At 42.5% G+C, this 60,948-nt stretch overlaps 3 protein-coding genes across 4 annotated transcripts; 1 reads left to right on the top strand and 2 right to left on the bottom strand.

Moving 5' to 3' along the window:
• Positions 1–469: 469 nt before the first annotated feature.
• Positions 470–38,999, bottom strand: gatad2ab (GATA zinc finger domain containing 2Ab). 2 transcript variants are annotated; one of them, XM_083970978.1, is made up of 11 exons: positions 38,830–38,999; positions 11,954–12,265; positions 8,757–8,880; positions 8,280–8,411; positions 8,065–8,136; positions 7,805–7,921; positions 7,481–7,675; positions 7,101–7,350; positions 6,584–6,981; positions 6,244–6,478; positions 470–3,226 (listed from the first exon to the last, which is right to left on the bottom strand). In XM_083970978.1, exons 2-11 carry the CDS (start codon positions 12,250–12,252, stop codon positions 3,093–3,095), a joined length of 1,956 nt encoding a protein of 651 aa, XP_083827104.1. In that variant the 5' UTR covers positions 12,253–12,265; positions 38,830–38,999; the 3' UTR covers positions 470–3,092. The 2 variants fall into 2 exon arrangements, with proteins under 2 accessions (XP_083827104.1, XP_083827103.1); XM_083970977.1 differs by lacking the exon at positions 38,830–38,999 and adding an exon at positions 38,526–38,675.
• Positions 39,000–41,156: 2,157 nt separating this feature from the next.
• LOC310984666 (MAU2 chromatid cohesion factor homolog) lies at positions 41,157–49,455 on the bottom strand. Its single transcript, XM_083969949.1, has 18 exons — positions 49,206–49,455; positions 48,797–48,880; positions 48,502–48,597; positions 48,240–48,334; positions 47,528–47,555; positions 47,162–47,317; positions 46,863–47,009; positions 45,810–45,900; positions 45,565–45,668; positions 45,291–45,368; positions 44,710–44,775; positions 44,518–44,601; positions 44,131–44,180; positions 43,947–44,024; positions 43,747–43,858; positions 42,930–43,020; positions 42,609–42,736; positions 41,157–42,463 (listed from the first exon to the last, which is right to left on the bottom strand). Exons 1-18 carry the CDS (start codon positions 49,437–49,439, stop codon positions 42,389–42,391), a joined length of 1,797 nt encoding a protein of 598 aa, XP_083826075.1. The 5' UTR covers positions 49,440–49,455; the 3' UTR covers positions 41,157–42,388.
• Positions 49,456–50,337: 882 nt separating this feature from the next.
• LOC310985181 (mitochondrial coenzyme A transporter SLC25A42-like) lies at positions 50,338–57,642 on the top strand. Its single transcript, XM_083970687.1, has 8 exons — positions 50,338–50,670; positions 51,086–51,249; positions 52,358–52,469; positions 52,697–52,722; positions 54,248–54,414; positions 54,908–55,024; positions 56,091–56,242; positions 56,364–57,642. The coding sequence occupies exons 2-8, from the start codon at positions 51,163–51,165 to the stop codon at positions 56,687–56,689; spliced, it is 987 nt and encodes a 328-aa protein (XP_083826813.1). The 5' UTR covers positions 50,338–50,670; positions 51,086–51,162; the 3' UTR covers positions 56,690–57,642.
• The last annotated feature ends 3,306 nt before the right edge of the window (positions 57,643–60,948 follow it).

Here is a 60,948-nt window from a genome sequence, read left to right as displayed (position 1 = left end):
TGCCCACTGGAAGAAAATGAAATTGTGTAATAATTGGAAAATGTTAATAACTTTTGTCTTGGTATCTTACCATTTCAGTCAGAATAGTGGTGAATCAGTGCGAGAACTTCAAACTGTGCTCTGTAGATTTCTTTTGTAATTGCTTTTTTTCACAGACAGATGATGTAACCCGTTGAAAGGATAGTGTTTCTATGCAAATGGACTCATGTTTGTGGAGATGCTTAAGTGCAGGGGACAGACACTAAAACAAAGGTAGCTCTTGCATGTGATGAAATCCAGCACAAAGGCCTTGCATTAATACCATCACCCCTAATACAAGATTATCAGACATAAATGCTCTGCTATTGCATCTGATTGGTAGTTCTGTTGCGTCCACATCACCCTGATCAAATACAGGACAGGGATTTGTGTGCATGTGTGCACTTGTATGAGAACAAACTCGTAAAGGAGTCATGAAAGAGGGGTTAAAATTAGTTTTATTATTATTTGATAGAGCAGAAAAAAAAATCAAAAGAACAAAAATATTTCTCATACATTGTTTTCTTTTCCATTTGGGCTGCACTGCCTTTTAGCAGCGTTTCAACCCCAATCAAACGGAATGGTGATATTGTTGTCAAACAGCAGCAGCAGCAGCAGGCAGTAGTCAGGACAGTACAGGGTTACACTTAGCAGGGCACAAATGATAGGCTCATTCCAGATTGCTTTTTTTTTTTTTTTTTTGCATCCACAAGACGCGGGCTGCTACCATCTGCCTGTCAGGAATGTACAGACAACCTGGAAGATTTCCGATGCTACTTTGAGACAGAAACACAAAAATCTCGAGCGATTTTAAATTAAACTTTGTATGCTTGTACTTCTATCAGCAATGCACATACTGTATTGTTGCACCGTCCTAAATGAAACCCATGTGTACAGTGATGATACCCCAGCACAGAGGGGTACGTTTCAGCTGATACCCATTTACCTAATGCAGAGCACCATCTCTCAGAATGGAGCTTGACAATGATCAGTGAGCTAAACAAGTGCACTCTGGATACAGGACACAAATCCTTACAATGTCACATTAGATTTATCACATCATGGATGTTATTAGGAAATCAAGACAAGACAACAGGACAGCAAGACTCCAGGTTTGCAAATACACATTGATGAGATATTCAACACTATTGTTTTAATGTGAAACGGATAAAAATGGACAGATACAGGATATTGAGACGATAACTCATAGGGCCGTGATAGGGTGGTCAGCCTCTTTGATTAGCCAGGTTTGTGGCAAAACATCCAGATTTAACTTTTTCTTATTAAATTCAACATGTTAACATATTTTTCAATTTAGCTACACTTTCCAATAGACCAATTAATGTAAAACCATTGCTACTGCCTGTGTGGTAGGGTTAAAGAAACTGGACCACCCCACTGACTGAAATTAAAGACAGCACATGGTTGTCAGTTAACTGAACTCTATGAGCAATGGGGATGCCCCCGGTTCAATGTAGGACATATTGTACATCACTAGCTTATCCTGTGCTGCTGCAACCTGATAAAAAAATGCACTATAGCTCATGTGAAAGGCATAGTTAGCTCAATTCAAGGACCTGACATAAAATCATACACACCTTAATGTTAAAGACTAAGAAGTTCATGTAATTTGTTGCTATAGGGGTTTTTGCATAACTACATTCTGAAAGCTGTCCAGCTTCTCTCAGACCAATCGGAGGGTGAGTGGGAGCCACTGGACACACAAGAGAAAACAAATCATTGTATGTGGAGATCCATTCAAACTTAGGGCATAAGCATATATCTTTACTAACATGACCCTATAAATAAACCCAGAGACAGTTTGTCTATAGAAGAAAAATAATGCACCACAACCTATGACTAAAAGCAAAACAATGTCAAAAATATGACATTCCTTACACCCCCTCAGTTTAGCATGAATTCATGTTTATATCCAGAGAGGGTTCAAATAAACTAGAAACCTTCTAGCAGAAGGGATTCCATTTGGGCTCCACTAGATCTTTGGGAGTTTGTTTTTTTTCTTTTTTCTTTTCAATATTCATACGAATAGTCCTCCAACATATGCTCCACCTTTGCTTTTGTTTTTTTTTACATGAGTTGGTGAACCTTGAATCTTTATTCTTCCTCTTCATCTTAGAAAAAACAAAGTATTTAAAAGTAGGCCACAACATGGAACCCAGCAGATGTAAAACCACCTCAACAGTAACATTAGACTGTAAATTCAGACCTCGACAAGAGGCCACTTCCAAAGTATCAGGGAGCACAATATTCCAAACACAGTATATGACTTACAGAAGAAAAGACAAAATCCTAACATTCAGCCATACAAAATAATCCAACACACATCAACTTCTCTACTATACACAGCGTTGGTTAGAGAGAAGAGGCAGTCTGTGTGCTGATAGAGATCATTTTTTACAGTCCTTTTTTATTCTATTCATTTTTGCAAAGCTGAAGCAGTTCTTATTATTTCGTGGATGGTCCTTAGAGCTCCACCACAGTCCCTGTGATGAGGTCTTCACTTGAGTTCGGTTCAGCCACCACATGGGCCTGAGTCTGACTGGCTCAGACTGAAGAGGGGCAGGACGTAAGGCGAATTTTATTGTGTGTAAGAGTGATTATTATTCTTTCCCTGCCAAATCCAGAGGCGGGGGAGCTCGAGGATTGTGGCAGCTTCCTCTTGGTACAACAGTGAGGGTCAACCAATATACAGGGAGGGAGAGGCAACATCACTGGAGAAGTTTGTAAAATTGTATACGCCTAAGTTTACCCCAAACCTCACGAAGGTACCTAAATTCTATTTGACAAGCTCCTCACATCCCAAAAGCCCAAGCTGTTGCAGCCTGACTCCATACTGGGGATGAAGGACTCAGGTAAGGAAGATGGTAGCAGAAAGATCTGAGGAGGAGATGGAGAAATGTCTCCATCCCCCCAAAAAAGAGGCTGATTCTCCCCTGCACCATTTTGGCCAGAGGCATAGAAGTCCATAGAAAGGATTAGAATGAATATGTGAATGGCTGTTATTGATATTAAGAGGGGTAATAGTTGTGGTATCAGGAGAGAGTTAGATTGCATTATTTCCATGTGTTGGCTGCTTGGGAGATAGAACGGGAGGGAATCATGTCCAGCAGGTACTCTCGCTGACGCTCCACAGCAGAGGTGGTCTTATGGGCAGACAAGCTGGGGTTCACATAGGCCATAGTCACACCTGTGAGGAAACAAAGAAATCACCGGTCAATATACTGGATATTACCTGGGCTGGACTGAAAAAAACAACTGTTTTCTGATTATAATCTTCACTTGAGTAATCCAATATTGATTAAAATGTGTCTTTTACAATCTCCTGTGGATGTGAAAAGCTGAAAAAGCAGCATCTGGTCAGGTGAGTGTACGTGTAGAGCTGTCAGTGACAGCGAAACAATGCTATGACAATTGTGTTTCTCAAAATGAAGAAATAAAGAGAAAAAAATCCAGTTGAAATGTTAACATTTTTAAGCATTTTAAGTGAGAAGTGATGACTAACTGTGTTATGCAAGAGATCTAATAACAAATGAAATGGTCAGTAACCTTTGAGAGGAGCCACAAATTGTGAGCATGCACCATAGGTGCAAAGCTCTATGGTACACAAACTGTACCATCCTGTCTAAAGGCTGGTGTGTGGTTGTACTAAAAATTCAAAAACCATGAACTAAAGTGAAAAACTCTAAAACTGGATCAAAGTAAATCTATATATGTATGTAGCTGTACATCTACTGATTTCACCAGATATACTGTTGGTCATGCAGGTCCATTCATAATGTAACAAGTTCAAAGAGAAAGTGAGCACACTCCTTACAGTATCAAGTCCAAATTGTCCAGGTGCACGGCAAGAAAAAGGCAGAGAAAAACCAGCCAGCACTCATAGGTGTGACGGGCCGATTGTGTTATTAAGGGAGGGGTATAACCTCTTAATTTCTCTTTAATCCAGGCAGTAGGGGCCCACAACGTACGCGTCTCAGCAACACAGCTTTCAACGCTGAGTGCTGGCTATCTGTGCTTTTTCCATTCATAATATAAACATGAATGTTTTGCACCAGGTTAGAGAAATGGTTTACAGTATTAGTGCTATTAGTGAGAATAGTTACTGTAAGATACTGTCAGTGAAGCAACTTGGACCGTATCAAAATCTGATCAAATCTGGATCTTGTGAATCAAAATTGGATTAATTTAGGAAATCTGTGGCAATATCCAGCCCTTGATATTACCAACACCAGGCTGGTATATCAATTCTAATATTGCACAGTATTTTGACTCGGGTAGGGAGTAGGGGTGTCAACGTTTACAATTTTTTCTACACGTGTAACCTGGGCTTCTAACCAACGTGTACCCGGTTACACGGGAGATTATGATCTCTTTCTATCGCGCGGGGGGGGGGGGGGGCTGAAAATTGTCTGCCGCCGCGCTGGAATCATGATTGAAAATCAATGTAGTTCTGGGGGTTCTGGGGCTCCGCTCCATTCAGACGTTGTGCTGAGCGTGAACGCACCCCACCGGCGCAGAGCGTGAAGAGAGAGAGAAGACGACGGAGGGGTGAGGCGAGTTTAGTGGGTTAGTGACTCGGTATGTAGTCGGTGATCTAGTCGGGTTAAAAGTGGGTCTCTTTTAACCCGACTAGATCACCATGGTAACTTACGCCAGGAGTACACTGGGAAGTGTGGGAACGGCCGCGACGCGATACGTAAGTGGGGCGGAGCGGAGTTTTTTAACTGCTACACCAGGCACGGTCGCGACGCGACAAGGCTTCACTGTGTTTGTTGTTGCAGCTGTCAGCTTCACCTTGTCAAGCCTACAGTAAATGAGTGCACTTTATGTATCTCAACACATTTTTACATCCCTCCTGTTAAAATGGATTGACAGTACCTTTTTCACAGGTAATTTGCTGACTATGTAGGGTTTGCAAGTGCAGACTATATTAAATGGTATCAATTAACTGTTCACAATGTAACAAAACAAACCCCATAATGTTGCACTGCTACTGGCTTTGCCTCTGGTACATGAGACATTTATTTTAATCACTTTTAAATGTAATATATTCGTTTTATACACAGTTCTCTGTAGTTTTCTACCTGTTGGAGGGCCGCGTAGCCATGCGACGAGGAAATAAAATAGACCCGGCGCGAAAAAGAAGAGAGACGCCGCGTGACGGCCACTGGAGTGCGCGTCGCTCACATGGTCGGTGAAGGAGCTTCCATTGACTAAATGGGCGCGAGCTGCTGCGGGTGACGCGCAACACACGTTTCGCGTCGCGGTTGTTCCCAGTGTATTTCAGCCGTTAGGCTTAGCTCATAACCTGCTATAAAAGCTCCGCTGTTTCACTATTTAACTCATTTACAGCTGGCGTCACCTTTACTTTGACAGTGGATCTGGATCAGAACGGAGCGTTTGTACGGAGAGAGAGATCGCACTGAGCATCTCTGCCTGCAGATGTTCAGCTGAGGGAATCCGCTGCTCACCTGTTGAGCTGAGTGTCAGAAGTTGATAAGCTTCGTAGTACCGTGTTAACTCCGGGGGGACCGCGGGGCTAGAGATTTTGTTGAGCAGGAACATGAACACAAAGCCTGGCTATGTTGAGCCTCCTTCGCAGGACAGGAGTCTGTGTTGTTTTTTTTTTCCCTCAGCCTTTATTTTGAAAGGAAAGCTGGAGAGAGACGGGCAGGCTACGCGGAGATAAAGTGAGGGGGGATTGACACGCAGTTCCATTATTATCTGAAGCTTTCAGGCAACGTTACCACCTCTAAAAATACTATATTGGTGAGAAATGAAGGAGGAGGAGGGAAAAAAGGCATGTAAACGATTATTGATTTTTCTAAACGGTTATGATTTGTTATCCGTGTATCCGTTTACACGTGTAGATGTTGACACCCCTAGTAGGGAGAACATAAAGGGAAAAAAATTGGGTGTGAGGTGAGTGAGGATGAAAAACTTCTTACTATTTTCCTTTTTACTATAATTCGATCTTTTGGGATTTAAAAAAAAGAAAAGAAAAAAAAGCCAAAAGACACAAGAACTATAAATACTACATACTAAAATGAAAGAACCCAACCTGAGGGAATGGGTAGAAAGGATAAGAAGTGACAGTGCAAGAGAGGGCTCCACCTGAGAAGAGAGTGATTACCCCAAAAAGGAGCAGAAAGCGAGAGCGGGTGGAGTACGATCTCGGTCTAAACTCGTCTCACGTTTATTTACCTGTGTTGCCGCTGCTCTGCTTCCTCCAGGCAGCCACGTTGCCCTGGTTACCGCTGCTGCTGCCGCCGGCGCTGACCTTTGCCCCCTGCTGCAGCAGGCGTGCTGCAGCATGCTTACCTGGCCTGCTGCCCAGCGCTGCTGCTGTCACGGCGCTCTGCAGCTGAGAGGAAGAGGTGAACGAGTGGACCACACCACGAGACCTCTCTACGGACTGGATGTTGTGTGACAGCTGACTCTGTATGGACAAAACAACAGGAGCATTGGCAGGCTACTTCTACAAAAACACAAGGTTTTAAACTCAAACCACTGTTTGTCCATCACAATGAAAAGCCGTACTCACATGCTTAATGGTGGAGTGGTGGGCAGAGGACACAGATCTGTGCTGCATGGCAGCCCTGACCTGCTTGTACTGCTGAGACACCAGCACCTCACTCTTGGACAGTGAGGAGGACGAGGTGGATTTAGAGACAGGGGAGGAGGAAGAGGAGGCTGCCTGCTGGAGGATACGCTGTTCAATCTCCTGCTCCTGTTGGAGTGCCTTAACAAAGGCTGCCTTCAGTCGACTGGTGTGCTCAGCCTTCAGGGCCTTCTTCTGATTGGACGACATGCATTGGTCACAGAGGATGGTCCCGGCCTTCTCCTTTCTCCAGCGGGAGGTAAAGTCTGTCTTACACTGGGCACAGGTGTATGGCTCTTTAGGAATGGAACTGGCCATTGCAGCAGCTGGGCCCAGATTACCTGTGTGATGAATGAATTTAAGAGACCTTTAGGCTTGATGTGCCTTTACATTCAACAGATATATACCGCTGCATTTCAGCGTCCTCAAACTAGCTACCAGAGCGTGAAGATGTACCCACCCCTGCCGTGCATTTCCAGAAGTTTTTGCACCACCTCTTCCAACCCCAACAAGTAGATGAACTCATTGTTGGCTGCAGAGGGAAGGAAGTTGAATTCGGGAGCAGGGGGTTTGGGTGGAGGTATCTCCAATAGCGTCTTCTCCAACTGCTTACGCAGAGCAAGCTTGGCGGCCGCCTGCCGACTGGCCGGGGAGTCATTGATGTTCGAGTTGGGCGAAACCGAAGAGCCCTTTAGGCTGGTTGGAGAGGCCTGGATACAAACAATTACATCAGCTTCAGGGGACGGTACAAAGGGATGACAGCAATAAAGTGTAATCTAGATGCATGTCTCTTGTCTCTGATTGTAATAACACATAATAATCGTTACATAATGTCCTCACCTGAGGGATGTTGACCATGACATTACTGTTGGCCACATTAGCCACCCGAATGAGTCCCTGCTGAATGATTCTCTGGCCCTGGACATTGGGCACAGAAGCCCTGGGAGCGAGCAAGAGTGGAGGGGGGCCTGAGCCGCTGTGCTGCTGCTGTTGCTGACGTAGACTGGCTATCTGCTGAGGAGTAACTGCAATAGGCTGAGAACAGAACGTGTGCAGAAGCAGCCATCACACACAAAAGAGGACACGAGAAGAGAAGTTAATAAACTGACAGAGCCTTTCGATTGGGTGGACTTCAAATGTGAGACAATGTCGTGACATACTAACCTGGGCTCCTCTGACCAGAGGCGGCATAACAATCTGAGAGTTGTGTTTGGACGGGATGTGTTGCCCACCCCTCACTAATGGAGGAGGGATCACCGTGCCTGAGCTACGACCTGTCACCTGATGAAGAAAGAATACATTCATGTATGAAATGACTACGGAAGAACAACTCAGCTTTGCTCCACCTTACCACAGTAAGACATGTGGTGGAGGCACAACATTCATTAATCAAAACACGAGCAGGTTGATTTTGTATTAAGTACCTGGAGGGGTCCTTTGTTTGATGTGATGCTTCCTCTTACCAAAGGAGGAGGAGTGGCTACAGAACCAGATGCCTAGAAATAAGTGAAAAGTTTTAGCGCATTTAACTTATTGCTTTTAAGTACATACAGCTTTAAAGTTTTCATTGAAAGCGTGGACTGGAAAACAAGATCATTTAAGAACTATAAGCCTCTCTCTTTGCTCTTGGGCTTTTTACCTTCTGCACAGTGCTCTCCTTCTGGATCTGGCTCTGTCGTAGTTTCTTAAGCAGCACCAGTTTGGCTTCTTGAAGTCGCAGTTCTTCCTTAAGCTGTTTGATGATGCGCTCCCTCTCCTCAGGAGAGCTCTTCTGTATTCACCATGAGAGCAGAAAATAGCATCTTAGAGGACAATTAGGAGAAGTTCATACTAATTGCTTCCTGGTCTTGAGTGCTTGTTTATTAGACAGGGGGTAACGAGGCTGACTTGCGGGGTTTATAGTCAATAAATCAGAGTAACTGATTAAAACAATGTCAGTCGTAACTAATCCAGAAATATGCCTTTAAAATTACCTTTGAAACTATAATCAACAGTTATTTGTGTGTTTCCTCTTTAATCTTCCAACTCAGTAACTATCCTCCGGTGAGCACGAGGAGTGTCGGACACAATTCCAAACTGATCTGTATCCAACATTTTAAAAATTCTGTTTTCCTACCATGAGTTTATCTGTGTCAGTCTTTGTGAAGCAGTGGCCGTTCATGAGCGGACTGGATGGCTCGTTGTCCGATAACACAATCACATCATCTGGCGATGGTGGCTGTCGCTCCTTCTTGATGTCACTGAGGGAAGACGTATTGACAGAAAGAAAAGAATCATAGCGATTAATCATGTTGCATCAAACAAGTAAGATTCAGCACTATAATTTTTCACTCTGGAACACTGCAATTACCATCAACTGCAACCAACTTGTAGTACTGTCTGAAGCCCAGTAGATGGCGATACATAATTGCGAGTTTATCTTGGCTGTTGCAGTGCAAGTGTGCACTAGGACACACAAGCAGACAAGAACCAAGAGATCAATAATGGAGTAATGGCGACAGGGGAAGATCGCAACAACCCATTATCTCTAGCGAAAGGTAAAACGGACGGACCTCCGCCCCTCCCCTCCCAACAAACACAGCAGAGTCAGTCACAAACAACATGCAAACAAAGGGCAAATTAATTGCATTGTTGTTTTTTAAAAGAAGGAAAAGGCCTAGAGGCTTTGATAAGATGATAAATGTGTTTTTTTCAGGGGACCAAGAACAAAGGCGACTAGTGGCAAGCTACATGTGCATCAATCCGGGGTGGGGATAAGAAGTAGGGGTTAGTTGTAGTTGTAATTTTGCGGCGCATGGACGATGGCGGTAGAATAAATCTGCCTCTATCACAGTGGGGATCCACTGTGATAGAGGTGAACCAGTGGGGTTTTGAAAACAGAAGTCGGTAGCGGTAGTGGTGGACGATGATGACAATGTGTCAGAGGTAGAGGTTTGGGGTCATTATGTAGAGCCATGCGTGCACACATGCAGCAAAGTTATATAATTGTTCAGGCACTGTCGAACAAGAGGCTTCAGAGCTTCAAGCTTAGGCCCAGTTTACCACCCAGACAGGGCCTCACCCCTCCCCTACCTCTGTAGGGAGGTCTGAGGCCTGTGGCCTAGCCGGATCGGCACAGCCTGGGCCTCGGCTCTCCCCACCCTCCCAGCTGCCGACATCAGAGTCACAAGCTGAGAGGAGCGGAGGTCCGCTGGAGACACTGGAGAGGGTGACAGTGAGGGGGGAGGGGAATACATGGCCAGGAGCCAACCTATTGTGTACACTCTCCCTCTCACTCAGTCACCACTTCACACAACCCTCCCCCATCCTTACTTACTTACTTCATCTTTTATACTCCAACTCACTGACTCAGTTCTTCACACTCTTTCTTCCTCTGGCACGCTCCTGTCTTCAGACACACTTCTCTGCTGTCTTCCCTAACAGCTGTCCGACTGCTCCCTCTCAGCAGACACTGCGTTCAACAGGGTTGGCTACATCATAATAACCATGTTGACTCGTTTATGCTTGCATTTCGAGAGGAGATTATCAGCAGACTAAACTCTCGCAACACAAACCACAACAAACATAACCTCATCCAGCTGCTGAGAACACACAGTCGAACCGTGTTCATACATTACGCCGCTACTTCCTGGAATGTACATGCCTGATACGTTTCTATTCAAATTTAGAAAGAAAGATGTCCGACATCCTGGTACTTTGAAAACACTGCTATTCTGAGAAAGATTACGCTCCTAAAGCACAGCTAAAGCCTGAGGGGGCAGTGGTTCTCCTCGGCAGCTCTGTTTACATTCCGCACGTATGAAATGACAAACTATGGCGGATACGAGTAGCATTAGGAGGGGAATCGAGCGCTTCATTATCTCTCACAAAAGCTTAATGGTGATGGTGACCCAGTGTTTTGACTGCCTTGGCATCTCTTGACGGCATGACATGGCCTAGCTTGTGGTGGTTGCTACTACTCTATTGAGAACAGCTTACACAAGCATCGCAACACACACACACACACACAAGCTTGGTTATGTAAGGTCCAGTGTTTCTGCATGCTTCCCCGATATAGTGGCTTCTCACTGACCCCACTATGGGACCGCTGAATCAGGCATTATTTAGGTGCAGGTCGTGCGGTTCAAAATGCAGCGCAAGTGCCATTTTTAGCTTCATACATGCACCACTGAAGACTCTCTCAGCTACGGTACTGTCATCTGGTATGGGACACTGGGGTTGTAATGCATTTCACAAACAGTTCTACAAAGTTGCAAAGTCTTTCATATACATGAATAATGCCATCACCTCGCAGTGAATAAGCACAGCAGCACATGCCGAGGGTTAACCAGGGGCCAAAGGTGACACTTACAGTCAACTTTTTGAATCACCACAGACAGAGCCAACACGCAGCTGAATCACCTCTCTGTTCCACTTTAACTGCCGTCACATCACTGTGTGTATTTATCGCTCTACCAAACACGTCACATGACATCAGGCATTTCTGTGTGGTCATGTGACACACCCACCACGCATCCTGGCCCCTCCTTCCTCCAACTGCTCCTTCCAATGTGGAAACCATGGCAACGGCCAGTTGGAACCAGTTTGTGACACATAGCCTTCATTTTGTGTGAAGTGCGAGGCAGAGTTCAGGTGCTGCTGTGGGAGAAAATGGAGCCCAGGCCTCAGGAGCCTCAAACTTTTCAAAATGGGGCAGGCTGCCGACAACCACACAGCGACTTCCTGTATGACTCCTGTCAGACCACTTGCTGGTGCAGAGTTTGAGAGAAACCTGAAACTCCAACAGACTCATCTCTACGCACAACCACGCACTGCGCTCGCATGCATGCACTCGATCCGAGGCCCCGCAGTAAAATTAAGCACTTATAAAACAAACTCGCACACCAGGTCACGTCACCTCCCTTTAACCCATGTGATGATTCAACATCAATTACACATAACCGTAACAGAAATACAGCAGCAAACTGCTCTTTGCACCTTCTACCCTCGCAGACACACACTGGTTTGTAAGCAGATTATGGTGCATTTTGTCCAGCTGGAAATACTTACAAAGGGTTTACTGTGGACAAAGTTGGCTGACTCTGCAAGACTGAGGCTCAGTGTACAGGAATAGACTGTTTAAGGCAAAGTGTTTATAGAATTTCTTTCCTTGTTGTCGACAGACTAATGGCCTTAGACAGTATCATGTAAACTGAATGACCAACAAGCTCTAATGCCTCTGTACTTGAACATCTCATATTACTCCAGAGGTTCAATGTATAAAATAGAAACAGAGCACCATCAAATCAAACACTGATCTTTTCCTTGTCTAACCTTTTGGACGTGCTCATGTCGACGGGCTCCTCTCCAGTTTGCACCTCCACTTTGATGGTGGCCTTCACTTCCCCAGTCTTGAGGATGCTGGCTGCTACCTTGGCGGCCTGCTCACTCTTCAGCTTCACACCCTCGGCTCCAGATCCCACCAGAGCCAGGGGAGCTTCGGCTGCATCTCCCCTCTCCATCTTAACCCGTTTGCTGTCCCCGTCCCCCCCTGGGGACTCAGAAACAGTCGCATGGTCCCTCTCGAGAGCCCGCTTCTGGCTGCGCGTTTGTCGCACTGCCTCCTCTGACATGGCTGCTCTCACCCTGGAGAGAGAAAGAAGAAGAAAACAGTTACAAGTTGTCTGAACACACTGACATGACACAGGATTCAGGTTTATGCAGTAATACATGGACCGATGTGGGCTGTATGTGAGAAAGGAGAGGTGGATTCCACAAGTCATCTCTCACACTGAATTTTATTTTTTATTATTCAATCACATGTTGTGCACACTTCACTATCAAAATCTCTGCTTTGCCCAACTGTGTAGGTTCATTTGAGCAACTTATATACCTTTTTTTTTTGCTGATGAGGTTACCATAACAATCACATGGTAATACTTTATGTGAATGTTGTACTACTGCGTTAGTGAAATACGTTTTTGACATCAAGTGAAGATAGAGAGGCTGAGTACAGGTCCAATGAGAAAGAAGCACCCTGTGTGCATCTTGTGAAGTAACCTGTTTATACTTTGAGTTACCATAGCTGAAGTACAATTAGGACCTGTTGTGTCTGCTTCAAACATCGTTGTGTATCCATCATCCGTCTCAGTTAGAGCTAAACCAAACCTCTCAACATAAACTCTGTAGTATCACACCAGAGAGAGTTGTGCTGAACTGATAATGAGCACACGGCTGTGATTTGGTCAGAGGTACAAGGCCGCAGGCAACCATACATAATTTAATTCAAATGTTATTTCTGGAAGTGCATTAATCTCTTCACTGTGCAAAATTTGTTACAATATGAGATGGATAACTGTTAATGTGATGATAATTAACACCTGTAAAAGTGCCGTACCGGTAGTTACTAGTCCCAGTGCTGTTATACTCGATAGAAGCCGAATGCCTCTTGTCCAATGAAATCACTTACCTAACTGTTATAATCTACAATATCACACGCTAGTGAAGACAATACATTTTGAGGGAGTTTCCTAAAAAAAAAAAAAAAAGATCTCAATTAACCCAACTTGATGTCTGTGACTGTGTATCTGCTTGTTTTTAGTACCTATCATATTTTATTCCACATACTGTCAAACCAGGTACAAAGACAGACTGCCCCATTTGCTGACCCAAATCTCACTCAGTACAGCACAGGACGAAGACATACACTTTACATTGTGGGGGAAAAACCTATTACACAGCAGAAAAATGGCACCATTGTACAACAGCCACACCAATGTAGGCCATACATTCACTATGGATCAGACACGTGCAGCAGACTCTGCTGAATAAAAAAAAGAATGATGCATTTTGCACAGTGGTGAGTGTATGAACATCTGTGCATGTTTAGAGATTCTGATATGAAAGGCTAAATTATGACTAAGGCTCAAACCGAGTGCAACTACAGACCATTTCTGATTCAGAGAGCTGACTCAATGTCTTAGTAGTACAATGTGACATAATGACAACTCCATATGACCCTATCCCAGGATTCCACAAGAGACAAAAAAGCACTCCTTTGAAAACCTGTTCAAACCGGTCTCCGCTTCAGAGAAGGCGCAGGTTTAACCCCTGGAGAGACGGAGTGGCAGAAGGGAGGGAGAGACACGGGGAGGCCACGGGACATTCCAAAACACGTCCATCAGCCAAAATGAGGCGGACACGTTTCTGACATGACTTCAGGAGTCAACGACCCCTGACAGACATAAATAGCTGTCATCCAGAACCCACCATTAATGATATTTGAAACGCTTAAAATAAGTGAAACACTTTTTCACTATTGACACAACATCCATGTAGAAATATATTTTTTGTTTATCCATTAAGCCTTCAAAGATTTAAAAAACAAAAACAAAAAAAAAAGCCAAGGGAAGGTTATAATGTACTTAATGTATCCAAAACATCCCACTTAGACTTTGTCAGAACTGTAACATAAGGTGGGAAAATAACACCGCTTTTCAGCAACCAAGTTTTATTTTACTGTAGATAAGACACTGGCATCTCTGACATGCTGAAAGATGTTAGGCTGAGATGCCTGCAATGACTTAACCATATACTGTATATATATAAAAACTACAGCAAAACTAAAACATTCAGTTTTTTGTGAAGCCGAAAATCCACCCCGCTATGTTTAACACAGCAAGGACAGATGTTCCCTGCTGTACCATCCCCAGACACAAAGGCCATCTATCTGCCTGAGATAAAAGCTTGTGTGTGGGTGTGTATGTGCCCATGTGCCACACACTGCTTGAGAAACCATGCTTTACCTTGTAAGATTGTACAAATGGTGGCTGCATGTTCTCTGGCTGCGACATAGAGCTGGTGAACCGTGTCAAGTATGAAATGACTGTAACCCTTTGGGACCATGAAGAGTCACATCTGTGCGGCACTACCACTACCATGGTTGCTAGTTTCAGGTCTAGAGACGTGGCTACTTTTGTCCCGGGAGATGGATGTCATCATGAACCCAGTGTTTCATGTGCTTGATGCACTGCTGCTTAGCAACAAGGGGTGCAAAACTAATAAAGTTCTGGTCTATGCATGCGTTGTGATAAGAATTGTGTATGCACATGAGACTGATGCATGTACCAGCTTTGTTGCCGCATCACACTCCATCTCACTCACCTTCAGTGAAGCACTGCTACGCACGCATGCCCATTTTCAATTCAGCTCTTTGGTTTCTATATGAACCCTGGAGGCTTGTTGTGTGATGGGAGGTCCTTCACAACATCCACTAAGAGCTATCGAAGAATACAAAAGCTGGAGGAGATTCATCATGTGAACTATATGGTGGTGGCCTATCACTCCTATCATTCACAGTGAAACTTGAGAAGGTAGGGAGGCAGAAAAAACATGACATCAATGCTTCAAGCTGAGAGACGCTAAGATAGTGTTCCACTGAGACACTGTCCACACTTGTATGTGATGGCAGAGGGGTGACAAAGGGCAAGCAGGCAAAAAACAAGTCTAAGAACTTCTATGACAGCTCATAATGAGGACAAAGCCACTCTGTCCTGGTTGAGCTAATCAAATTAAAAAGAATCTAAGGTTGCAGAATCTCTAGTTTTAAAACAAGCATGCATTTCACCACATCAGACACCAGGAATTTGTATTTTATAGCCAAGCAATTAACTGCAAAAATATCTTAATTCGATCAGAGCCAGTATCCTTACTGGCAGTTTCAATGCTTTCCCCAGCTCCACCCATTCAGTGTGTAAAACCAAGTGGAACTAACATGACAATCTTACAAACAAGTCTGACTTGTCTATTACACCAAAAAAAAAAAAAAAAAAAGCCGCAGCCAAATTAGATTCCCCATTTGCCATGAGTAAAACATGTTAGATGTTACATTAGTTAGTTAGTTAGTTTTATTTGTCCACGATGTGGACATTTGTCTTTGGTCTCATAAAAACTTGATGCCTGCTAAACAAACAAGACAACATATGAAATTATGAGATTCAGCACCACTCTATACATAACTATTACTCGGTACGTTTACATGCACAGCTTAATCGAGCTCCTCATGCAACGATATGCGTCGTTAATACGGCCCCCTGTCCTGTTGACTTTTCTGTCACCGAGTAAAAAACTGAATATAAACAAGCTAAGCTTAATAAATTCTCAACTAGTCCCCAACCAGACCCGCCGGTCTGGGCCGGGTTCGGGCTGGAGAATAGGATACAAATGAAGGTCCACGGGCTTCCTTTCTCCCTCTCTCTCTCTTTTTAAAAAATGGTCACTGGTCGCGCTGTGTGAAATGCACTGAATCGCACGTTTTTCTTCCTTTTCTTTTCTTTCACTGAGAAGCCACACGGGGACATAATGTACATGTTATGTTACATCCAGTTATACAGTTATAGTTGGATTAAGGCAATAATTCGGCTTTTTCAAGTGTTATGTAAACGTACTGACTGCTGTTCTCTAATGCAACCATCAAGTTTAAATACTCTAGATAGGGGTGAGCAGTATTTTAGGGCTGTCCCAATTAATCGACCTAATCGATTACGTAAATACGTCAACACACGCTACATACTGTCGAGTTGTTTCCGATTACATCGATGACATAATACGTCGACACGTACAACACACAGTCGAGCTGTGAACACGTGCAGCAGAAAAACAGAAATGGCGTACCACAGCAGCACCACGGCGATGAACGAGCACCTGAAGCGGCAATATCGTTCTGTTCATTCATCCCCGCATAGCGCTCTTTCGCCGTTATTGGCGGTCACTAGGGATGCACATTTTGAATTTTTTTTCTGACCGATAACCGACGCTCGTTAACCGATTATTAACCGTTAACCGATAAGATTAAGAATCTTGCGGCGCACGGCAAAAAAAAATTTGGTTTCAAATTTTTTTTTTTTTTTTGCCGATAAATACACAGGTGCGCCGCGACAGCTGATCAGTGCGCTCTGTCTCAGCTGATCGCGCTCTGGAGGTTAGAACTGTTTTTATACAAAGTGCAGCCAAACACCAGACTGAAGGAACAACAGAGCTCCTCTGAGCTCCTCTGTGGAGCTGTCAGGAGAGCTGCAGGTGAACAGGCTGGAGAGCAGCGACGTCCTTTTTTTTTTTTTCCAGCGCCGTTGTTACAGGTGATGCACATCTATGTCCGTGTAGGTTACATTTATTGTCTGATCTTCCTTCATGGGGGCTGCTGCACATACTGTCAGTCCTCCTGTGTAACTTTTTGCTGCAAAATATGACTGAAGGCACGTGAACTCTAAACTTTATAAACTATAAATAACCGATAGTATTAATCGGTCAAAGTTCTTGTTATCGGTTAACGGTTAAACGGTTAAAGCAGAAGTAAGTGGTCCGGTCGTTTTCGCTAATGCTGCGTTCCAGGCAGGCTTTTGAAATCGTAAATTACAGCTTCAAGTCACAATTTACAACTTTGTAGCGTTCCAGGCAACCCACTCGTGTTTTTCCGACCTGTTTTACCGGTGAAAGTCACTATAACGGCCACTCGTAACTTCCGACCGGTGAACTCGTACCAGATCGAACTGGTACCACTTCACGGTCGGAAAAATACGAGTTTCCTTGAACGCACCATAACAGTCCTCGTCCCTACGTTGCCACATTCACGGCGTCCCTTGGCTGCACACACAGCCCTGCATGCCGCTCTCTCTCCTCATTGGATAAAAACTGTAGGATACGATAAATGTTTTCTCCTCGGCTCAGAGCAGAGCAGAGTGACTGACAGACCCGTGTTTCGGTCCAAACACTCTATGTAAGTGATTGCTGTCGGAAGATATAACTATTTAAGACTTATATTAACACAAATATATCACTAACTTCTGCTTTAATCATGTGCATCCCTAGCGGTCACACACACACACACACAGAAGGGCGCATGCATGACAGCAGTGCGCGGTAAAAGCAAAACTCATATAAAACTCAAACTCATACATAAAAAAAATCCTAGAGGAAACACTGGTCTGCTCCATGACTATACTAAATAAATGTGCAGAGGAATGCAAACCAGAAAGATCTGAAGAATTTAAATAAGTGTTTTTTATGACTAAACGTTAGGGCTGCAACGAGTAGCATATTTTACTATCCGAATGTTCGGGGTCACTATTCGAGTAGTACTCGAGTAGTACTCGAGTATTCGTTTACCGACGGGGGGGGGGGGGATATAATAACACACTTTTTATTTTAATAAAACAGCTGAAACAGTTGTCCATGTGTGATATTTCTCCTCACAGATCCGTCCTCAAATCACTCGCAATTAGAAGAGCAAAGAGAAAAAAGAAAAGAAAAAAAAAAGAAGGAATGCCACGGAATTAAATTGTCCCGTTAATAGGCTAAACATTTTTCTTATAACGGCAGCGCACGCTTCAATAAAGGAACCATTCACATCTCAGCCTAAATAAACAATAAAATATTGGCGGATACATTTTTTAACACAGAACGAGGTGGTTGTCAGCAGCTGACGCTATCACTCCATCTGAAGACACGGCCAACCAGTGCGCTGCAGTGAGCCCGAGGTGCGAGCGGGGGCGGAGCGGTGTGTGTGTGTGTGTGTGTGTGTGGGGGGGGGTGTCCGAGTATCCGCGCAGTGACAAGGCGCTGATGCCGCCGAGCGACGACAGTGCGCTCCAGCGCCGGGCTGTGAGCGGGGGGGGTATCCGAGTAGGTGAAATGGTACTCGGATGCCGCCCAAGCCGAGCGAGTACTCGAGTACTTGGATATCGGCTACAGCCCTACTAAACGTCAACCAAAAAATAATCGTTAGATTAGTAAAAAAATTAATCGTTAATCCACTAATCGAAAAAATAGTCGATAGATTAATTGGGAGAAAAAGAATCATTTGGGACAGCCCTACAATATTTTTTTCCATACATACTGACGAAGTCGATGAAGTAAGTGAAAGGCCACAAAATTGAAAATCGAATTGAAACATAAAATACACAGTGCTGAATTATGTTAAACCAGCCAGTGAAGGTGGCAGAGGGAGAGCAGCGCTGTTTGGCCCACAAGTTAGAACAGTTCTCTAGTGTGAGAACACGAGGAGCAAACACATTCACGGTTGTCCTTCACATGATAAGACTTAGGGGCATCGCTGCTCAGGCTGATTAACGGACAATTAGAAAAGAAAAAAAAAAATCTGCATTTCCTCAAAATGACAGAAATCTGTCATAGCGAAAGAGAACTTAAGTCTGGGATGCCTGGAGGGAAGCTGTACCCCAAACCTATCCTCCAAGGCCTCAGCCACCCAGAGTGGCAGGTCTGTCTACTCCACTCCAGTATCCATTTCAGTCCATCAAGCCTGCCATGCACTGTCACATTGAGCTCTTTGACTTGCACCACACACACAAACCAGCCACTCTGGAGGGCAGGCTTTGATTACAGAACCCTTTAAAATGATGAAGAAATTTTGAAAATCAGTTTTGTTAATGATCTTCTCACAAATCAAAAGCTCAACAAGATCTGAAAAACTCTGCATTACTCAAACTACCTTTTATCATCTGGATAATTTTGGTGTTGACTTTGTAGGTGTTTGAGATTTTGCCTGCATGGCATGTGTGTGGTTTTAAGAGAAGCAATTTGAGCACTTCTAGTTGAAACAAGACAGTATATGGGTGGCCTGTGTTTGTTCAATGTCCAGATTGAGGTTACAGTAGAAAAGTATTGGAAGTGTAGGAACTGCTGACAACAACTGACATCATTGCCTCATATTTGCTCTCTGCCTATTGTCAGTATTGTGATACAACCAGAACAACATGACTGAATCACAGCCCATTAAAACTACATGTAACCAAAAGCCATATGTCAAAGATGTTGCTCTGAACTTTAAAGCGCCGTTGCTGGCTTGCCATGATGCCGTTTTGGACATAACTTTTCCGGTGACATCACAGCTGACCCCGATTACCACTACTGCACATTTGCGTCAAGGACAGAAAGGCTTAAAAAGAAAGGATAGAAAGAAAGGATAAAGCAGCAGAAGGTACAGCGGCAGTTTTGAGAGAAAAACAAAGCTTCAAAAAATAATCGACGATTTTCATCAGTCAACATAATCATGACTAGTCGACTAATCTTGGCAGCCCTACCTGCCTTTATAATTTGAATGGCAATTCTTACTTCAAAAATGATCCGTTAGGGGCGGTGTTTAGCTCAGTCGGTAGAGCACCCACCCCATGTGTTGAGGCTACAGTCCTCACTGCAGGCGACCCCGGTTCGAATCCCGCACCGAGCGGCCCTATCCTGCGTGTCATTCCCCCCCATCTCTGCCTCCCATTTCCTGTCTCTCTCTCGACTCTCCTGTACATTAAAGGGGAACTATGCAAGTCCGCTCACTTTTCAGCTGTTTCAGTTACGCTCCTCTTAACTATGTGCATTTGTTAACAACGAAGCCAGCGAAAAATAAATAAATGGAGCGGTGGATAACGTTACATAACATATACGATGTTACGGCGTGTGTGTTTGTGTAGTCTCAACTGTCATGAACAAAAGACTATGGGTTACGTAGCGTGTTTGTGTTGCGGTGTGCAGAGACGAGAGCTGGGACACTGGGGCGGCGGCCAGGTACTACACCGATGTTGCAAGGTTGGATTTCAGCCGTGAAACGCCAGGTGAAGACAGAGAGCCTCCGTTCTCACTCGTTACAAGTCATCAGTCATGTACTTAAAGCAGAAGTAAGCTGAATGTTTGTGTTAATATAAGTCTTAAACAGTTATAGCTTCCAACAGCAATCACTTCTTTGGAGTGTTTGGTCCGAAACACGGGTCTGTCAGTAGGGTTGTGGCGATTGGCGATCCAATCGTCTATCGGCGATTGGAAGGACGATCGGTGATATTTTGTTTTCTTGCCAATTTTACACACACGCTACTTTTTTTATTGATCCAATGCGTGATCTGTTTGTTTTGTTTTAATGAAGCCACTTCTCTGGCTGCTTCCCACATATACTCTGTCAAATGACAGTGTTTCACCAATCAAATGCAGCCACTGGCCACGTCCAATCAGACGGAGCCAGGTAGTCATATGACCGCACACAAAATCTCTGAAACACATTTAGCTGGTGTTGTGGCTGTGACTAGGCTGCCGACGCCAGCCCTGTTATGTCACAGCCCGACGAGGTGTTCACTGATATGCCACAAATAAATTACCACGAAAAGATTTTTTGGCTTTCAGCAACGCAATATCGTTCCATTCATTGATCATAGCGCTCTTTCTCCGTTATTAGCCCTCACACAGAGAGAGAGAGAGAAGCGCGCATGCATGACAGCATGACAGCAGTGCACGGTAAAAGCGAAACTCATACGCCGCCGCCGCCCCCGCTAGTATGTCATCAAAAAAGTGACAGGAGCTTTTATTTACCCATTTATTTACAGCTTCTGAAGATAACGGGTCTCTTTTTGGTGAAGACTGCCTATGTTTGATGTGTATAATTGGTCACAAGTAATTCGGTATGAAGCCTTGTTTTCTGTTGTTACCATCTCCCATATTAAAGTTACTAAATTAAGGGTTAATGCAAACACAACACTTCCTGTAAACATTACAAACTTAAGGCCTTCTGCTGCTTCAGTGAATATATCTATTCTCAACAGGGCTTTTATTGCTGTGCTGACATGCTGCAGTTATGGCTTAGCTGTCTTGTTCTATCTGTCAGATATTTAGTTATATTAGTATTTATTCATCTATCTCATTCTGTAAAAGTGGCATGTGTAATCTAAACAGATTGTGGCAACGTTCAGTGTATTGGAAGTGCTCCTCCACTTCCCTGCAGTTCTTATGCAAGTGCAGCTCTAGTTGACGCAGGGACATTGCTGCGCTGCCACTTTCTGATAAAACGAAATAGAAAGCTTTTGTTGTCAGTTCACATTTCCAGTTAAAGTAAATTACTTTTGCAAGTCCCTGAATGATAAATTCTGCTTTGTCTACTCACACAGCAAACTTCTATACATCCATTGTGATTGCTGCCAGTAGATATAATGCCTACTGCTTTTATCCAAACCACATACAAACTCAAACTCATAAATGTAATGCAATTAAATAAAATGTATCATATTATCTGTACCTGTCCTTGACAATATGGTCCTAATAATGCTAGATTTCCGCATTGAACAGTGATATAGACATTTTTGTTGCCTCCAATCAAGGAGACAACAAAAACACACACACAAATGACACGAGCTTGAAGGTCTGTGCTCCACTGAGCACATTAAAATCTAGTGAATCATTTGCCATAGCGTCATACTCATCCAACAATTCAGTGACCCCCTGTGCTCTATGAATAGAGTGTACACTACCATATGAGTAATAATGTTTCATCTTCAGATAAAAGGTGAACAACACAACACTTTATTTGCAATTATCCTTAAATCACTGTCAGCCAGCTGAGCAGTATTTAAGACACAGTGGGTGCTGTAACAATCAACCCTCCTTCAAAGTCATTTACATCTTTATTTCTTGCCATCTTAACACAATATCCCCAACTAAACCAACTGGGTCTGTTCACACACACCACAAAACGTGATGGGGTGTTAGTTGCTTAAATGCATTTTGAAATGCATTGCAGGTGCCACACAGTACATCAGTCTCACCCAAGTTCCACACAGCTAAAATGTTTGTTTTGGTGGCCTGTCTCACAGCAGCGCAGTGAAAAAGGTGAGAGGCTGGACTACATCACACAGCAGCACTCGTCTCAGCTGCAGACACCAGAGTATTAACCACAGGTTTTAGGTGTTAAGGTGATCAGTGACTAGTAGTATTAACACCAACCTACTGATCATGTATTTTTATTGAAAATTGACCAGCTGGTGATCCCCTAAATTGCACCATACAATTACAATACAGCTGTGTGGTCAGATTCAGATTTGTAAGCCACTTTGCTATTTCAAAAAAAAAATGCAGCATCTATGAAAATTACAATACGATGCAAAAGAGAGGAAAAGACAGCACCAAGTGATTAGTGATCTGTGCCCGTTCCTCTTGGGAGACTATGGAGGAGAAGTGGATGTATGTCCCCCTCATTTCCCTCAGAATAATAAGGCCTGAGGGCAGAGCAGATCTTAAGATGGAGAGAAAACAAAGGAAGAGGGGAGTTATGGGCTGCAAGTGAGATGAGACAGCTCTAGCGGCCATTCAAGTTAATCCAACATCACACATACATGAAAAGATTTGTACCTAGCTGTTTGACTTATTACACAGTAACGACATCAAAGCAGGCCTACTCGCATCAATAACCTTAGCACATGCATTTCACTGCGAAGGCTACGTTGGGTAGCATTAATCTTCTTGTCTATGAATTAAAGTGTACAGAGTACCTCAGCCTGGGTCTACTGCGGCAAGATTAAAATGCACCTGCCTCAAAGAAAATAGAAATCTTGTGACCTGGACTGACACCACACGTTTCATTCTCAATAGTCACTCTCCTATTGTGTCCACTAGTTCATAGGGAGGTGATCAATAGCTAAGGCTTATCCTTGCAGGTAGCATGCTAGTCTCTCATGTCCAGCGCTGTAATGATCTTCCCACTGGGACTGGACCCAGCCAGCTAACGCATTAACAGCCATTTAAAAAAAACGCAGGCTTTTCAACTGTGTCCTTGGGGTTCAATACGAGAGGAAACAACAATTATTCTGTCCAGTAAAAGCAATACAAGTGTGGATTATAACTGCCCAATAAAACACAGCAGAGCGACAACTTATTTTTCTTGTGTGGCAAAGGGGCCCTGGCCCTTACAATATTGAATTAATCGCTCAAACTGCCTATTATCCTACTGGCAGATACGACCAGGCAATAATTATCTTAAATTCAGAGTGACTACTTCCTACTCGCCGCCATAAAGCGCACGCTTGCTAGGCTACTTCATTTATGTCATGCTCATAAAATGTTTTGGTTTTTTTTATAACTAAACCATTGTAGGCTATGAAAGAGGGTTATTCTTTTCCTTTGGGATATCTTTCTAAATAACAAATAAAGATCAGACTACCTATGCTAATCTGTGCTCACCAGGCAAGGAGTGGGGGCAGGGACCAGCTGAGGTGGTGCCATGGTTGGGGGAGGGAGAGGGGTGCAGAGCGCATGTGGTTAGCTGAGCCATAATCTAACTGTACACAAGTGAAAAATACTCTTCCTTGTCTTCTCTCTTCCTCTCTCATTTGCTCACGCTCAGTCCTTCCCTCCACCCTCCCTGCCTCATGCACTCACCCCCCCCTCCTCCTCCTCCTCCTCAGTTGTTCTGTTGTAGGCTCGGCCAGCCCAGAAGTGTGTGCCCCTACTGGTTGGGTCCCGAACGCCAAGGGTTAAGCCCCTGCCATTTTAACGCCACTGACAGATCAGACCATTAGGGTGTTACCTAACAAAATGGAAGCCTTTAACCCTGAATCTGCCAGAATGCCTGTGTGTGTGTGTGTGTGTGTGTGTGTGTGTGTGTGTGTGTGTGTGTGTGTGTGTGTGTGTGTGTGTGTGTGTGTGTGTGTGTGTGAGACCGAGCGAGTGAGAGAGCCAGAGCCACACAGAGTGTATGTATGTGTGCGCATGTCTCCACCTGGATTCTCCCTCAGCTATGTGACCACGACAACAGCATTAAGTCCAGGAAGTGCAAACGACACTTAAAGGCGTAATCACACAAGAATGCATAAAAACAAGGCCAAATTAAAACGCATACGATACGACCATAGCTCTATAGTTAATGAACCATGACATATACAACTAAAGAAATAATTAAAAATCATTCTCACAGTCCACAAAAATACATGTGTAGTGCATAAAAACAGTCTGTAGTATTTCTAGTAACTGATTCACACACACGCGCGCACACACACACACACACACACACTGAACAGAACATTAAAAAGCTCTTAAACATCTTAACATCTCCTGACAACCTTCTCTTCTTTCTGATGCCTCTAATCACAAAATCACTGGATATGTTTTCAACCACAAATGTTTACTAGCTATAATAAAAAGGAATCACTAAATGTTTTCAACAATCCTAGACAGGGATAATCTCCAATTTCAGCCAAATTGCTTCCAAATGGTTACTCCATAATCCTGTAAAACCAGAAGCCCATACCCACATGCAGAGGGCCAGGACACACGCAGACTGCTATCAGATTACATTTCTCAGAAATGGATGGCAGCAGGAAGTGACCGGTGTAGGGAAAAAAAGGGCTTAAAGGGTGCAACCAAAACACAATCATTTTGTTCCGGGGTCATACGCCAGCGCAGGGGGTGTGGAGCATGCACATGGAGCATGCACACATGCGTTATCTAGTTTAACTCTGATTAAGGTGTATACACGCCGGAGAAAATCAAATTCCAATCGCATTATCTGGGTGGCTTAATCAGAGTTGGAGAACTACGATATTAGTCAGACTACAAAGATCTTCATCAGTAGGGGTTAATCAAGGTAAGATCGGAGGGCATAATACGTATATTCTGAGGGACAAACAAATAGTTCCTCAACTGGAAGGGATACAAGCAGTCAAACACTTCCTACTAGCTAGCTTACAAGTGGCCCCTTTTCCACCGAGCTGGTTCCAGTGCTGATTCGGAGCCAGTGTCTGATTAGCACCGGAGCAACAGGACCAGCATGAAGATTAGTAGGGCTGCCCTCGACCAAAGATTTTGTTGGTCGACCAGTAGTCGTCACTTATGGCGGTTAGTCGACTAATCGACCCCCCACCTTGAGGAAAAAAAAAAAAAAAATTTAATTTTTTTTTTTTTTGTGCCCGCGGTCAGGTTGAGAATGAATTAGCCTAATTAATGCTTGTGTGAGTGTCACGTCACGACTTCCTGTATCTGGCCCTTCAAAATAAAAGCCCCATAACCTTTCATATACAGTTCAGTCATTGATGTTGGCTTAATTTTGACAAGACACGGCTCCAAATGTTTGTTTTTTTTCCTGCGACCAATCGACCAATGAAATTTTGGTCGGCTAATGAATTTTTGGTCGACCAGTGCTTGGTCGACTATTTGGGGGCAGCCCTAAAGATTAGGGATGCACCGAATATTCGGTAATCGAAGCAAGGCCGAATATAAAAAATAAAAAAATAGTGTTGCACCGATACCATTTTTTGGCCCCCGATACCGATTCCGATACCCGGCTGTGCAGTATCGGCCGATACCGTACCGATACCACACCGTTTGGGAAAAAAAAAATATAAGAGCTTTTTTTCTTCTACTACTATAATCCAGTAGAACCTTTTTATTGCCTACCTGGTAAAATGTTTAAGTAACACGTTATTTAACCTTTAAATAATGTTGAGGGTCCAATGAGGGTCTGCTGCACATTTATATAGAGATCCCGCTACTTTATGTCGGCTTTGCTTGTTTACATTTCACAAAAAACACCTAGAAAAGGATTGATTAACTGCAATTAATTTAATTGTTTACATCCTTACTTGGCTTGGCATGCACTGAACACTGTGATCACACAGCAGTGAGTGTCGGGCGAGAGAAGACACAAGGCGCTGCGTTCATAGTTATCAGTAAATGGCATCGGTGCGTCATTTGTTAGTACTCGCCGATACCGATGCCAGCATTTTAGTGCGGTATCGGCCCCCCTACCGATACTAGTATCGGTATCGGTGCAACACTAAAAAAAAAAATGGTCTGATAAATACGCGATCGAAACGGCAGCTTAAACCTCAGCTTTATTAGTAAATTACTCCTACTGCTGGAACAAACACAACAGCAACAAGAGCAGTGGGGGGAAAGCTGCACAGCGACCGCGCGCACCGTTGCACGTCGCTCCAAGAGCCCGGTGCGTCCCGTCTGCAGCGGAGACACGGCCACTGAGAGGACTGAGTGAGGGGACCGTTCCTGTAGGAACGCGCCTTTTAATGAATCATTTAAAAACCAAACACCCTGAACAGCATGCTGAGTACGAGAGGGAGAGACGGCTGCAGCAGTTAAAACGAAAGTTCCTCGTCCCAGCATGTCGCCCACTCCGTCCGTGGCCGACAGCTTTTAAAACAGTGTTTCCCAACCTTGGGGTCGGGACCCCACGTGGGGTCGCCTGGAATTCAAATGAGGTCGCCTGAAATGTCTAGTAGCCTAATTGATGAATTAAAAAAAATCTGACCAAGAAAGGTTAGGAACCACTGTTTTAAAAGACACTTGGGTTTTTTTGGAATGTACTTGCATAGATCTTTCAGCACTCACAATGGGCCGATATAGGCCTAAATGAAAAACTTTATATAACTTGTTGTGCTTTTTTGATGAGCAACGGCAACTGGAATATTCAAAAACTGTCAGAATAGTCAATAAGCATTTACTTTCTTTGAAAATTAAGTTTAAAAAAATATTTTATTCAAAAATGTATAACCACTTTCGGTATTCGGTATTATTCGGTTATTCGGCCAAGCGTTTTGATTTTATTTGGTATTCGGCTTTGGACAAAAAATGCCATTTGGTGCACCCCTAATGAAGATATACAGAGACGTTATCGATACCGTATTACATTTGTTTCATTTCATTTTATTCATTTATTGTTTATTTGTCGAGGACAGTGCACATTAATGAACAGTTTAACGCCGTGGCGTCATGTTTATCTGCTATGTAATCAATTAGGGTTGTGCCAATCAAATTACTCGGACGGAGCAATTTTTCGCTCTGTCCCTCGAGATGAGAAATCCCAACTCTCCGGCCGTCAGTCGCTTGTCGCTCAGCGCTGATTGGCTGCCATAATCTATGCGTAACTATGACAACTACTGAAATCATGGAAACGTAATACAACTCCGCCGGTCCGGCAGAGCAAAGCCGGCTTGACGTTGTACGGCGCTTGTGGGACTTCCACAACAGGTAAACGGTGGCAGCAGGTCAGCCGTGCTGGACCAAAACAAACAGGAAGAGAATCACTTGAATGATGTTATCAGAGCGATCTGTTGTATGGTTCCAAACTGACGAGTGACTGCAGCTGAGTGACAGAGCGATTTTTTTGGAGCGACAGTGACAAAAATAAAAAGTCCGGTGTGAAAGCACCTTAATAAACGGCAAATGCATTATATTGTGCTAATTGTATAATGTTGAAATTCCCCAGTGATACAGCCAGATCTGTTTAAAATGGGCTTCAGAGTGTGCACGGAGAGGAGAGGCTGTTCACAGACATTAGAGTCAGGGTCCCTACAGCTTAAAGGGACAACGAGGAGTTTTGGAAAGCAAAGTGTTTTCATACTACATTTACCATGAGCCTCCGCGCACACGGTGAAATTCTTGGACCGGCGCAAGACAGACGTCTTGCCACAAATGTTTTCATTCATCAAGAATGAAAGTCGGAGGTTCGAAGACGATCAGATACCATTGTAGTTCCAACCATAAACGGCGATTCGTCGGCGTTATCATGACCCGCAGGGGAGCGTCCGCGAAACCAAAAGTAAGGAAACGCTGGTCGGCTCGCCCAGCACTTCCACCATTAATTAAAATAACAAAATAACGATAGAGACAAAACGATAAATTTATCAAAAATGGAGCCTTTAACAAGTGTGGTTAGCGTAGATTCATCCACATTAATGTGAGACTTTTTTATAACCAAATACAAACTCCTCATTGTCCCTTTAAGCCAAGTTAAATTTAAGACTATTTAAGACATTTTTAATGCCACTTGAAATTAAATTTAAGACCGACTTCACAATAAACACAAATGCACCAAAAAAAAAAACGTCACCACATCTATTACCTACCTATACCCCTTTCCCACTGGCCAAAAAACCCGTTTAAACCCGCTAACAATCGGCTTTTGGTGGCAGTGGGAAAGGCGCACCGAGCCGCGTCGACGCGGGTCAAACGACTCGGCAAGCGACGCGGGTTAAAATCGCCTTTAATCGGCTCGGCTCTGCTCGGCTTGCAGTGGGAACGCCAGACCCGCGTCAACCCGCTAATTTACGTGATGACACTGAACGTTACGTGACGCTACGTCATCGCGCCGGTGGCGTCTCATATCACGTACCAAAACAAAGCTCTGCTCCGCTCTCATCCGAGACTGGGATCAAAAGATCAGAGAACACCGACCAAAAACGATAGAAAAAAAGAAAAGAAAAGAAGCGACAGTCTGTTTAACTGACGTGTTGTGTTGTGCCGCGGACGTCCGTCATCCGGCCGCAGCAGACTCTCTGTCCTCCGCGGTCCTGGTGCTCCAGGTCAGCCAGCCAGAGAGTCTGCCTCGGCGGACGGACACTCCGCGGCGGGCAGCTGTGGCATGACTGTGTGTGTGTCTCTTGCACCGCGGATGAGAGCGGGGCGACTGGTTTATGCTCTGTCTGATCCCTCAGCGGGGGGTCAGACTCGGCTCATTTTGGTCAATGGGAAAGGGGCCAAATGCCGATTGTTAGTGGGTCGACCCGCGTTTAAAAAACCCGCTAATTTTAGTGGGAAAACGGCTTTAGGGTTAGGGGGGGGCGCTGAGTGAGTAAGTGACATCATTTAACAGCTATGTAGTTGTGGAGAGGAGATGATAAACTAAAAAGGACACGTTTGCTCTGTTTCCATCCAAAGTGATTCGAATTACTGGGAAATGCTCATTAAAAGAAATTCAAGTCCTGTGTGTTTCCATTAAAAGTATGGACTTTGGTGAAAACTACAAACTTTAGAGTTTTCCGCCGGTTGGAATTAAAATCCAACCCGTGTGTTGAAGCTCAGAAAAAAGAGGGAGCCCGTGGCCCCACTGGACCCGAGTCATTTTTTGGCCCTGAACCAGCGGTTCCGGTTGTATTTTACACTATTTGTGTTTGTGTCAGCTAGACGCTCACCATCTCACAGACATGAGGGTGCGTTCAGGTAGCGAAATATGGTACCATTTGATTTACTGTGGGAATTCGGTCGGTACCAATAAATGTACCAAATTCGGTTCTCATCCCTAGGTACATGTTGGAGGTGGCTGAAAACCTAATTCAATACATACACATAAAAACAGAGTGAAATGAGTGTATTCAGTCAGAGTACAAATATTCCTTTTCATGATGGATCAGTGCCCAAAGACAAGTGATCTTCACTAATTAGCATGTTCTCAGTCCTTACGTTTACATGCAGAGCACCCGTCGTTTCAGTGGGTTAATACGCCCCCCTGTCCTGTTGACTTTTCTGTCACCTCGTAAAAAACTGAATATAAAAAACTTAGTAAGCTTAATAATAAATTCTCAACTGCAGTTCCCGACCAGACGCGCCACTTTGGGCCAGATTCGCGCTGAGAAAAGATACAGGCTTCCTTTTTTCCTCTCTCTCTCTCTCTCTCTTAATAAAACACTCTTGCTGGTCGCACTGTGTGAAATGCATTGAATCGGCGCTGACGTTGGGTTTTTTTCTTTACTTTGCCGGGTTCGGGCAGCTTCTCTGCTCCACTTGGGGGGTATTCCATCAAGCTCGCTTAGCTCAAAGTCTGGCTTAAATGGCTGAGTCTCGCTTATTTGAGTGAGAGTTCAGTTCCATCAACATGGCTAAGATTAGCTCCACCTTGGTAACCATGGAAACATGGTTCTGGCTAAGCCTGACACTTCGAGCTAAACTCCGACTTCCCGTTCCATCAACCTGAGCCTCAACTCCATTCCATCAAGTGGTTAACACGAATGCCAGCCTTGTAACCATGGTGACTTAGGGCGCTTTCACACCTAATAGTCCGGACCAAGGTCCGGACTTAATTTTTTTTTTGTTACATTGTTTCCATATAGTCCAGTAAAGTTCGCTTTCACACTGCTACTATGACAGCGGACTAAAGGATCTACCGACGTCATGACGGATGAGCGTGCGTCTGACGTTAGCGCATAGAAAGTGCTCTGAAAAAAATAAAATAAAAATATGTGTTAAAAAAAAAGAAAAAATATAGCCTACTGCTGGAAAGCACGCTGTGGTTTGTAATCGCGGTGCAGAAGAGTGAGTTTAGAGCTGATGAAAGGAGAGAAAAAAAGAGGATTGCTCTCATTGATCAGAGTGGCAGCGATCAGCTGTTTTGTGTGATGTATGCGCACACACGCGCGATCCTCCTGTCAGATGCGGCTGCATCTCTCCAGGTCACTTGTGTGTGAGTGTGAGAGAAATAAAAGCTCTGACTTGCTGGGGCAGACGTTGTTTGGTGTCACCCGCTGGTTCGTCTTTTTCAGACTTTTTTCGGCGGAAAAAATATATATTCGGGTCATTATATAAAAAAATAGGCTTGCATGTATCGTTTGGGGATTTATATTAAACACTCTACTGTTTAATTCTGTGTAAACGTTTACAAGTGTAGCCTACACTGACACACCCATCCCTCTGACCAAATTTGGATATAATATGATCTCCTCCTCTCCCCAAGTGTTGCCGCCGGTTGCCGCGGCTCCTCTTTCCTTTTTTTCTGTTTATTTACTTTTTTCGGCACGAGCGCATCTGACGTTATTTCCTGTAGGCTATTTGGTCTGATAGTTCGAACCTTCCAAAAAAATGCTTTCACACTACGCAGCAGCGGACCTTGGTCCAGGATAGTCCGGACCGAGACCACCTCCTGAGGCTGGACCAAAGACTCGGTCTTTAGTCCGGACCGTGGTCCGGGGGAGCTTTCACACCTGTCAATTTGATCCGAACTATCTGGAAAGTCCGAAAGTCCGAAAGTCCGGACCAAACGAGGTAGGTGTGAAAGCCCCCTTATGCTGCCAGCCAATTCTGGTCTGGAGCAGGATTAAGGTGAAGATTAACTCCATTTATGTTCAAAAGATGTCCAAAAGACAGTTCTGCTGGTGCTTGTACACACTCATCATCATGTAGCTAGATATAAAATAATGAAATTCATATTAAAAAAAATATATTTAATTATATAAAAAAATCTAAAAGATAAAATTAATTAATTGATAATAAAATTAAACTGAGGCATTTAAACTGCTATGCACTTCTTCTCCTTGAATTGATGGATTTGGTAAATATGATTTTCTACAGTCAATTCTGAAATACGTATATGTGATAAACCATATGAAATAGTTCATAAATGTGATAAATATCACATGTTAAAATAAATTAATACATTTTGTGAATTTATTTAGGTCTTGGGCTAAATGAATTGTTAATAGGTATCACTATCTATATTCACTTTGTCCCTTTGATGAGGGGATTAAAGTATCTTTTTGGACTTTTACACCTTTATTTCTTATTTTCTTTTGTATAATAGTAGGGATACTGGGGGGCGTGGCTAATGAGCTGCCCTGTCAAGTTACCCAGCAGGCCATTCATCTGACCACCTCCCTCACTCAGGGTGTCAGTAGCTACAGCTTTTACTATGCAGTCATTTTAATAGTTTAATCACTGTTTTAACAGACAATCCATTTATAGCAGTGTTTCCTTTTCTTCTTGTAGAGTCCTTTGATTAATCAGAAATCTCCATAAACAGCGTTTAGTAGCTGTGGAGAAACTTTGGTGCGTTAGTTCCCTTTGCTTTCGGCCATTTTATGGTATTTTCGGCACTCGACTGGTGTGGGCTTGGACCAGGTGAGGCTTACAGGTGAGGCTTGAATTAGCGTCAAGTGGAGCCAGCTGATCTCGTTTGATGGAACAGGTCGGGGCTAGGTTTGGAGTTTTCGCTAATTCAAGCTTCAAGATTACACCACAGTCTGGATGTTCTTAGCGACTTTGATGGAATACCGATCTCTACTGTTGTGGAGCATGCACACATGCATTGTCCAGATTCAGTCCGACTAACATGACATGACAGAGAAAATGGAATTCCAATCGCATTATCTGGGTGTCTTAATCGGAGTTCTCCAACTCCGATTTCAGTCGGACTAAGGTGTTTACATGCACTTCAGTTGTCTAGTTATAGTCGGATTAAGGCAATAATTTGTTTTTTTCAAGTGTCATGTAAACGTACTGAGTGTCACAGCTGACATGAACACCGAACCTGTCTGACTTTTAAGTGTTGGCCTCCACACCTAAGAAGAAGCTCACATTCTTGAATTAAATGATAATGCACTAAAACAAAGATTACAAGTTAACACCTGGAACAAGTTAAGTCTTCTTTAAGTGGACACACCTAACATCACTATTGGGTGTGGCCCAAAAGTGTCATCTCATGCACTTATTACCAGTTAACAGTAACGTCACAGCTTGGTAATGAACTTCCAATACTTTTGAGTGTGGGAGCAGGTAGTGGTGATTTTACAATGACAGGGTTTCTATCCAGTTTTAGTTATTCTAATCCATTCATAAATGTAGCACCTGTAACTTAGGTGGGTGTTGCTTAGAGCTCTTCAACCTCAAACCCTATGCTCACAAACAGACTATTGTTTTTAGCGATACTCCACCCTAACAGCCCGGACGCACTGCCCACGGAAGCACGGCGCGCGTCCTCGCAGGCGCTTGGCTGGTCGCACAGGGAGCGTGCTTCTCCTGCTCTCTCGCGCCGGTCAAACATCGACTCCACTTGTCTATACCCGTCTGTACTCGGTTTTTTTTGTGTTGTGTGCAGACGCAACTGACAAATATTTATAGACGGACAAGCAACAACTTAATTAATCACCAATTATTTTATTTTGAAAATTGACCGGATTCTCTTGCCTTTTCTGTGCCCGACTTCCTGTCTAGTAAGATCTGGTCTATCCAGCTTGACAACGGCGCTCGCAGCTTGCGTGAAAAATAGAACAGCCGCCGAACTGAAGCACTGCAGCGCACACCCCGTGTGCGGCCATTCAGAGAGGTTAACATGGGCACCGATCAGAAACTGTCTCCGCTCCAGGGCGCTGTGCTTCGGTTCCGCGGGCAGTGCGCCCGGGCCGTAAGTCTTATGTTTGAAGTATGGAACACAAGGCTTCTGTAGACATGAAAGGATGGATGTCAAAGGTTTCCCGTTTACAGTTTAGTTAAGAGCAGCAGCTGTCAACTGTGACCAGCTTTCAGGACAGTAAAAAGTCTAGCACCATCCAGAGATTCTTATGGCTCACTCATATCCTTCCATGTAGTCAGTATGGTGTGAATATTAATGTCTGCACCAAATTAAAGCAGCACTAAGTAACTTTTCAACCTTCATAAAATATTTTCATAACTTTTGTGATGATACATCGACTTACAACAAGTTGAATGACACCTCTGTCGTGGTCTGAGGGGGTCTGTATCTCTTTCTCTGGCACTAAGCAGCTTTGAGGAGCATGGTAGGAACCCGGCTCTCACTTTACTTTCACTTTCACTTTTGCGAGTCACAACAAGGAGGGAACAGGCAAAACAGCCCTTTAGCAATGGATTATGTTTGTGTTTTCACTTTGAAATGATCCACTGGAAACAGAAACTTAGTTTTGATGTCTTCTGTTAATTTTAATGCAGGATATTTACAGGGCTTCACGCTAGTGTTCATGGGAAATGGAGTCTTCCTTCAGGCAAAACACTACCGCTTTGGTCCACAGGCGCCGCCAAACTCAACCAAAACTGAAAGTTCTTTAGTACTGCTTTAACCACACAGAAAGATAATCTTTATAAATAAAATTTCAAAAAATCACAAATAAATATATGTTTATATAGACAAGCTTTTGTGTGTCCTGTCAAAGGAGTGAAAAACCCTCACCCACAGGTGATCAGTTTCAAGATGATCACTATACTTAATTCCCATCTACAAATCACATATTTCTAACAAAACTAGCCAACAGTGTTCGGCCACCAATCAATCTGGGAATCCCTAATATGCAAGTGTGTGTTCATGCAAGTGTGGCATTGTGGTTGCTGCTAACTCTGATAAGCAATAAAGGAAAGGTGGAACAAAAAGGTACTTGTTCTATCTTTGCGTGTCTAATGTGATATGTTCGAATGTCATATGAATGCCCTGCCACTGCTCCCACACCTTATTACCAGCTGTCATTTTACAAACAAATGCTTTGCCCACTGCTGTATACTTTCTATGACATACACTGGGAAAGTGACCAGTGGCCTCAGACTTCCAAAGCTAGCGTAGTTAACCTTTGCTTTGATGACTTTTTAGGCCTGGAGTGAAGGATAAAATACATGAACATACAAGCTGCATAAAAACAGTCATGTGGCATGGAGTCAGGCAGGACAATGTGTCCCCTCTTGGACACATGCCTTGATGCTGCATGTATCCAAGTTGTTGGTCTGCCTGTTTGCAGCACAGATTTCGAGAGTTGCCATGTCAGCACTGGCCACACAGTGGGAGCAATTGTTATAGGCACACTGAAAAGAAAAACAACTTTAGAAATGTGTATTCCATAATGTGTAAACTGTAATTAGTCCTTAGATTGGGCAAGCTGGCGTTTCTGGGAGTTCTAGACATGCAAGTTGTCACTTGTCAGCAGCAATACCAGTGGAACCATATACAAGCATGACTGACACAGTTTCTACATCAACAACAGGTTTCTTTACCGTAAAGCTATGGATTTGAAAGCACAAGGATTTACCAAGTACAAAAACTCACTGCAAGCGTTATCCCATTCTCCCAAAATGTAAAATGTGTTTAGTCACAGAAGTGGCCAGTCAAACGGAGGCAAGTGGGTGGCAGCCTAGCCTACAGTCCAGTGGAATTCCCCTGTGAAGGCATATTACAAAACCTTTGGTTGCCAAACAGTAAATACTGAAGAGAATATAATGCAAACATGACAACTTATTTCAATACTATATGACAGTCCTGGATTTTAGGGTTGTTGTTTTTTTAAATATATCAAGTAGGGATGGGAAAACATTTTATGCCCACAAAACATGCCAAAATACCTGTGGCAGCTGACCTGATGCTATTTGTGCCTACTAACCTTTTACTTTCATGAAAAAACTACTGTGAAATATCTGTTTAAGTTTCAATCTGGCTTGTTTCTTACTCTCTACCTCTTCCATCCATCTCTAAGGTCCTACACAACATTTTTCCAAAAAGAGCAAAAAAAGCAATCTGTATAATGACAATAACTGTTAAAAGAAAAACACTGTCATTGAGCAACAGCTAATTTGTGAATTCCTCTGCCTAAGAAAATAGTCAGATTCAGAATCTAGTGCATGTAATGTAGCGATTATGTGTGACAACCTCACACAACCCCACATCAGAACGCCCAAATTATTCCTTTAAAAGCTAATTCGCTTTAAGGGAAAGGGTAGCAGACGATCATTTAGCGACGGTACCTCAAGTATTCTGCAAATACACACATTCAGTCTCAAACAAAAGGGTAGATTTTCATTGGGCACTGGCAGTCCAAGCAAAAAACAAGCTATTTGCTGTCAAGGCTTAAGTGTTAAATATGAGAAATATGGTGGGGTGTTTGCTCAAAGTGGAACTAAAATTCAAAGAGGTTAGCTTCATTAAACACAATTACCGATTCATCTCTGCACACGTGTCTCTAACTGTCTAAGATCGGCTGTTCACACTGTAAACATGTGCTTAAGTCAATATGAAGTCCAACAGGGTAAACAAGAAATAGTTCAGTCAGTCAAACATTGGAGGATTCCTCTTCTCCAGCTCCAATAATTACCAAAGACCTTTGGGTGGGACCCCAAGGCCAGTATATGACTACTCCTGTGCTCTGGCACATAATGCAAAAAATAGGTCAAACGACGGAAAACACACATTTCTCAAATGACATTAAAGCATTCAAATTAAAGAAATAAGTCGTTTTCAAAAAGCGGTGAGTTGTCAATTCGTCAGTGACATCTAGACCGAACCAAACTCAGTGCATCAAGCAATATGTGACTCTCAAAAAAATCAAAGCAAGGCTGAAATGTTAACAACACTTAAACAAAAAGGTCCGTTTTTACTTGGGCAGCGCCTTTCACATTTGCATACATATTGAAAAACAAGAAGTCGTTGTGTATATGAGCCACAGCCTCCTACAGCCAGTTTCTTCCCCTTCAGCATCACTTTGGCCAATATCAAATCCTAAAAAGTAAAGTACAATGAAGATCCATCATCTCACATCCACACTTTGGTGTATCTGCCTGGTTTCTGCAGCATTTCCTGTTAACCTTTTAACAATGACTGTGCTCACACGCAACCAGAGTGTTGTGTTAAACTGTCCTACAGTACGCTACAAAGAGACTGTTACTGTAATGTCTCAGGCAGATGTGAATGGATGGAAACAAAAAGCACCATACCTTACAACCCTACAGATCATAATCACCAGTATTAGGTCTACATATGTTGATGTTTATCATTTGAGCGAATAAGAAAACGGGGACTAACTCAAAGACTGTCACATATTCCTGAGGAGTTACATCATGGGTCACCGTTTTTGGTCAGGGTTGTGAGAAACAGATGCGTTCTCCATTTTAATCTCTCATATGTCCATAGATGCTGTCTAAAAAAAAAAGGACAAGACAACACAATAGGCTGAGGACATACAGGAAACTGTGCAGTGTGCAGTACAACCTTTTCTAAATCTGATGCTTCACTTTCTTCCACTCAGCATAAAGTTGAATAGCACAAGTTGTAACTCGGCAAAACTGAAAAAAACATTTACAGCGAGATTCAATTCGAGAAGAATGGACCTGCAAATACCAAGGCTAATATAACAATAATAAACTTAACAATGGCAACAATGAGCGAGGTTCCTGTGAGCCTCACTTATGCCAAAAGCTGAAAAAAATACAGTGTCAGGGAAATACAGATGTATCTTTAAAAAGTTTCAGTCCTGATGCAGCAGAATAAGAGTGGATCCCGAGTCATGCCTGTCTGGTCACATCACTCTCAGGAGGGTTTTTCATAAGAGGCACCCCTCCTCAGGCAAATCCAAGCCCCATCATAAAATGTGAAGCGACATGTGTCCCCCATCAATAGCCAAGGGTGCCAACTGTCTGCTTGCACTGAAAGGAGGGCACTTGCTCAGCAGAGGTAGGGATATAAACACTGCTGTTCAGTTTAAACACACCTCAAAGACAGCTGAATGACTTGATGTGTCCACTCAATCAACATAGCCCACGATTCATAGCTTGCTGTAGATTGGAGACTTTCTAAATTAATCTTTAAAACGCAGAGCCCCACCAGTCATTACAAGCTCTTCTCTCTATGCTTACGTACAGGAAATCAAATGATTTATATCACAGGAATGCCTTGAACTGGTAAGAGTCCAGCAGGAAATCATCGGCACAGTAGTTACAGGGTATGTCTCTCGACTCCTAAGTCAAACATCCTCTTACTTAACATCTGGGTGATGGACTTGATTTCAGTGAAGAAACACTGATATTCTGATACAAACACAGTACAAAGTATGCGTCTGGATGCCCATGGCCTGACGTAGGTAACAGCTACTAACCCGTGGTGGACAGACAGACACACTCCGACGGAGGCACAACCGTCCACCATTATGCCTCCATAAAAAGGCTTTTCACGGATGAGCTAATCCGACAAAGTTGGGAGATCAGTGGCTCATATAGCCACAATCATACCCATCGACGACCACGGACAGCAGCCACTTTTGTACTTAATAACCGGTGGCAATTCTGGTTGTGGTACTGATAAACTTTAGTGACCCAACTTTGCGGAAAAGAATAGCTACCTATTTCTAACTTACCGATCATCAACAACAACAGGCTATCAGATGCTAACGTTAACTTGGCTCCCCAACAACAACCTGTCCATCTGTCCGGCAACACAACCAGTGGCTAACTAAGGCGAGCTAACAGCCAGTTGTGTTATGGGCAATCGTACAAAGTGAAAGTCAGTCACTGAGCACTGGGGCACATGTTCCTTTAAATATGACTTTATGACTCATAATATACAGTTTGAATGTCGCTTCGCGTCCAAATAGCGATACACGACAGACAATGAAACCGACCCCGTCTCACTGAGCCGCTAAGTGTTAACAGGCTAGCTAGCGAGCTAAGTTAGCCTGCTAACGCTAACTCCCTGGACACTCGTCTGCCCAGACAGACAGTCGCTAAATTTATTCACAAATAATCGAGTGTTAATTATGTGCAAAAAAGCCACTGTTTTTCTCATGGACTTTCATCACTTCGCTGCAGATAAATACGAACAACAACTTACATTACATCTTAGTTTTGGAGCATCCTTAAACAAGTTCTGTCGGTGAAGTTAGTTTCAATATTGCTCGACTTTTTGAGGCGGTTTGTTCCCGGCAGTCAGTGCTCGGTAAGAGTGTGTGCGTGTGTATGTGTGAGCGACACACAAACTGTTACCTTGCACGTTAGCCGCGATCGAGCTATGCTAGCTAGCTTAACTTACGTTAGCTGAGCTAACACCGATAGAGAAACTTCCTTCGTCGTCATAATTTAATTGGAAATTAAAATAATGGATGAGTTCATATGGCGGTGAAATTGCATGAACTTACGAAGTCTAGGAGGAGCTTAACCGAGTTCGTCCGCGATTTTCAGATGTTTTGGTGTCGGTATTTTGCTGGCTTCGGTGTAAAAATCCCGGGGATCCCCTCTCTTCTGTCCGCTGCCACTCCGGTTGCCAGATAATGTAATGAGCCACCACAGGCGGCGTCATGCTGCGTTCATACACACCTCGGAAATGTAAAGTTTCCAACTGGTGAGGTAGAAGGAAAATGCTGCGTTTGTAATTGTTAGACGGAAGTAGTGCTGAAACAGGGAGAGTAAAAAAAAAAAAAAACAAAGAAGGACAGGGAGGCTTAACTACAGTACAGTTTTATTAAATTTTACCCATTTTACATGTAGTCTGAACCTGTATAGCATTGTTGCATTCAGTGTGGACAATTTGGAGTGGACCGAATAAAAGTGTCATAAACGTTGTAATGAACCACTCTTGCTGTAGCATGAACAGGTTGATTCATGTTTCTATTTGACTCAATCATTATAGGTGTTTCAATTTCTATTAATATTTATTGCTTTGAAGTCATAAGTCCTCATTTTGTGATATAAAACTCATAATTTGCCATACCATGTGAATGTCTTGTGTTGGGATCTGTTTTCACATACAGTATTTTGTGTGTCTGAAGCCTTCCTTAGGTGTGTGTGCGCGTGTGTGTAGTCTCACATGTGCATAAGGAGCCGCCTTCTACTGTATAATTGTGTACCACTGAATCCAAACTGACTCCAGAGTACTATCATTGGACCTACACTGACCATACATTGTGAACCTGGTCCCAATTATCACTGATTATCTAAAGCGTATTGTTGCCATCAGAGTGTAGCTACCTTGTCACTTTGTTCCTGAAGTTTACACAGACATACAAACTCAACATGTGACATAACTAGACTATCCCTCCTAATTGAAACCCCCAGTTTCTTGGCTAATAGCAGAAATGTTCAGACTGTCCTGATCATAATTAGCTATAAGTTTACCACCTGCAGCCAGGAAGCCTGGTAGAGGTTCACACCAGGGAGATAACAATGCAGAGGACCTGGACTTACTTGATTATAACATGTAGGAGGTTTAGAGGGGTTTTTATCTCTATCCACGCTGCTCCATGGGGCCCACTATGTGGCAAAGGAGGCACAAGAGCAACAGCAGATCTCCCCTCAATTCTCACCTCTATACTTACTTATTGAATGAAGGCAGGGATGGAGATGAAGCACAAACGTCCTTGTCACTGGGATAGCAACACAGTGGATCAGGTCCTGCTTTGTATTTGCGCAGTGTTTACCCCAGAGGTTACATAAAAGGCTGAGGGTAGAGTAGACTTAGTTTTACTGTCCCACAATGCACCTCAGAGTGGTGCAAATGAATGCTTGCCCAGTGAGAAAGGAGCAAACATAATCATTGTCTCAGTCCCACATAACAAAACAAAAAAGCAGTGAGACGCTTGACTGTATGGTGCAGCTGTTTTTATGCTTTGATAAAAGATGGGATGAGTTGGCCTTGGTAGCCTACTACCGCAAAAACTAACCGATTTTCTAACAGATCCTGTAAGCACATCAGGTTGGCAAGCAGAGTTTTAGTCAAAAGTAGCAAGTAACAGAAATCAGTAACAATTAATTTCTACCAAGTTTTACCCATCTGAAACAGAGAGCAACAGTTCTCAGTTACCATGTAAAATGTCTCTGTATCATGGAACAAGTTGAAATAGTGAGTCAAACATTACAAACACTCCAAATTAAGTAACTCAACTAATAATGGGCACTTTCATCTATAATTTTGCAACTGCACTATTAAATCACAAATTACTCACATGAATTGTTTTGGCAATATCTAATTTCAGATGTAATCGCTGAAAAAGTCATATACTGATTTGGTACATTGCAGTCACTGACATTTATGTAGTACATTTTCTCCATAAGTAGGTTGTTTACAGTAAATGTGCATGTATAGAAAGTTAAATATATTACAGAGGAGTCCTATAAATAACTACAGCACACACTTAGCAGTGTGGATGATCTAGCACCACCTTACGACTGCTTATAGACATGCTCACCACCAAGTCTTAGTGTAACTACCACAGTAGTTAGCGCCTAATGCAACTGGTACTCAGTTTCTTTCACTGTTTTGTAGTGTTTACCTTGTCACCAAGAGTAGAATGGGTGGATCAGTTTGGCTTGTGAGTGTTTGCATACTTATGTGTGGAGATATCTCTTGTGCATACAAGCGCTAAACCAGCTTAAACATGAATACCAACATAACTGTTATCTAAGTAAAACAGAGAGCAGTTAATTACAAACTTTCAATCATATTTTATTGGAAAATTATTGAAAACAATGTAAGCATTAAAAACATAGGCATTGGATAGAATATGGCTAGTACTCAAGCTTAAACTGTGTCCTTACAGAGTGCCTTAAATACCAAGCATTGAGATTTCTACATAGGATAGCTAAAAATACATATCACACTTTACTAAATTGACTTTATAAAAAAGTCACTGTACAATAAAGGTTCAACAAGTGATGAATCTATACAAACATACTGTAAAGAAACAATTTAGTAGATCTATCAAGACAAATTAAAATATAACAAAATAAAATAAATTCACTTTTTGAATATCTGAAGATTATTGTGAGCTCCAAAAGTCTAAAGACGATTTGTAAAAATTAATACATCAACAGGGATTCATATATTATGGAACTTCAAAAAATACATCAGATAAATGTGTGTGTGTTTTTTAACAGGTATGTGGCAAACCTCAGACAACAAATGATAAAAAAAAAAAAAAAAAAATCTGAGTGATTTAACGTTGCTCATTGACAGACCCAACAGAGGCATCTTCTGGTCAAAGAAAGAACTGCACACAGTTTATTGTGCACTGTCCCAAAGTAATACACTGCCAACTGTTCAACTGATTATTCTGTGAAAATATATTACAAGAGGTCTCTATTTTTTTCTAATATGGATTTTGTGCAAAAATTATCTACCAAGAATTTATTGTTAGAAACCCAGGTCAGAAACTATTGTACAGGGAGTCCAGATCAGTAACTTCCATGCATGAAAAGAAAAACAGCATCCATACAAAAAAAGGCAAGATGTAAAATATTTACCAACAGTTACAAAAATATCAACATGAATAAATTAATTTCTTCTACATTTCTTTACTCCCTGCCTGTCTACCCCCACTGTTTTTCCAACAAATGGAAAAGAAACCTGTCGAATGTAGAGAGGGATTCTCTATATCAGAGGGCAAAGAAACCCTACAAGTCGCTGCGTGTCCTTCACTACTCTAATCAAGAGTCCCACCCTGCCCCTACGCCCTGTGAGCATCCATGCCATCAGGGAGGATGAAATACATGAACAACAGTAGTTGTAATTAAAAATGTAATAGCAGACAATCAGGAAGCAATCTTGAGAAGCTAATAAAGAGAAGGCTTGAAGTATGTAACCTGTTAAAATCCTCTCAAACCTCAGCTACAGTGGTCTGATAGCAGGCTGTTAGGCATCAGTCTGTTGCTTGTGGTAATGTACCAGCTACTGTGATATGCGAGAAGAAGACAGGAGGTTCCTCATAGCAGGCTTGCGAGGCTGGTGGTGGGGCCGTTCTGGGCTTGGATCTGGACAGGAGGAGGGCCATCGGTCCACTGAAAAACAGAGATAAACACTGTTATCTCAGCTCTACAGCGCACAGATACAGAGGATACAGCATAATGAAGTCTGATATGTAAATCCAATATGGCAAGAGATAATGGTGAGTGATGATGGGGGAATTTGATCTGTGTGACGTACACTGATGAGGTTATGCTCGGGGAGGCTGCACGCTGCGATGTGGTCCTGCAGCAGCTGCTGGGAGAAGTTCTGGTGCATCTGGGCCGCTTCGTGGGCGTCCATAGTGTTCCCAAGGGCCTTGTTCAAGTCTGCAAGCACAACACATGGTCCAAATCTACCTTGACACACAGCTTGTAGCGTGAGAGTAAAGATTTTGTGCTTCAGATGTGATGTGTAAAAGGTCGGGTCATGTTTATGCCTACATTAAATAGTTTCAAGTGGCCAAACCCAAGAGCATAAACAGTGGTTTCACAAGATAAGGTGAAGGAGGCCATTATCTACCTTTCAACAGCGCTGAAGACCAGAGTTGAACAGACATGTCGGGGATCTTGCTGGCCAGCTGCATGGCAGGTACAACCATGTTGTTGCTTTCCTGAAGGAGGAGAAGAGGGCGGTTTCAAATCAAACAATCAAAAAAAGTGGAAACAGCACCGACAGGGTTCCTTCTTTTTGAACACCGTTGGGTTCTGAAGTCTGTACGCTGCTTCAAACAGAGCCTCACGATGTTATCATGCTGCCTCCCTGTCAGTCTTTTGCTTAGTCATTTTACGTGAGCATGAGAATTAAAAGACCCATTTTACCCGTCCCACCTGCAGTGCTGCCCTAACATCACCTGTGACACATGAAAACTAATTTCTCTGTGACTCAGCTCTCTTGAGTCGGCTTCATTAACTGGTGCTGCGACATGCTGCTATTCATTATATTTCTGTATCAACCAACAGTTAACTGCAGGAGCTCACACTGGGATATGAGGCCTGTGTAAATGCAGTTCTGTTGGAGTTCACAGATTTATGAAAAAACCTAAGAACAGAATAATTCATCAGTTAACAGTTCTTCTATGTCGGGAAGAATGTATAAATGGTTTTATAAATGAGGCCCCAGTTGCACAACAACAGGGTAAACAAGAACAGACTGGATAAGCTGAACATTTTGTCTTACGTCGTTATCCGACAATTAAATGAGATAAGGAAAAATGTTTTGCACTGGTTGTTATGACACCAGCTGCAAACACTCGATTCAAAGGCCTTATAGTGTAAATTGAATATAAAATTGAATTAAACGCAAACTACTGGCCAATTTGTCATGTATTAAGTCTTACTCTGTGGTTCCCCAGAACGTAGAAGATGTGGCCCAGCAGAACCAGAGAGCAGGCAGTCAGTCTGTTCAGATCCTCAGCATTAGACATCTTCAGGGTTTCCCTAAGGAAACGTCTGCAACACAAAAAAAAACATAAATATGTATGAGTGCGAGGTGGACCTGTAGGTGTGTTTGCATGAGTCTGTTTATATTTTGTCATACTTGGCCTCATTGTAGCGTCCTTGAAAGAAGGACAGGAGTCCCCTGATGTAGAAGGCTGCAGCACGGAGGCAGTGGGAGCTGAATCAAAGATAAAGACCAAGTTGTTTGAACAAAAATGGTCACTATTATTTACTGCATTGGACTGCATATAGACATTTAAGCAGCATCTTTTCTCGTTTCTTACCTTACTGGGAAGTTGTGGTCAGGGTTTATTCTCTCTAGGAGGCTGTAAAGCTGCAGAACAAACACAAATGTAATATTTTAAAAGAGATGTTAGTGTCATTTGTCCAAGGATACTTCAAACCCTGTGTGCTTTCTTAGATGTGGATGGCTTAAATTTGGCTATACGTGTAGATAATGGGACATTTTACACATAAACACAAGTGCTCTCTGGTGGACAAACTATGTAATGTCAACAGTCATTTTAGATTACCACAAAAATAAGAGCATTTGACTTCTTGGTTACGACTATCAACAGGATGAACCAAAACCATGGTGCGGTGCACACTGACCACTTCTTTTGGAAGACATTGTCTAATCTATCGACGTGACCCACTGTTACTTTACTGACCTCCTGGTGTCTGTTTCCTTCCCTTATGTAGACACTGGCCAAGTTGGTAACAATGTATGTCCACAGTTCCTGGTGTGTAGTGAGCTGAAACACAAGCAGCGATATGGACATGTTAAAGAACAGAAGAATAGAGGCAGAAATGAGAGAAGTGACAGTACCAGAGGAGATCCAACAAAATCACTGCGTACTCACCCGCAAGGCTGTAGTGAACTGTGCCTCTGCATTATCCATACAGTTCACTGAGATACAGTACAGACCCTGGGAGGAGAGGAACAGGTTAGAGCCACTACTAAAGATGTCAATTTTCATAATTTTACCACTTATATTTGTGCATATTGAGTATTTATGTTCCGCTTGACTTAATTTAGTCCTTTTGAATGTTATTTATTTAATTCTCAATTCATTTTAATATACAAATGTTTGCTTATCAATTCAATAAAAATGTTATGAAACAACTTTCTTAGAGTGGCTGACACACCAACTGTCTCTTTAACATTTGGTTATTTACTGATGAGGTTTCTTAAAAGTATGTTCATTTAAGGTCATAGTATTTTGAACAATAAAACCTTTGTTATGAATGTAGGTTGACTTGAAGATTCAAGACAATTTCTTTTAATGTAAAAAAAAAAAAAAACAACAACAACAACCAAATAAAATTAGAAATATTTCATAATCACACTTGTTCTGATTACAGAGAAAACAAACAAACAGTTTTCAATGAACTTCTGACAAGCTCAGAGATGTGAAAGACAGTTTGGGGTTAAAATACTCACTAGAAGCGTGTGAAGTTGAGCAGCATGGTTGGTGAATAACCTGGGGGACTGCTGGCACAGCTGACACACCTGCGAGATCTGTGCAGACAGAACAGAGAGCCAGTGTTCACTTGCACATGCTCATTCAAGCACTCAAATTGATGCACTCTTTTCAAATGCTGCAATACTGAGCTCTTGATGCAGCTGGAGTTTGCCAGAGTGTATCCTCTGCACCATGCCACAAATTAAGAACAACAAAACCCAGTAACTGACCATGAAAACAGAAACAACATACCTCTTGTAACGCAGTGGCCTTGTGGCCCGTGACGAGTCGACACATGATAATGTGCTCCAGTAGAATGACTTGAAAGGTAGAGAGGATGGGGCTGCAGTCCAACACTGAAACACGTAGAGAAAATTAAATCAAATGGAGCAAGGATAAAGAAATAAGTGGTGTAAATGGGTTTTACTGCTCAAAAAGAACCGTTACTCAGTTACTTTTTTTGTGATGATTTATTTTAGAAAGCTTAGAGAACTCACTTTTTAGTTTCTCTAGTTGCATAAGGGCCTTGTCTGTGTACTTCTGGGCTTTTTCCAGATAGCCTGCTTGCATGGAGTGCATGACTGTCACCTGAAAAATGAAAATAAAGACCATACATGTAATACCGTACACCAATTCCTACCCAAGAAAATGTTAAATGAAAACCTTTGTAAGCCCTATGGTGTAAATATGCATCATATGATTTTATAGAGGTGAAGGGTGGCTAAATCCGCACCTGCACTCACCTCCCAACTTTCAAGACAATGTTAAAAACACACCTTTTTAAATCAGCTTTTAATACATAATTTCTGTGTGTGTTTTATATTGTTCTCTATGTTTTATACTGTCTCTGCTGCTTTTAATTGAATGTCTTGTGTTCTTAACTGCATTTATTGTATGTAAAGTGTCTTTGAGCTTTTGGAAAAGCGCTTATAAATAAAATTTATTATTATTATTATAAATCTTTGTCTTACTGATTCACTGCCATTGTGTCAAGCTGCTCATGAGGATAACACAAAGAGCCTGACCCACTGTGCCATTCTTTAATGCTTGATTATACGTTTTCTATCAATTACTAACAACATTGAGAGGTTTATAATTTCAAAGATTTGTTACTGATCTAAAAACAAGGATTTTTGACACACAAATGATGATCAGTATGATCACAACTAACAGAGAGGGAAAAAATTAAAGGTGTTCAGAAATGGCCGTTTGTCCTGTTTGTGGCGCCTCCTTCAAGTTTTCACGAGTTGCTGCACGAGTTTACCCAAGTAAGGAAAACGAATTTGATTGGTCGTTGTCGAGCAGGCGGGATATTCAATGTTTGGGGCGAGACCGAGCTCGGTGTGTGTGTGTGTGTCTCAGGCGTTTGATTGACGGATGACGGATCCAATAGCATTGGCTGACGAATCGTGACGTGAAAAAAAAAAAAATACTACCCCACTTTCATCCTGGGTTTACTCGAAAATAGAATTTTGCACCAAGTTTGGGCTACATCGTCTGATAGATGAGTTATTATTGAGACAGAGGAAGAGGGAGGGAAGTGTTATTACCAAATAGACAAGGACACACATGTGCTCCTTGGGCAGCCAGTGGAAGAGGTCAGCAGGGTTGCTGGGCAGAATTTCATCATCATGGAGTGTAGAGATGGTCTGGATGCACTGCTGTAGCTGCTTCAGACACGGTTTAACACTTTTGACCTGGCGGGACAAGAACATGATTAACAATTCCCTTTTACCTCGTGGTGGCTGGTCACCATAAGAAACCAATAAATATATAAATTAATAAATACCCTTTAAACCATTACATCTTAATGCTACTTTTTCCACCTCTCCCAGACTGGTTTTCCTACCTGTCCAGCATCCAGGTAGTGTGTGACCTGTAGGACCAGGAAAAAGACCCTGAGGGACTCCTTTTGGATCGGGTTTCCCTGCCAATTTTCTACAATCGTTCCACACAGTGTTAGTAGAGGGTGCACCTCCCCGAGCTTCCTCTCCATTAGCAGCAACTAAAGAAGAAAAATTTGAAAAAGAAGATCCATCACCCCAGTCTACATTTATTTGATTTCAACATCAGTAGTGGCACAATGACTGTTGTTTATATACACATGTTACTGTGCCATTGGTGTACAATCATTCACATAAAAATGAAACAAAAATCTAAGCTTCAATACTATTTTAGTAACAGCACAAATAATGTGAAGTATAAAAAGACTCACCATTCCTTTACTAAGGAGAAACAACGCCCTGAAACAAAACAAAACAAAGCATCAGATCAGGTTTTCCCTGTTAAGGTCTTACATTCAGTAAATATTTGTAAACACTTAGTGTTGCCACAGCTGCATTGGTGGTGAGGGTGCACCAGAGTGTATTAAAATGTCAAGGACAGTATCATGTCTAAATGCGAGTTCTCAGAGCTGGGGCGATATGTTTACAAAAGCAACATCTCTCATAGAATGAAATGCATTTGTCTGATCTGTCTGAACCCACAATGAAAAGTCAGGTGTTACTTTACCTACAAGTCAAAGGTTCATTTGCTTAGTAGAAAAACAGAGTGTTGATTGTGTTGAGGGTTGATGTACAATGATGATTTTCTTATATTCTGAGACACATGCATTATTGTAACACGGATACTGGGATTGAGAAGTCAGCAATAAAGCAGACTTGCTGCCCAAGAGTCCACCATTTACTATCTGTATCTGAGATAGCCTTTAAAGGGGCAAACCCTCTCCATGAACACACAGAGGCAAAGGATCTGTGAGGGTGTGATTCACAGACTGTGACTCATACATCTACTTGAGATAGAAACTATTTTGTTTTTCTGAGTTGCATATCCTTGTTGATGTCAAATGGAAGGGGGGGGGGTCATATACATAAATACTATTTAAAACCATTAAATATGCAATCAGGAGTGGATTAAGCGACATTTACCTGGTATATTCTGAGCCCACCACTCGGGCGTACTCAGCTCCAACCCCTAGGAGGTCACATGCTGACACCAAGTCTTTCTCCAGTGTATGAAGTTGCTGAAAGAGACAATACAAACATTGGTGTCTTCATGAACTGAAGCAGAGCAAAAACATTAAAAGTACTAGGAGCATTACTAAACTGAGCTCAACTTATCTTAAATTTAAACCCAAACACTTCTGCATCAGCAACTAAAAGTAAAACACACATTCATAATTATACATACCGCCAACTGGAACAACAATCTGCAGTGCCAGTACGGTGTTTGTTGTGAAATCTGGATGGCCTTGCGCAGTAGGGGTTTTGCAGAGTCCACCAGATTCTGAAAATTAATCACATGAATCAATAATCTATAGCAAATTAACAACGTTCATCCTACCCTGCATGCAATTAACCAATTTTAGTACCCTGTCGATTTCACTCCATGCTAAGAAGTGGTGACTGTCCGTAACTTAGCTAAGCAGACGCCACTTAGACCTGAGGAAAACAATGCATGTTAACGTTGTGTAGAGAGGTTTTACCTGTTGGCAGAAGAGTTCAGACAAAATGCTGGCAGCTTCAAATTTGACATCTTCAAACTGCGGGACTTGTTGCGATATAAACCACTGCAAAACAAAAGATGGAAAATATTAGCGGCGTCATAGCAGTGTGTTTGCAATCTTTATGAAGCAGTAATAATCCCATACAGCGGCTTATTTGATTAACACTACCGAAACAACGAAAGCGGCCGTGTCGGGACGAATACTAAACAATACAGCTGACTAAATAAATGCTAACTAATGCAATATTTTCACTTCTTCCTAAATGTAGCCTTCCTGAATGGGTAGCTATTTAGAGACTTCCGCCGTTCGCTGTTTTTGCTGCCTGCGGCCTACAGCCCTCCGCTTCTCCGCCGCATCCCCGCTCTTTCCCAGATCAAACCTCCCTCACCGCTTTCTCCAGGTGGCTGCGGGCCAGCTCGCTGTTCTTGGTGTGGTGGTAGAGCACCGAGCCCAGCTGGAGATGTGTCCGGGCCTCGATCCTCTGCGGAGGCTTAAACTGAAACACGGCCTGTAAGCAGTGCACACAGAGTCGGATTTTGGGTGGACTGGAGGTTCGGAAATGCTCCGCAAAGCCGAGTAGGGCGAGGTACCAGCGCTCCGGGGCCTCTACGTTTGACGCCATTTTCCCCCACAACAACAAGTTTTTCAGCGCTATAGCCAGACTCACGGGTTGCCAGGTTTGGTCAGTCAGGTAAAACCATCAGCGAGAGCGTATAACGACCCTAATGCATACCATGTGTTTGTTCACCTTCTTTATACATTTAAGATTGACTATGTAGTGTAACATTGCTATGACACGTATGTTAATTAATTATTTATTCATTTGAGAGGGACAATGCCTAAAAATATGACCGGTATTTAACAAAAAAGAAAGAAAGAAAGTTTAGTCTGCAAATGCAATGGATAAACTGAACCGTGACATTGAGCATCTTCAAGGGCTACAGCTCTTTATTGTGAAGTGCTTAGAGTAATTCATATCTTGTGAATTACTTTCACAACTCAGAGCTGCAGCTAACCGCAGTACAGTTGGTCATGCATAAACATGAACCTAACAAATTTGCTAGACCTGCAGATGAAGGAAATTGATCGTCAAAACTTTTGATAATCACCCATTTAAATAAGTTATAAGATTAAAATGCCTTCAATCTCCATTTCTGGCCTTTTAAATGTGAAGAACTGCTTCTTCATATGGGTTGATAACTTTGGCTTTTACACTGGTGGTCAGACAAACCAAACAATTAGAATTAGAAATGTTACTTTGGTAAATTGTAATGTGTATTATTTTTTATTTATGAATGATAGCTGTTTGTGCGGAGACTGTTCTGAATAAAAGTTCTGCATGTAAGACAAAGTATTGAAAAGAAAACCGTCAAATTTGTGAGATAACATGTAGTCCAGGTTGGTTGTACATGATCATCAAACCTGGCAACCCAATGTTGTAGATAAACCCGCGAGATTTCATCCAAATGTCGGGATTAGCTTGTGGGTATTGTAGTCCAAAATACAGACTACGCTGTCCCACTTTCTTAAAGACCTTGAACAGCCCAAACAATCCTGTGCGTAGAGTCAGGCAGCAGATCTGAGCAGAACGTCCTCGAAAGGCGTGGGATATAAATACACAACGCACTCAGCTGCAGCTGGACACCTGTCCTTCACAATCATCTTCTAGACGTGTACAACGTGAAAAGACGTGCGAAAACACCGCAGCGTGGGGGCAAGTAACAGCGACTGACTGAACAGCAGCCTTCAGCGAGCAAACAAGAAATGTGTGCAAGAATCTGCAGGCAGACTGGAGACTGATATAACACATCGAAAATCTGTCAACACGGAGCCCTTTGAAAACACCACAGAAGGTAACAACATGCAGCATTTAATCACAGATTTAACCGCACCAGGCCTGTCTATTTATTTCTTGTGCTGTCTTTGAAGTATCAGTCGCAGTTTATTTGTATGAGGTGTGGTCATTAAGTTATTATTTTTACTCATTCAGGAAACCGAAAAGTGGGTCATTGTAATGAATGACTAAATGTTATCAGTGTGTTTAGTCACATGCTGGAGAATAACGATGGATTGGTTTTTGGTAATGCAATACCCTGTTTACAAGCCTGGCAGTGTTTTGTGTGGGGGTATGGGCGTGCGTGCAAGAACGCACTCTCTTTATGGTGAAGATACATAGGGGGCAGTACGACACGCGGGGCTGTTGTTTACTTAGGCCAGCTGTCTTTTTTGTGCAAGACACATTATGTTTTCCTACAATGTCATCTGCAGCGTGTTTTCCTGGATGAGTGGCTGATTGATTGACTGACTGACTGACTTACCGCCTTGGTATTCCGTGAAGGGCACACATGGCCCACCGTGTGCACGACCATCCGAGCCGCCTGCCTGTGGCCCAGGCCACGGTGCTGGCTCTGCCACCCTCCAGCCAAGCAAAGGTGACTACCATGATTATGACTTATTCTCAAGAAATGCTTCAACACAAAGGATACAACGTGGCACCTGTTCTGACGTGTTGGAGCAGTTTGGGCATGAGCTGTTTTGTCAAGTTGTTGTGGGACTACATTTTTTCTTGACCCTGTTAAAAGCCTGTCTGTCCGCCTGTCACTCACGCAAATGGCAAATGCATAAAGAGAACAGAAGTTCCTTTGAGAAACTGTTGCATTGTCGCCTTGTGATATAATTTGTTTGTAATCAGTCATAAAACCCACCATACTGTGTGACTGTCAGGGTCTGCTCAGTGTCCTCGGGCTGTTGTTGTGAAATGCAGAGGGGCTTTTTCCTGGTAGCCAATTGTATTCATAGTTAGAAGGACATGCCTCTTCCTAGTGCGTTGCTGTAAATAGCAGGGAGGTGCCTGCTAATCTAAAGCTGGCCTTACTTGCAGTAAGTAGCATTGAATAATAGGAAACCTAACCCATGTTTACTCCATTTAATTACATGTTTATATGTGGGGGGTTTTCATAACATGGAATTCAAGATATCACCAGTGCCTTATTTATGTCAAATTTTACAATACAGTTACCTGAAGTTGATCTCAGTAAATATATGTAGATGGGTAAACTGACTGATTATATGATAAGTTGTAGTAATTAGACCTATTCAAACCCTCAGTGTTTCCCCTCTTTTCTGTTCAAGGTTGTGAAACATGTTATTCGTGCCAGATTCTCTTGTTATCAGTCAGTGGAATTGTTTATTGGGTTCAACTGTCCCTACAGCTGAAGGAGTGTTCATATATGCACACGTGCGCGCGCGCACGCACACACACACACACACACACGCACATAAACACATACGTAAATGGTCCTGCTTCAGTGAAACACATGTTGGCTTTATCTTTTGCAATTCTGTCACAAACAGTTGAGTCACTGGCGTTAATCCACGTGCAGATTTCACTGTGAGTGAGAGACATGGGAGTGATGGTGCCAATAAACATGTGGTGGTCTAAACTTGCTTATTCCAGACTTGTCCATACGACAGTATTCACACTGAGGTCAAATGTCTTGTGAAGTAATATTAACGACGTGTATGTGTGTGTACCAACAGGACTTGAGGCCCAGATGGACAGCTCTGGACTCCCTGCTGTGTGGTGCGTTTGCTGGAGCTGTGGCCAAAACGGTCATTGCACCTCTGGATCGGACCAAGATCATTTTCCAAGGCAAGAGTGACACTAAAACTATATTTTTAAATATAAAATATACAGCTAAATAGCCATATATGTGAATTATTATTTTTCTTTACTGTTTTTCTGTTTGCACCAGAGTTTTCACTGACTTTTGTAACTGTTCTTAAGTAATTGCTAATCCTCTTAGTAGATGTTTAGCCTACATGTGAGAGTGTGCTGTTAAACACCGGAGATTCACTGTGTATGTTGTTGTTTCACAGTGTCCTCAAAGAGATTCTCAGCTAAGGTGAGTTCACTCCTCTATCAGGAAATCAATCATTGATTACTTAGTTATTGTGAGGATGCACTGATAGGCTGAAATGATGACAAAAATAATGATTGCAGTTTTGACACAAATTAAGTACAAATACCAAAAAGTTGATGATTAGAGCTCCTCATATGTATATTTTCTTTCATTATGCTTACATTTCAATTAAAGCAGAAGTGAGTGATATATTTGTGTTAATATAAGTCTTAAATAGCCTAGTTATATCTTCCGACAGCAATCACTTACATAGAGTGTTTGGACTGAAACACGGGTCTCTCAGTCCCTCTGCTCTGCTCTGAGCCGAAGAGAAAACATTTATCGTATCCTACAGTTTTTATCCAATGAGGAGAGAGAACGGCATGCAGGGCTGTGTGTGCAGCCAAGGAACGCCGTGAATGTGGTGACGTAGCGACGAGGACTGTTATGGTGCGTTCAAGGAAACTCGTATTTTTCCGACTGTGAAGTGGTACCAGTTCGATCTGGTACGAGTTCACCGGTCGGAAGTTACGAGTGGCCGTTATAGTCATAGATATATATAAGAACTAGATGACTCACCCGCAGCTGTTTCCCAATGACAAAGCGTAGCCAGTACGGCGGCCATCTTGGGACGGGCAACTGTCTCCCTCAGAGCATTAAGCCTATGTTGCATGTTCTGCTATAATGACCACAACTTACTCAGTTTTTGTTCAATTTCAAAACGGTTTGATTTTTTATGAACGTCTATGCAGTTATGATGCAGCATACTTAGAATCACGGATAATTTTAATAATGTATTTTTTTTTGTAAAAGTAACATTATAGTGACATTATGCAAATAGTTAAAGTAATAGCTACATATTGATTTATTTTACACAGAGTTATGAATCGTTTTTTTTAGTGCAGATGACTGGATCACCATCTACTGCACTGTAACTGCAGCCAGAGTCAGAGCAAGTTGCCCGTCCTCATATGGCCGACTGTGAGCTACGCCTGCGTGTAGTCAGATCCACCCCCTTGGTTATAGTGACTTTCACCGGTAAAACAGGTCGGAAAAACACGAGTGGGTTGCCTGGAACGCTACAAAGTCGTAAGTTGTGACTTGAAGCTGTAATTTACGATTTCAAAAGCCTGCCTGGAACGCAGCATTAGCGAAAACGACCGGATCACTCACTTCTGCTTTAATTATAAATGAAGTATTTTTGACCCAGGAAAAACATACAATAACATGATTTACTAATTTTAAGACAACACTTAAATAATCTGACATTTTGTGAATTGGAAAATTAAAGAAAAAAGTGAGTGAATCAATAATGAAAATCATCTTCATTTTCAAGGATGCATGTAGTTAATCAATGTTGTAGTCTTATTTCACATTCTTATTGACACTTACATACAAACTTGTGGTTGTAGACTTAATAATTCAGTGGGAGTATCTTGTGTATATTTTGATGATTAGATGTTTAAAATGTGTGGGACATCTTCTTGTGCTCCTAACCAACACTCTGCACTGTGCATGCTTTACCCAGGAGGCGTTCAGGCTCATTTACTGCACGTACATGAAGGATGGGCTGCTGAGTCTGTGGAGGGGAAACTCTGCCACCATGGTGAGGGTCATGCCCTACGCTGCCATCCAGTTCTGCTCCCACGACCAGTACAAGAAACTCCTGGGGAGCTATTTCGGCTTCCAGGGAAAGTGAGTAACGAAGTTTTCTATCAGTTGTAATGATTTAACTGGGATATGTACTATTTTTTAGAGGTTTTTAGGCATGCTGGTGGTGTAGCTCCATGGACATCAGTGTGGGTCAGTCAAGTGTCATCTTCGACTGAAACAAATCAAAAACAATTGGAGGCATCATCCTGACATTTCTTCCAGAAATTCATGGTTCCTTAAGGATGAATTTTAACTTTTTATCGAGCAATATAATCATCTTAAAATTGCATTTGGTACAATAATCTTGGTTTATGACCAAATCTAATGGCATTCCCACTTTTTGTTAAATGCAAGTATGGAAATGTTAGCATGCTAACATGCTAAACTAAGATTGCGAATATGGTACATTTTGCTGCTAGCATTATCATTGTGAGTGTGCTAAGATACTGATTATACCCCTCAATAAGCAAAAACAATTTAGCTTTATATACACTTGTGTAGCATTTAATTAATTTATTTAATTAATTTGTTTCAGAGCGCTCCCTCCTTTCCCACGTTTCCTGGCTGGTTCTCTGGCCGGCACTACTGCTGCTATGCTAACGTACCCTTTGGATATGGTGCGAGCCCGGATGGCGGTCACCGCCAGAGAAATGTAAGCTCCTGTTGCTGTTGTATTTTCCCATAATACACCCCAGTCCCATTGTTGTCCTTTACATTACAACCAAGGAGACCATCAATGTGAATGGCAGGTTCTAAATGATCTCACAATAACATGTCATATTAGCCCCTGTTACGATAAGATGAAAAAAGATACTGTGCCCACAGTGTTTGTGTTGCGCTATATTTAGCAACTTTCTCATTTGTGTGGCATGACCAATTCAATTACTAAATGGAGCATTAAAAATGATTTTTCAGTTTCAGGAAACAGGTCAGAAACAGTCTGCAAATTAGATTTAGCTAAAGCTAGGTCTGACTGCACTCCAGTTTGCCTTAAGTATAATATCTGTGCAGCTTGTTTTTTATGTTTGTTTTGTAGTTACTGCTAAATGTACATGTTGCCTTCTGAGCATATTATGCTTTTCTATTGAATAATAATTTTAATATGAAAAAGCCGAAGAGTAGAAATGCTGCCTGAAACTAAGGACTTTGTTTCTAAGATGTTGCTGTTTGGTTCAGGGCTGGATCAGTAGCAAAACAGAAAAAAATACCAAGGCACACATCTTGAGGAAAAAATTAAAATGCCTTTATTTAATTATGGGCAGAACATAAAAACAAGCACTTTGCCATTAACCATTACTAGAACAAGGCAGCATATGAGGTCCCCTGCTGTCTTGTTCTGGTTAATGGCTACCTTGGTCTGCCATGGGACAACTGGTGAGTCAGATGTCTTCACCTGTTACCAGTTATCAGACTTGTCTTGGAGTCAGACCGTTGACTTCCTGACAGAGGCTTCCAGCCGCGTCAAAGTCCTTGTTTTCACTATGTTCTGCCCATAATTACAAAATTGCCCTTTTCCCCCTCTAGATGAGTGCAATGGCATTTTTTCTGTTTTTGCTTATAGTTTTAATATATTTGAAGACATGTCAGAAATATTCAGATTTGAGTTGTCTCCTGACCAAATATGTTGTTTCTGTGTTTGGGCAGTGTACACAATGATATAATGGTTTTAACACTGTTGCTAATGTCTTTGTGTTGTCTGCTGCTTCTTTTTCCAACAGGTACAGCAACATCATGCATGTTTTTGTGCGCATTTCCCAAGAGGAAGGTGTGAAGACCCTTTACAGAGGTTTCACTCCTACTATTCTGGGTGTCATCCCATACGCAGGGATCACATTCTTCACATATGAGACCCTCAAGAAGCTGCACTCGGGTAACAAGCTTTTCCTTTTTTGTAAATTCCTACATTCAGTTAAGCAAAGTGGCATTTTAGATATTTCTCTGAAGATGTTAAATGTTGAAGTCTTTCTTTTGTTTTCTTTCACTCACTGTAGAAAAGACGAAGCGATCCCAGCCTTACCCTTACGAGCGCTTGGCCTTTGGCGCCTGCGCAGGCCTGATTGGACAGTCCGCCTCGTACCCTCTGGACGTGGTACGCAGGCGCATGCAGACCGCCGGCGTCACCGGCTCGTCCTACGGCACAATTCTGGGGACCATGCGTGAGATTGTAACGCACGAGGGAGTGGTACGCGGACTATACAAAGGCCTGAGCATGAACTGGCTTAAAGGGCCTGTCGCCGTTGGGATCAGCTTCACCACGTTTGACATCACGCACAGCCTTCTGCTCAAGCTGCATCAGATGAGCTACTCCACCCACTGAATCGATGCGGAGCGACGGAGGGGAAGCGATAAGCACAGACGAGACTGGCATGAGGGCTGAGGTTGTCAAGTCTTTCGTATGGCAATAATAAGTCCGCACTCAGTGTGGGACCGTCCTGCTGCATACTCTCCCGTTCCCTTCAGGAGGAGTGGATGAGCGTGGACGGGAGATGTGTTGTGCACACACAGAAACACTGACTGTATCTCAAACTGAGTGAGGAGACGAAAGTGTCTTTGAATGTTTTTTCACACAACCACAACTTTGTTTTGAAAATCATGGTACTGTCAATTTGGCTCAAGTGATTTACAGTGAATTACCACAGTTTTGTTTTTCATAGATGAATATGTTTGTGTTGATAATTTGACGCTTGCACTTTATTAGACCCAGAGAGAGAGAGAGAACTGTTCAATCAGTTGTGTTGCTTTGAATGTGAATTTTATTTTTGTCAAATTTTTTTCCCCCCTTTTTGATTATTTCAAATAACCAATCATGCAGGAAGTATGATTTGTACCTGGCAACAAAAGGGGTGATTATGCAATTTGTTTTTAAGTTTGAATTTTTATGATGGTGCCAATGTGGATTTAACTGAAATTGATGGAACAAATGATTGTAGGAGGGTGATCATGTCAGCAGGACTGCACAGTTTCACTGTCCATCCAGCACTATGGTGGTATATGGTATTATAATGTCTAATACATGAAGGTTGATCAAATATGAGAGATAAATATAAATAATATAGATTTGGCTTATATATGAATGGTTATGATGATTTCATTTTTATACTGTGCTTGTGTGTGGATTCTATCATCTCAATATGCCGAAGCACTGATCTGAGTTTTCATGTTGAGTAAATAATAATCATACTTTAACTGCTTATACAGTATATCCAAAGATGTAAGTTTGCAGTTGTTCCCAGCATAACTGACCATGCAATAAAGAGTCCATACAAAACACTGAGCAACTGGATCATTTTGTCCACTTGAGGGCGCCATGTGATAAGCAAATGTTACATCACCATCAGTGACATTAAAGAGCTGACCGAAATTTCACATTGATACTTATTTAGATGAAAGACTTTCATTTTTTTTATTTAGGCACACATGAATTCATTCAGCATTCAAATGTACAACCACAGAGTGTAGCTGAAAAATAACTGAGTTAATGAAAATACTTCATCACAAAGGTTTAATGCATCTGTGTTTTGCACCTTTTTCTGCTGAAACAAGTGAAGTAGGATTAAAAATAGAAAATCAAATAGCAATAAATAGAATAACAATATTCAAATACATCCATAGTATCTGCTTAGGTACACATCATGCAGTCTATGGTACACATGCAAAAACTACCCGCTTCATTAATCATTTCTGACCTACATGTGTGTGACACTACCTGTCCCTTCTTTTGCAGTAGATGGCAGCATTGAGTCGCTTTTCCTCTCTGAGGGTCCTGGACCATGATGGAGGTTAGGCTCTGATCACCTCATGGCCTGAACTTGACCTGCCCTCTGCTCACTGACACACTCTTATTGCTATTTTACCTGTATTTTCATTACAGCACTCCGTGTACAGCACTGTGTCACTTTGAGAAAGGTGCTAATACTAAAAAGACAAAGACAAACAAAAAACAGTGAATTTATACTCAAGTAAGAAAAATATTATATAAATGATCAATATATGATATTTTGTGTTTAATTTTTATACATCAATGTTATGATAAAATTATGGAGGAAGTACAGTGGAGAGATGAGGATTCAAATCTAAGGAAAATGGAGAGAATGCCAATCTTTTTTATGAAATTTTTATTTTGTTCTATTTATTTAAACTCTCATATAAAACAATTACTAAAAAAGATTCAATCTCAGTATCACAGTGTAAAAAAAACAAACAAAAAAAACAAGACCAACAACCAAGAATTAGTCACAGCCATTATATTGAAAATAAAACTGTTTTTCAATGATTCATTTTCCCATCACACACTATCCACATTCAGGCCTTAAATACCACTGTTTAAGTTTCCCTCACATGGATTAAACATGACTGAAGAAGCCACCACGTCAGTCTTACTGTAATCTTAATATCACTATTTATTTATTTTAGATCAAATATTACTTTACACTACCTGACACTACTGTATTGGAGATGTTGAAATATTTTTTTTCAATTTATTAGTGACTGATTAGCTTTAGTAATAAATAAACTAGACACTGGAGCATGGTATGCTGCATTCAAAGGATGTGATTTTTTTTCTGTCCTGTTTTGCTGCACTGGTTCATGCGCATGAGCTGTGGTTAAGTCTGAATAGCTAAGTGTGTGTGTGTGTGTGTGTGTGTGTGTGTGTGTGTGTGTGTGTGTGTGTGTGTGTGTGTGTGTGTGTGTGTGTGTGTGTGTGTGTGTGTCGCATTGGTGATAACATCATTCACCACCTGAAACCGCTTTTTCTCCTTTACCAGCTTCTGAGTGTCGTCTCCTGAACTTCACATGTGAGCGGATGGATGGAGGGGACCCTGCCCTCCATCCTTCCATCTGCCCATCCCTCTGTCTCTCATCCTCTCTGCCCATATGACCTTGACTGTGAATTATGGGATATCCTGCCACCCGACAGTGTGCAGCCACCCAGCCTGGTATTGCAACAATCGAAACAATACCACTGGGTGGATAACATGGTCGGAGGGCGGGTGCCTGAGAGAAGCAGGAGGAGGAGGAGGAGGGGAGGAGAGACACTTCTTGAAGGCGCCGTTGCCATAGGTAACCTGGATATGTGCCAGGAGAGGGGAGTGAACCATTTGCATGTATTCAAATTTCGCATGAATAATTCACTTTGAAGCCCCTGCTGGAGCGTTGGCAGACAATAGCTGTTCACGCGCACAAATACACATACGCAGATGCACAGTATATGGGCAAAAATGCACACAAACCCGGGCTGATCCTGCGTGAGAAAGGTGAGGAGGTTAAACTGGGAGGCACACAGGAATAAAGACAGTAGCTGCAGCTGTAATATCATTTTTATTTTTATTTTTTTTGCATTTTTTGTATTTCAGAGCCCTTTGACTGATTATGTTCTGCTTGGATGAGGCCCTCTCTACCCAGAAACACAACAGATGGTGCATAACCAGGCATAGGAGCTGTTTAACTTTGAGCTTATACTGTAGATGTCACGAGGCAGGAGGTGTAGGAGGGAATGTATGGTTAACATATGCATATACGCACATGTTCACACCCCATGTGGTGCCGTGGAAGAACAGTTCAAAGGCCTGCTCAGAGTTTGCTTCTCCAGCACCTGGCCCTCGCTGCAGCTTTCATAAATCCAGCAGCATAAAAAAAAAAAAACGCCTTGAGAGACATTTTTATCCAACATAAACAGGCCCCGTAAACATTTCCCTGTAAATTTCCTTCCAAAAAAAAGAAAAAAAGTCAGGAAATGAGTGAGAAAATATCAAATCAAGGTGCAATGGCTGTAAAACTCAGTCAAGAACGGCTATAATATCAAATGCATGTAGATATTTACAAGTTCTATAGGGATGTCATCCTCTCCCGTCGCCACCCTCCGAGCCCCCTCTCCCCATAGCTGAGTCTTGTTAATTTTATAAGATCCAGCATATTGCCACTTATCGGCTGGCAGCGTTGTAAAAGCTCTGGGGTCAGTGCATTACCGAGCTGCTGGGCTCCACTCTTCCATTAGAGGGAGTGTTCAGGCTGCGTTGGCCTTCACTCAATCAAATACAGGCTCCAAACGGCGGCTCCAAGTGCAGATGAGGGGGCACAAACACACACATTTTCACACTTATGCACACATACACACACACACACACACAAATGGAGACTCCTTCAATGCCAGGTTGTGAAACTGTAGTACGCATAAATCTGAGCACATAAATCTAGGCACACACACACACACACTGAATATATGCTTGTTACCTCTCCTCACTGTTTCGAGGATGGAGGAGGGATGGAGGGGGCAGCACATTAATTTGCATGGAGTGTTTGCGTTTAAAGAGAGTAAATGTATAGGTGTGTGTGCTTGTGCTGCAGCTGACATTTTAACCACTTGGCATTTGAACAGATTTAACACTAAATGAGTTGTAGCTTCCCCCCCGGTCTGCGGATCAGGTGAAACAGATGAGAGGTGAGTGGTGGAGACTTCAGCAGCAGCAGGCAGAAATAAGAATCAGGCAGAGCAGCTTATTTAATAGAGATGCCAAAATAGAAATCTAAATAGAATTTGTTTGGTGGAACAAGGAGGGAACATAATTATTTTTCACA

Source organism: Trachurus trachurus, assembly GCF_905171665.1.
Source record: "Trachurus trachurus genome assembly, chromosome: 4".
Classification (NCBI taxonomy): domain Eukaryota; kingdom Metazoa; phylum Chordata; class Actinopteri; order Carangiformes; family Carangidae; genus Trachurus; species Trachurus trachurus.
The sequence above is the reverse complement of the archived record's forward strand: the minus strand, read 5'-3'. Positions and strand labels throughout refer to the sequence as shown.

What these genes read in the sequence shown, in the direction of transcription:
- gatad2ab (XM_083970977.1), bottom strand. An exon ending in GACATGAGCACGTCCAAAAG is followed by an intron (nt 8,881 to 11,953) that starts GTTAGACAAGGA and finishes GTCTTCCCTCAG; the next exon opens with TGACATCAAGAAGGAGCGAC. An exon ending in CTGACACAGATAAACTCATG is followed by an intron (nt 8,412 to 8,756) that starts GTAGGAAAACAG and finishes TGGTGAATACAG; the next exon opens with AAGAGCTCTCCTGAGGAGAG.
- LOC310984666 (XM_083969949.1), bottom strand. Translation starts at nt 49,439, where the DNA reads ATGGCGTCAAACGTAGAGGCCCCGGAGCGCTGGTACCTCGCCCTACTC. An exon ending in GCAGCCACCTGGAGAAAGCG is followed by an intron (nt 48,881 to 49,205) that starts GTGAGGGAGGTT and finishes TTTGTTTTGCAG; the next exon opens with TGGTTTATATCGCAACAAGT. An exon ending in ACGTTCTGGGGAACCACAGA is followed by an intron (nt 43,021 to 43,746) that starts GTAAGACTTAAT and finishes CTCCTCCTTCAG; the next exon opens with GAAAGCAACAACATGGTTGT.
- LOC310985181 (XM_083970687.1), top strand. Translation starts at nt 51,163, where the DNA reads ATGGCCCACCGTGTGCACGACCATCCGAGCCGCCTGCCTGTGGCCCAG. An exon ending in GACCAAGATCATTTTCCAAG is followed by an intron (nt 52,470 to 52,696) that starts GCAAGAGTGACA and finishes GTTGTTTCACAG; the next exon opens with TGTCCTCAAAGAGATTCTCA. An exon ending in TATTTCGGCTTCCAGGGAAA is followed by an intron (nt 54,415 to 54,907) that starts GTGAGTAACGAA and finishes AATTTGTTTCAG; the next exon opens with AGCGCTCCCTCCTTTCCCAC.